General features: G+C 45.6%; 1 protein-coding gene and 1 long non-coding RNA gene across 3 annotated transcripts; one reads left to right on the plus strand and one right to left on the minus strand.

Annotated features, from left to right (window-relative positions):
* The first annotated feature begins 9,773 nt into the window (after positions 1–9,773).
* On the plus strand, positions 9,774–11,269 carry C2cd4b (C2 calcium dependent domain containing 4B). Its single transcript, XM_055598792.1, has 2 exons — positions 9,774–9,862; positions 10,033–11,269. Exon 2 carries the CDS (start codon positions 10,071–10,073, stop codon positions 11,094–11,096), a length of 1,026 nt encoding a protein of 341 aa, XP_055454767.1. The 5' UTR covers positions 9,774–9,862; positions 10,033–10,070; the 3' UTR covers positions 11,097–11,269.
* Positions 11,270–26,055: 14,786 nt separating this feature from the next.
* LOC129668611 (uncharacterized) lies at positions 26,056–53,742 on the minus strand. Of its 2 annotated transcripts, none has more exons than XR_008718945.1 (6): positions 53,494–53,742; positions 40,617–40,698; positions 35,354–35,533; positions 30,971–32,127; positions 28,455–28,787; positions 26,056–26,293 (listed from the first exon to the last, which is right to left on the minus strand). It is a non-coding gene; the product is annotated as an uncharacterized LOC129668611 (long non-coding RNA). The 2 variants fall into 2 exon arrangements; XR_008718944.1 differs by having other exon boundaries at positions 35,354–35,545.
* Positions 53,743–62,002: the final 8,260 nt, after the last annotated feature.

Below are 62,002 nucleotides of genomic sequence, written 5' to 3' on the forward strand. Positions count from 1 at the left end.
GGGAGGTGGAGAAGGTGATGGCTGCTGGCTGGAGATCAAGCAGCTCCACCTCAAGAGAATCCCATGTACCAGAACAAGATTTTCCCAACCCAGGTTGACATTCTTGGGAATACCAATAAAAAAAAAAAATCGACATCTCTTGAGCACTTCTCAGTCTTAATATGTTTTTATCAAAACTTTACCTGAATACCAATTTAGTATCTCAAGAATCCAAACTTTGGAGTGAGGAAGACATAGTATGTTTGTGGAAAAAGGCAGAGATAAGGACTTTGAAAGTTTGGGACTGGAGAAATGGCTCAACAGTTAAGAACACATGTTGCTCTTGCAGAGGACCCGGGTTCAGTTCCCCGCACTCATAGCCACTCGCTAACTCCAGTTCCAGGAAATCTAGAGCCCTCTTCTGGTCTTTGTGGGTGCCAGGCATGCACATGATGCACAGATATACATATAAACAAAATACTCATACATATAAAAATTAAAAAACAGAAGTCTGAAAGGAAAGAAAACAAGAGGAGGAAAGCACCCAGGCTTTGCTTTCCCTCTGAACTCAACACAGAATTCTATAATCATAGGTAGCTGAAGACCCTTTTTTCAGATTACCTTCATGGATCAGTTGAGCAATTGTAGCCAGGATTTTTCATTTGTGTTTTGGTGTATGTGTGTATACGTGTTTAACCTCTTGGGATAGCCATTGCTATGAGAACACTAACTGCTTTTATATGTCAATAAACAAACTTCAAACAGCAGGTCCTTCAGTGCTCTCTCCTCAGTAATTTTTAAGGTGCATACCCTCAGGGACAATGCTGTCTGCCCTCATGTCCAATGCTCAGTTATACTACTGAGCTGCTCCTGTGAGCTCCTATGCACTGCGCTGAGCCAAGGCAGGTTCAGTGGTCCCAGAGTGTCTGGTAGAAACACAGTGCTTTTTTCTTAGGCCCCTAGTTGTCCTAATTCACACACTTGCCAGCTTAGATCATATATGAGCATGAAAGGAATGCACACTCACTAGGCTACACTTAAGAGCCGTGTCCCAGCTGTCGACTTTGTTCTTTACCAAGTTTGTGCAGGGGAACTGTGCAGCTGCATCAACAAACATACAAAACGAAACACAAAAGCTCCCTGAAAATCTGACTCTGTTTTGTGTCACAGTCATAGCTGTCCTCCAGCTGCATGGACTTCCTGTAGTGTACCTTCTCACTCTGTCCTGTGCTTTCAAGGAACACCTTCATTATTTTCTAGTATACACTGCATTTCCTTACATCTGAATGTCTTCTCCCGAATGTCTTCTTCCCAGGTCCCCTCCTGAGACCCTCTCACTAAGATCAGAAGTCCCACCTTAACTCTCCATCCCAGCAACTGGCCATCCAGCTGTTTATTGACCAATCAGAAGGTGATAGAGAACAATGCTTATAACATCAAGACAGGAGATGCTTCCTAATAATGACAATGCCAAAGTCCAGACTGCAACCAGATCTCTGGGTACAGAAATCAGCATTTGCACAAAACATTACCCTTTTTTTCTTTTTCATCCCCTTTTCCCTAACGCTACACAGAAGGAAAGATAGAGGAAAGTAAAAGGAGAAAAACGAGTCCCTGAATCTAACCCTGCAGTTGTTTCCTCCCCGACCAAGACAATTAACAACTTGTGACTAACCCCCTCAAATGACAGCAAACATCCATCATCCACTGAGCAGTTAAAAATCAGGCACCCCACCTCTTAAGAATGGGACATGATTCTCTTAAAATTGCTTCCTGCTGTCTAGAGGCGATATTCTCTTTTGGAGTCTCAAGAAAATTGGGATAGTGGTCAAGTTCTAAGAAAGCTAGATGTAACATTTGTTGTCCAGTCTTTGTGTGATGGGAAGGTGCAGGACTTAACTGAAGCCCTGGCCGGAACAGTCTGTGAGGCTGGACCATCTTAGCTATTTGAAGTTGTTCGGGATTCAGAGTTTTGAGGAAACGGCTATTGAGGTAGCCTGTGAAGCTGGATCATCTGCGATACCTGTCTTCTGTGGCATCTGTGAACATATAAATGTTTAAAGGTGATGGACATTTCTACATTAGCACATGCAGGAAATATGCAGTGTGCATAAATCAGCTAAAAAAGATTCTCTGTTCTCTGTCTGAGCAGGTGAATGACGTCTGTGTTGATGAGTTAGTTTGAATTGGATAACCAAAACAGCCATCCCATGTGAAAGGATGGCATATAATAAGTCCCAAGGACTCTGTAGCCAACAAGATTTACTGGCTATTCGGAGACATGTCTCAGTCAGTCTCAGAGCTATTCCCATGTAGAGGGATCAGCATATATACATTACCTTTTGTTTTGTTGTTGCTCTTGGTTTCTCCATGTCTGTAGTCAAGATTTTCAGGGGGTTTCTCCTGGTTAAATCTAATCTTTATTGACTTTGAAGGAATTCATAGCTTTTCTTCTTCCGTTGAAACACAGACAAAACCTCTTCCTCAAAGCAACATATTTCCCGTCTTTCATTCTGAAGTTAAGACATCCTTAAAATAATTGGACTGGTTTATTTTAACAGCTTTTTTTCCCCACAATCCAATGTGTCTCAGCAACTGTTGTATTTTGTTCCTAAGCATTCAAAAATTTTAAAGTTGGTAGCTCAGTATCCAAGTGGGTTCCCTAGTAAGGGGGACAGGAATTGTTTCTGACATGAACTCATGAGCTTCCCCTCCCCCCTGAGGGAGGAACAGCCTTGCTAGGCCACAGATAAGGACATTGCAACCATCCTGAAGATACCTGATAAGCTAGGGCTAGACAGAAGGAGAGGAGGACACCCCCTCTCAGTGGACTAGGAAGGGGGCAGGGAGGAGATGAGGGAGGGAGGGGGGAGGGTTGGGAGGGAAAGAGGGAGAGGGCTACAGCTGGGATACAAGTGAATGTATAAAATTATTTAAAAATAAAAAAATATAAAAAAATTTTAAAGTTAATAAAGCATTTTACATAATCTATTACTGGGAGTATTTATTACCCCTTTGTTTATTAATCATATCTTTTAAAAGTATGGTTAGATCTCTCCAACTGCTTGACCTTTAGGATCGTGTAGTATGCCTGTGATATGCTTTATATTGTAATATGCAAAAATTATTTCATTTCAATTAGAGCATTGACAGTCTTAATTTGTACAGCTATACCCATAATAGACAAAACTTCTAATATGTGCGTGTGTGTGTGTGTGTGTGTGTGTGTGTGTAATTACAGAATCAAACTTTTCAGAATTTAAGCAGTTGCCCACAGAAATTCTGAATATATGTCTATACATTGGTGCTCATATTGTAATTTTCCAAACTCTGCAAACTGAAACCATCCATTTGTCAAATTTCATTTATTTGGATACCTTTAGGGCCACTTCCTCCTGGTAATGGAGTTTGGGTATACAAAGAACAAGTAGGACATGTCTTTATAATTTCCTTGGCTGTTGCCAAGTGATAGAAAATTCATTTTTCAAACCTTTGTGGTTAGCATGTTGTTTCTTATAAAATTCTGAGGCTTCTCCTACATTTCCTACTAATAGCTGATCAATGTCATCATTACCTCAAGCTAGAGGCCCTGGTATAACCATTTGGATTTGATATGTGTTATATACAATGGATGATTTCTATTTCTGATTACTTGTTGCAGTTGAATAATAGAAAAGTTAATTCTGAATCATTCAGAATGATTTCAGCAGTGTCTATATGCGAAACAACTCTTTCTGCATATTAAGAGTCAGTAACTATATTAAAAGATTCTGGAAAATCTAATAATACCATAAGAATGGTATATACTCTGCTTTTTTAAACTAAGGACTCTTAAGACACTACTTATTTTTCTGACTTATAACCTGCCTTTCCTGATTTATCTGCATCAGAATAGAATACAGGGGCTCCACAAATCAGTGACCCTTTTACAATATGAGGGAGAATCTAATTGGTTCTTTTTATAAACCGCAGTCACTTGCTTTTGGGATATTTATTGTTAATTTTTCCAAAAAAAAAAAAAAGTACTGCAAGATTTATGCCAATGTTTACTTTCTGTTCATAATGAGACCATTTCAGCATTAGTGAAAGGTACCATGATTTCTGCTAGGTCTAGCCCTGCTAATTGACAAAGCCTCATTTTCCTTTCAGAATCAATTTGGAAATGTTTTCTGCATAGGTCTTTATTTTTATTTTTATTTTTTTACTCTGTGTGCTAAAAATGTCCATTCTGAGATATAATCTTCTCTATAATTGAGAATTCCGGTGGGAGACTGAGTAGAAGGCAAAATAACTAACATAAAGTTTAGTTTTAAAATGGCCCACATGTGCATCTGTAATTTGTTTTCTGGAGTCTAATGGGTTAGTGGGGAGGTGACAGAACTTTGAGGAGTGAGGGCTCATTGGAAATGTGGCCTTGAGGAAGAGGGTTGTCCAGTCCCGTCCTTGCTTTCCCTGCTTCCAGATGCCCTGAAATAGCTGTGCTGTCATCCACCTACCAACCCATCTTGATACTCTGCCTCCTTTGGGCCCAAAGCGACAACAAATTGACTATGGATGGAAACTCCTGAAAGCATAAGGCCCAAAATCCCTTAAGTTCATTTTCTCAAGGTAGTTTATCACAGGATGGAAAGCCCCCATAGCTACTGTCAGAACCAAAGTTGCAGCTGCCAAACTCTACCTTCCACTTGGATGACAGTTTTAGAGCCTTTGTTGGTCTCTGTCAGGCACTGAACAGCCGTGTGTGTGTGTGTGTGTGTGTGTGTGTGTGTGTGTGTGTGTGTGTGTCAGGTAGTGGGAAGACTCTTAAGTTTGAAACATACATATGGTGTCAGTTTTCAACTAAGGGCAAGAAAAATATGACTCAACACAAATTTTTTACCTGTCCTTAAAAGGGAGATTTTTCTCTCTTGATGACCCCACTCAGGCAGGACTGAAGAGAAACAAGCTGCCCTGTCCCCCATGTCATATCCAAGGTCTACAGCAAGCCGCTTTAATCTATCCTTTTTAATGGCCCAAGCAGTAGCCTGTATTCATCCTCGTGGTGATGTCGGTTGGTAGGTTTTTCCACCTAACTACTATGATGACACAAACAAGCGGATTAGGTTACTCAGGAACAATCATTAACCTATTTTATAGAGTAAATGGATGGGGGGTGTATTAAGCAGCTAGGGCAAAGTTGAACATTCAGTACCTCTGCCACAATATTCATGAATCAAAGTTTTAATGCTTCTCTGGTGCGAGACTGTGAGGGTGGGGGGACAGAGGACTTGATGGAATTTCAGGTACCTTCAGCTTTAGTAGAACCTGGAAACGATGTTTGCAGAACATGGAGGTGATGGCGCCTCGCCACAAGGAGCACATTGTTATCTGTCTCCCCTTCTGGCTGGGCTCACTGGCTTCGAGTTCTGTTGTCCAGTGCTAGAGCGCTCTCTCAAAATCGGTTCTCACTGTACAGCACCGGCTGGCCTGGAATCCACCTGTCTCTGCCTCCTGTGTGATGGGATTAAACACATACTCCACCACTCCGGCCTGCTGCTCTCTTAGTGTGCCTTCAGAGGACACAACTTGCCTGTTTGGTATGCAGTCGACCTCTCACAAAATGTGTGGAAATTTTCATAATTTGATAGTCCCAGCGAGAAGTCTGATTGCCTCCTGCACCATCGGACAGCACTCAGAGAGAAATGGCTCAAATCAGTCACTCAGAACAGAACACGAGGCTGGTAAGTGTACAAGGTGGCTCACCCTTGTAATCCCATCCTTGGGAGGCTGAGGCAGGGGGATTCATGAGTTTGACACCATTTTAGACTAGAGTTCCACATCTGTCAAGAAAGCAGAGCCAGCTGATTGTGTACATTGGGAGTGTGTGTGTGTAATCAAGGACTCTGTCATAGTGTACATACAGAGGGATATCTTTTTTGTCTTTTTTTTTTTTTAAGGATTTCAGTTTTATATATATGGGTGTTGTACCTGCATGTATGTCTGTATACCACATGCATGTTTAGTGCCTTTAGAGGCCCAGAGAGAGAGTCGGCTCTCCTGATGAGTGTGAGCTACCATGTGGATGCTAGGAATAGAACTCAGATCGCCTGGAAGAGTAGCCAGTGCTCTTAACCACTGAGCCATCCCTCCACCTCCAAGATAAAGTACAGTTGGGAGTCACAAGCAGGCCTTAGTAATGGTTCAGCCCCCTAGTCTTATATTATGAATGATAAATTTCCATTTCCCGAGCTGTAGCCTGAGTATTAGATTTCCATTATTATCTTAAGGATTAAATAAATACAATGTTTGCAAAAATTATTAAGGGTTCTGTGTACACTGTACAACGTGAAGGAGAGATGAACATGTGACATCAAAGGATAATGTCTAATGATGTTAAAAGGTAACTACAAATTAGTTACCTTAAAGATCTTAAAAAAAAAAAAAAGAGGAAAAATCCCATCACTCAACAGGGAAGAAAAGTCACTGCATTCACAGTTCTTACATAGACCTGCCATTCAGCTGTCCTCTACCTTAGAGGTCCTTTCCCAATGACTCTTTAAGATGACTGACCTGATAAATCAGGGAGAATCAGGTGGTCGGATACCCTCAAGGACTTATTTGCCTGAATTTGGCTTTAGTTGAATGGTTACTGCTTCCTAGCCCTGGCGGGTTTATATGGATTAATACTAGTTCAATCACAAAGACAAAATCTATAGAGAAATGTGATTAAAATACAAAGGATTTGATATTTACACAGAGGGGAAAGTTCACCGTTCCTCATATTTAAGGATTTGGACGTAACGGGTTTTTGCAAAGTAGGGAGAGTAGGAAATACACAAGAGCAGACCCAACACCCAAAGCATGGTGGCACAAGTCTATAATTCTAGCATTCAGGCAGCTGAGGCAGGAGGATCACCACAAATCTAAGGCCAGCCTGGGCTATCTCTGTTTCAACAAGCAAGCAAGCAAACAAAATTCTGGGTTCCAGATAAGTGACACAACATCTCAATTATAGAGACCAGAGTGAATGGGAGAAGGAAGAAAATTAGATCAGAAATCAGCAAGAAAGCTAGGACCCAGCAGGTGTGACCTGCTTCAGTCTGAACAGCCCTTGGCAAGGTCTCTAGTGTGCACCTCAGTTTCCCACCTGGCAAACAGAAACATCTGCCTCACAGGTTTATTACAAGAGAGAAATCAAATAATGTAGCTAGCTAGTAAGATAGGTGGTTAGAAGCACCTGACAGTCATAAGAACTGGATGGTAGACTACTATCACTTTAATGTAATATAATTCATCAAATATTGACTGAACTCTTAGTATTTGCCGAGGATTGTATCCCTGGTGCTGGAATTGAAAGGGGCTGGGTAAGATGGCAGGTTAATGACCTGAACCAAGGTAACTGGAATGAAGGCAGCTTTGGGCTCTGCATCACAGGGATTTTATCATCTACAAATATACTGATAGCAGTTTCCCTAACCTTGACTCTGTGCTGCCCCGTTTCTTCTCATTTCTTCCTTCTGTCTTCCAACTATTCACTCAGGTTTCTATAATTCATGATGTTGGGATTCAGATCCGGGACAAGTGGCTAAGGTGCCAGCATCCCCCAGTCCCTACCTGTTACAGGGCGCGGCTGGCATGCCCCACCCTCTACCCTAAACTTTCCAGCCCAGGGGCTGGCCTTCCTCTCCCCCAGAGGCTCTTCACTATATACTCCAGACATTTTGCTTCCCTGCTGTCCCTTCCTGCTGCCCCTCCCCCCACCCCCGCACAAATGCTTCCTTCCCTTTTCTTCCTGCCTCTGCATGTGACTTCACTAACCCCCTCCTGGGAGGCGTTTGAACCCACAGAAGAGCTGCCCCCCAATAAATTCGCCTTTATACTTTAACTTGGCTTGAGTTGGCTCATTTCATCAGAGAATACCTCTCACCTGACATATGTTGTCTCAAGGGACTTTGTGACTTATGGAGTAGGAATCAGGCACCATTGAGCGAGAGAAAGCTGTAAATTTCAAAAGCATGTGAAATACAGCAGTCTATAGGGTATGATTAGAGGGAGCAAGGATGGACTGCAGAAGAGGAATTAGGTCAAGGTTCCTTGCAGAAGGCACAGCTTAAAAAAATGCATTGGAGATTCCAGACTTGTTAAACATGCAGGCCTACTTTCTTCAAAGGAAAGAAATGACAGGTGCCAGGTCACCCAGAAGTCTGGAGTGGGTGTTGTCCGACCCTGGTGATCCTTTGCTATTCGAAGAAGCCAGTCTTCCTGAATCCCCCCCAAATCCTGGTCATTGTTTAGGCCTAACCCTGAGCTTTGTCTCTCAGTGAACAGAGCCCATCCTCGTGAAAGAGGTCCCATGGACTTCCCGTCATCCACCAACAGAATCCATCCTTCTGCTGATTACAAATTCTTCCTCCCTAGGCTCTTTCCCTGAACACTGTTAACAGTCAATAGAACTCATTCTTATTGTAAAGGTCACAGGGGCTTTCCTATTTTGCCAGGGAGTTTCTATGTAGCTATGCCTAAAGCTTTGCTGTTATAACTGTCACCTGGAAAACTTTCTCCAAAGTTTTACTGTGTTTAAATGTGTAAGAAAAAAATAAATCCTGGAAGCTTTGACCCAGCGCTTGTGTAGACTCAAGTCTCGTTCTTCACCTCCCAAGGGTTGGTTCCCTGCTGACCCTGAGGCTTGCAGAGGTCCCAACAGTTCCTGATGGGGCTGATGAGTACAGAAAAAGTCAGCTGGGTCTGGTGGCACAAGCCTGTATTTCCAGCATTCAGGAAGGCGAGGCAGGTGGATTGCAAGTTCAAAGCCCACCTGAACTGCAGAATGAATTCAAGTTCACCTAGGCAACTTATTAAGACCCTCTCTCACAATAAATAGGTCTGGGGATGTGGTTCAATGGCAGTCTTTGCTATGTACAAGTCCTGGGTGCCACCTCCCCTTCAAAGGAACAGAGAGAGGGCACTTCAGACTAGGAAATGCCAGATACACTGCAGCTCTCCCTATCAGGCTTTTAGCCTCTGTGGAGTTTTTCCCCAAGTCCCTCAGATTTCTACTTTCTCACCTCAGAAAATATAGGCTTGGCCTTGTGAAGAGGGTCCTTGGATTTTTGTGTTACCCCCGAGGGTAGCTTTGCACATTATTAACTCACTCAGGTCACTAATGCTCGGAGCGTCTGGTAGTCCAGACCTGTGATAGCACGGAGAGTCCAGCAGAGGGAGACAGAGGTTAGGTAAATTGTGGATCCCAGGACTTGGTCATGACCTCACGGCGTTTGAGTTAAGGAGGATGCAGTACTTTTAGTCCAGGGTTGAATGAGTCGTCTGAATAGATTAAAAGCAGACTGACTAGTGCGTTTTCAACCTCGCAAAATGGTCTGCATGTAACCCCATCCTAAACGGACATGCCAAGTTTAGTCTGTGCTTGGACAGAGGCATACACACACAGACGGTGATGACCTGCACAGAAAACCGAAGCCAGGGGACCGTGAGTATAGGTCACGTGCCGAGTGTGTGTGTGTGTGTGGGGGGGGGGGTTACACAAATACAGATTTCCGTTTCTTCATCCTTCCTCGCCTCCCCTGAGAGGCCACAAACACTTTAAACTTCTCCATGCTCTTCCGCAGGGTGACAGGACGGCCTCTACTCACCTGCAGCGTGTCCCGGGCCCGTAAGTGGCGCTCACGCCAGCTCCTGCGCCACCCCTGCAGCGGCTCCGGGACTTAGTGGAAAGGGCGGGCCGTCCGTTGCCTCTTGGGATTGGACTCTTGGCAGCTGGGCGGGACTCCGGCTAAGCTATAAGACGGGAGCGTCACCGTCTCAGCTACCAGGGAAGCCCAGCTGTGAACTGCAGGTCGCCAGTCGAGCGTCTGCAACCAGACCCAGCGAGCCTGAGGAAGGAAAGGTCTGATTTCTATATATTCACGTATTCCGTTTTGATAACTGGAAGGCAGGCTTCCCCAAAGGCTCGTGCTGGCCCAGAGGCCCAGACGTGTGGGTACTTTCAGGGGATCCAGGAAGGGATCCACTGGACTTCCAGGAGCCCAAACTCACCAGTTTTTCTCTGTGTTGCAGGCGTGCCTATCGGCCGCGCTGGGACACAGGCTGGGAGGATGCGGCTTCTCGGTCGACTCCGCTCCTCCGCTCCCGAGCCTACCTTCTCCAACGTGCTCACCCCGGGCCGCATCCCGGAGTTCTGCATCCCACCGAGGCTGTCCGTCCCCGACGCTGCGGAATCACCGCTCCCGGCCGCCGCACTGCCCTGGCGCTGCGCGGCAGAACCCGACCTATGGCTGCGCACCCGGGACGACCTGGACGACGACGACGGCGGCGCCGGCCACACGGACTGGGACCCGCGCTCACAGGCTGCGCTCTCGCTGCCGCACCTGCCCCGCGCGCGCACCGCCTACGGCTTCTGCGCGCTGCTGGAGAGCCCGCACACGCGCCGCAAGGAGTCACTCTTCCTCGGCCACCCAGGCGCCCCCGTCCCCCGGCTGGGGCTCCGCCAACGCGCTCACACCTACGGGGGCCCGCGCCGCGCCTCGGACTCTGTGCTCGCCGCTCCAAGCGACCCGGACACCGCCCCAGCGCCCGCTCCCCTGCCCGGTGTGCGCCGCCTCCTGCGCGGCCCCGACGGGCTGCTGAGCCGCGCGCTGCGGGCCCCTCGAGGTCGGGCCGGCGCGCGCCCCGCGTCCCGCGGCGACGAGCACGAGCGCGCCGCCTCCTGCGCGCCCCCGGCCCCCAGCGGCCGGGATCCCGAGCGCCTGCAGGCCGAGGCCAGCGTGGCCGTGGGCCGCGGGGCGTGCACGCTGCGCCTGGCCGCCGAGTACTGTCGGCGCAGCGCGAGCCTCCGCCTCCGCCTGCTGCGCGCCGAGGGCCCGGCCGTCGCGCTGGAGCCCCGCGCCGTGGGCTGTCGCCTCAGCCTGGTGCAGCGGCCGTCGGGCCAGCAGCGCGCCAGCGTAGTCCGCCGCAGCCGCAAGGCCGCCCTGGACCAGGACTGCTGCTTCGACGGGCTCTCGGAGGAGCAGCTGCGCCGCCTGGTGGTGCGCATCAAAGCCGAGAGCAAGGGCCGTGGGCTGGAGCGCAGGCGACCGCTGGGCCAGGGCGAGCTGCTGCTGGGCTCTCTGCTGCTGCTCTGAGCACGGCTTCCCCGGCGCCCTGGACACCGAAGGTGGCTTGGCTTTGAGGTACACAGAGACTCTTGGCCTTGGGACACTTGTAGTCTGTTGCACAATGGCTTGGACCTGGGACACACACAGACATCTTGGCTGTGGTACACTTTCCCTTTTGTACAAAATAAAACTTATTTATTTTTCTATTTATGATTTTGCAGTGTTGATGTTCTTCCACTTTTCTCATCGCTTTTTGGTAGCAAAAGAAAAAGTAATGGCTCCTTCACTCTGTTCACAGCATCTGATCCTCCTTCAGACCATTGTAATAGTCAAAGGAAATACGAAACAAAAAACCCCGTGTTCACCCTGGAGTGGAAGAGTGAGAATGGGAACACGCCACGTGCTTTCTTTTTCTTGTCCTCCTGCTTCCTGTGGACACTGAAAGGTTCACGTGGCTTCACAAAAAAAAAAAAAAAAAAAAAAATTCACTGGTAAAGTGCTTGTCATGAAGGCACTATGTCCTGAATTCTGTCGCTGGAACCCATCTTTAAAAAAGCTGGACCTGGTAGAACAAAATTGTAAGGCCAGCGCTGGAGAGGCAGAGGCAGGCAGATTAAACCCCCTGTTGTTTGCTGACCCTCCAGTCTAGCTTCCTTGGTGATCCGTCTGGAACAAGGTTGTAACTGGGCCTCTGAAGGCAATTGTGCACAAAATTCTTTCAAAATCATTCCAGACACTAAGATCCATTGCAGTGTTTTACAGGTTTAGGCGGCATAGTTTCCACTCTCAGTTGTATGCCCGTACAATCTGGTCGGAGACCCTCTTCTGTTTCAAAGACATGCTGGTGAGGAGAGACTCCGCTCTGAGAAGAACAGGGCCCTTTTGCAGGTGAATTCCTCACAGCCGTTGGGGCAGAGGCAGAGGAAATTAATAGAAGCTCAAGGTGATAGTGGGGATGGGCATTCCTTTTGTTTCTTCCTTGAGGAGTCTTCCCAGCCTCTATAAACAAGTTGTTTTTATGGTCTTCTTCCCAGTGGCTGTGTTTTTAAGCTACACAGTGATTAAGGTTACAGTAGATGCATTAAAATCAGTTGTCAATTTCTTGAACTGTGGTTGCTAAACTTTTTAACGGTTTATTTTTATTACTTTTTAAAATGATGTGTAGGTGTGTGTATCTGTGGACAGGTGCACCTTGTGGGCAGATTCCCACGAGGCCAGAAGTATTGGGTGTCCTGGAGCTGGAGAAAGAGGAAGTTGTGAGCCATCTGACTTGGGTGCTGGGATCTGAACTTAGGTCCTGGGTCAGAGCTGCAGGTGCTCTTTATCCCTGAGCTGTCTCCTCGGTCCAGAAAGAGCTTTTGAAATATGGTTTGTGTTCATCTGTTGATTCTTTAAATAGACTGGAGCTCAGTGGAAACCGACAATACCCAAAGGTTTGCCCGTGGCTAGGGGCACCCACCTACAGTATAGCCGAAAGTTGGATGGATGTGGAGACAGGGAAGACTAGCCTTTTGTGTGCTCTCTGCGCATTGCTGCTTGTGCAGGCCTTCTTTGCTTCTCCTGAGGTATCTCTTGGGATCTTGTTAAGAGGTGCTTGAGCCTCCAGTCAACTCTTGGGTACAGTAAGTTATGAAACCGTAGGAGGGCAGGCTGGAACTGCATGGCTGAACCCGTGCTTGGTCACATTCCAGGAGACAGACTCCTTTGCTCTCTGTCCAGTTGTTTCTCTGTATTCTCGAATGGAGCCAGAACTGAGGGCCAGCTGGGACTGAAGACTCAACTGACCTAGCATCCTGAGTGTAGAATGCCTTAGGCTTCCCATGGTCAGTTTCTCCATATGCTGCTACAGGAATAATAATAATAATAATTCACACTCAGTCTGTATCAGACAGCCTTCTCCCGTTGTTGTTACTAAAATGATATCCTGAGCACCAACACAAACCCTTTATTTTAAATATAATTTCAAAGTGGACAAATCAATCCCGAAAAATTATATCACTTAAAACTGAGAACTTATTACAGGGACATTTCCACAGAGCCATGTAGCTAGCATACAAAGTTGACCTTAGACATGAGCAAAGGCATCCTGCCTTCTCCAGGATGCCTTCTCTCCTGCGCTGTCTCACAACAGTCATTTGAGCTCCTTCTCTGCAATAGGCAACAGACTAGGCACAGAGGGTACAACTATGAATAAGACAGAGACTAGCAAAATCAACAAATAGACAGTCAGATAGATAAAATTTAAAAAGAAAGAAAGAACAAAAAAAAAAGCAAGTTTTATTACTACAGTTTACAGTAACCATCATCTTAAAAAACTAAGGAAGGTGACAGGGACTATCAGGTCTGGAAGACGCCAAATGCTTTCAGAGATAAAGTAGTCAGGAAGATGTCCATGAGGTTTGAAAAGTGAGTAGATCCCAGGAGTAGGTGAATTAAGCACAGTTAAATAACCCCTAACGACATCACTATAATGCCTTAGCAATTCATAGCTCCAAGACAGAACTCTTGGTTCCTTCCTGACATCATCTCTCCTAGCTCTCCTTATCTTAATAAATGACGCGGTCACTCTTGCTCTTTGTAAATCTCTCTGTGTGTGCATGTGCGAATGCATGCATTTGAGTTCATCCGTGTGAGTGCAGGTGTGCACTTGCCATGCGAACCTTAGATGTCAGTCATCACGAGACTGGGTCTCTTTGCCTCTGTACACACCGGGGCAGGCAACCTGCAAACTTCCAGGTTTTCTCCCTCCTGTGTCCCATCTCAACATGGACGCACTGAGATTACTGACCTGTGCTACCATATCCAGCTTTCGGTGGGTTCTGTGGGTGCTCTGAACTCAAAAGTCCCAGGCTACATTAGTGTGGTGGTTTGAATAGGTCTGGCCCCCATGGATTCCTGTGTCGGAATGCTTGGCCGTAGGGCGTGGCACTATTAGAAAGCGTGGCCTTGTTGGAGGAGGCGTATCACTGTAGAGGAAGATCTTTGAGGTCTTAAATGCTTCAGCTATGCCCAGGGTAAAACAAATACAGTCTCCTCTCATCTGCCTTCAGATCAAGATGTAGACCTCTCAGCTCCTCCTCCAGCACCATGTCCGCCCGCATGCTGCTGTGCTTCCTGCCGTGAAGATAATGCTACCTCTGAAACTGTAAGCTAGCCCCAATTGAATGTTGTCCTTTATCAGGGTTGCCTTGGTCATGACGCCTTCTCACAGCAATAAAACCCTAAGGAGACACATAGCAAATGAGCATTTTACTTGCTGAGCCAGCTCTCAAGCTCACTAGCTTTCCTTCTGTCACTCAAGTCAAGTGGCGTTGCTCTTGACTCCTCTGCCTCATGTTTTACTTTACTCCAGTGAGAATGTCACTTCTCAGCTGGCACTGCTGTCCTCTTACAGTGCCTCTCGTTTAATCCCCCCCACATGTGTGTGTGTGTGTGTGTGTGTGTGTGTGTGTGAGTGTGTGTTACTACCCAGTGTTACATTACTTGATTAGTGTGCTCTTGTTTGCACATTTTCCTTTGCATGACGAGGTATGCAGGAACTTGGTTTACGTATTCATTGCTCTGTCTCATATGCCAAAAACAGAGGACAGCATATATTAAACACTCAATAAAGAATTGCCCAAACTGAGCCTGGAAAGGAAAGATGGGCTAAACAGAGAGAGTAGAGGACCAGGTTCTGAGTCAGTGTGACATTCAGAAATTCAATAAAGGCGATGCCAGGGTACAGAAGACACAAACCAGCAGCCGGTGGCAGTGTGGAAGCTCAGACTAGAAAAGAAGGGAATGCCCATGTGTCTGAAATCCATGAGCACAGGGATCTTGGAGCGCTCCAAATGGCTGTTGAGGTCAAGCACTGTGTAGCAAGGTCATATTTCCCCCAGGAAGGCCCTGAGAGGCCATTGTGTGATGATTTAAAGATGCGGCTTAAGTTGCCATGGAGGCCCCAGTATGCTGGAGATGTCTTGACAATGATGTTTCCACTGAGGGAAGCTACGTGCAGAGAATGGAACACATCCAAGAGAGGGCCTACATTTGCTGCAGGTGGCAGAGCTGAAGGGGTGGTGCCTTTTTAGAACACAAATGATCCTACGCTAAGGCCCAGATGCCTGGCATGGAACTCTGGGCCCCTGTGTTTGCCAGGCAGGGTTTCTGCCACGCTGAGTCTGACTTTTCCTTCCTATGCCCGTATTTCTACCTTTTGGAATGGTACTACAGGCTCTGTCCCATTGCAACTTGGAAACATGCAATTTAAAAAGAAACCTTTTGTGACATTTAAACATTTTTACTTTGTGAACAAACGTGGGCAAATATACAGTGGGTGCCTGTGTACAGGTTCACACAGTGACTTACAGGAGCCCATCTCTCCTCCTATGAGGCAGGCTCCAGGGATTGAACGCAGGCCATCAGGCTTGGCAGTAGGCACTTTGACTCACTGGGCCATTTCTCTGATCCCTGTAATTTGTTTTTTGATGTTCTATGGACCCACAGTATGTGATTAGTTGGGTCTCAGAAATATAGTGTGGGAACAGTTAAAGATCATGGAGACTCTTAAAGTTGGACTGAAAGCATTTGCAGTATGAGATGGCCATGAGCTTGTAGAGGCAAGCTATGGAAAGTTATACCATACCTTAAAAGCAATGTGCTTGAATGTCAAGTTGACAAGGGGTTGAATTCATTTTTTTTTTTTTTTTTTGACACAGGGTTTCTCTGTGCAGACCTGGCTATACTGGAACTCACTCTGTGGACTGGGCTGGCCTCGAACTCAGAGATCTGCCTGACTCTGTCTCCACTGCCCAGCAAGGAGGTGGTTGCTGATATGATGGTTAATGGTTAATGTTGATTGTCAAATTGACGGAATCTGGAATCACTTAGGAGACAAAATACCGGGCATGTCTGAGAGGAAACTTCTAGATTACAGTGAATTGAAAAGACCTACCCTTATTATAGGGAAACAGTATTTCGTGGCTGGGCTCCCTCAGTAATACAAAGGAGAAAGCAAGCTGAACACCAATATCCCTCTCTCTCCCTCTCTCTCTTCCTGACTGCTGATGCACCGTGACCAGCCCCCTCCCCCTCCCCCCACCTCCTGTGTCTTCCCACCAGGCAGACTGTATTATTCAGCTGTGACCCCCTCTTTCCTTCCTTCAGCTGCTTCTGTCAGTTATTTTCTCAGAGCAAGGAGAATAGAAATTAACACAGAAACCACCTCTTTCTTTCCTGCAAGTGAGTATAAATGTTCAGAATAGCTTTATGTACCTCTGTGATTCCAAGCTTAAGTCTGTACAAAGGGCAGCCCACTGGGAACATGTCTGGGTGAGTGCACTAAATGACATAAAACCACAAGAATTGCATCTTTCCACTCCACTGGTAGCACACTCCTCTCTCCATCTGCCAGGTTCTAAGCAGAACAACTCAGCTGATCTGTGCTTTCCAAATCCAACCATCAGCATGAAGAGTTTGTGATCATTTATAAACACCCTCACTCTGATATTATATCTCCACGGACCAGCCACTAGCAGAGGAAATCCACATTTTATTTTGCAAAGAGGAGGATTGTTTTGCTGATTTGTAACAGTCCCTGATCTCAGAAAAGAAGCGATGCCTCCTGTTTCTCTCTGCCAGGAGAGGGTGCCTTTGTTTGTCATAACTATTCATGCAGAATCCTGAACCTCCATCTTCCTGTTCTATACCTGGACCAGAGCCTCTCACCTTCCCCTTACCTATCAGCTCAAGCTGTATTCGTCACTACTGCCACCTTTTCTTATTTTCATTTGTGTGTGCGTGTGTGTGTGTATCTGTGTTATATATACACATTGATATGTGTATGAAGATATGCATGAACATGTGGAGGTCAAAGTTCAACTGGTGTCTTTCTCAGTCCCTCTCTATCTTATCTTATTTCTATTTTTAGATAGGCAAGACTCACAGGACACTTGCTAAACAGCACAAAGACTTTCTGTGCGCCCCTTCCCCTGACTTTACAAGCCCTAACCCTTTGCATATCTGTTTTATCGTTACTCTTATCTATAGCTTCTCTGGCTTTTAAAAAGAGCTTGAATTGAACACTTCCCTCACTCCCCTGTTTACAAGAACTGAGATGCACTCTTCCAGAGGCTGAGGACTGGGGTGTCGGCTGTAGGCAGGGACAGGTGTCGCTGGATGGTAGAGGGAGGGTGGAGTGGTAAATGAGAGAGGATATTAAATAAAGAACTTTGCCCATCTCACTCAGATAGCCTGACGAAGTAGAAGCCTGTGCAGATCAAGAAGAAAACAGTTCACTCTGAGGCATGAGCGCTATAACCTATAAGAAGTCAATCTAACTCTGTATTCCAAAGCGGGTAATAATCAGTGTCCGGTTAGAAAGGGGACAGCTGTCGGTGCCCGATGACAGGGCCGACAGGGTGGCTTTAAGACCTCTGGAACATGAAGTGTGTGGCTGGTTTCCGTGTGAACTGTGCCAGGAAACCCCAAACAGTGTAATCAGTTCCAGTCTTTGTGTTTCCGTTCGCCGTGCTGCGGTCATGGTCACAGCATTACTTCAGTTCTGAAGAAGGGAAATCCAGAAAGGAAAGGAACAGGCAAGAGAAAAGAGTAAGGCTGCAGGAGGACGAGAGGCGCGCTCAGAGCCTGCAACTGTGCGTGCCTGTCCTGGTGTGATGAGTCACTGTCTGCCGCCTCCTTTCTTGAAAGGGAAATTATGTTTCTGGACAGATGACTGAGGGGGTAATGGGAGGCCAGCGCCATGCGGGCGAACACACACACACAAACACACACACAAGGATGGGGAGGTGGCTCTGGGGACATGACTCCATGTAGCCTTCATAAAACTTACAATCCTATGAGGAAAGACCAGAGAAGCTGAACAATGACTACAAGGGCTGATCAAAGATGACAGCAATTAGATCAGATATTGAGGGGTCTTCATCCCACCCACTCCCACCCATTCTACTCCTTTCTTGCCTGCTTTGTTCCAGGTAGTTCTCTAGGACCCTTTCTCCAGAGATTAATTCAGCCTGAGGGACACCTTTCTTTGGTGCACTTTAAGAACACTGTGAGGAAGGGAACAGGTGGGGAACTTGATTTGGAGGTTGGGGGGTGGAATCCAGGAACCTGGACCAGTTCAGCACATGGACTGGAAAGACAGAGTGGTGTGGGGCCCCTTGCTTATGCTTTGCATTGGAAGCCATATGGAAAAAGTTGGGACATATGGGAAAAGTTGCAAGCTTGTAGGAAGATTGGCTTGCCCTGGGCAGGAAGAGACATTCAGTTTCAGAGAACAGTTTTTACAATTCTATTTTACATTTATTTGTGTGTACGTGTATACGTGTCTGTGCATGTGCCACAGTGGGTGTGCGGAACTGAAAGCACGAATTTGGGAGTCAGTTCTCTTCACTTATGTGTGGCCCATGGTTGTCAGGATTGGAGCAAGCAGCTTTATCCACTGAGCCATCTTACAGGCCCCAAGTTTCAGGGCACATGCACTCAGAGCCAGGAAAGAGGGCTCGGCGAGGAGGAGAGCGTGCAGAAGGTGCCAGCACAATGCTTGTACTGAACTAGCTTCCCTATCCATCCTTCATGGTCATCATCACCATCATCACACACACACAGAGGGAATTGTCCCAGATATGGGAATTGACATACACAGGTGTGTATTCATATGCCGTCCTGACTGGCTGTGCCATTTCTCTTTGGCTGTCAATCACCCATGTTTGCACAAAGTTCAGCTTTAACTGACACACCTACTTCCTTCCCTTCTCTGAGCCAATGCTCCTAATTCCTCTACTTACACATGCAGAGTCTAAACTACAAAGGCTTAAGGAAATGTCCCAATAGCTCCCACCTGCTGTTTGCTTTCTTTAATGATTTCCCAGCTATTTACAGGTGGATACAGTAATGTCGGGCTCTCCGGACTCATCCAGGCCCCACTCACTTAAATCCACGTGGCTTCACCTAGTTTCCTCAAGTTTTAGCTTAGGGCTACTAAACAACAGCCTGCTCAGAGTGGCGTTAAGAATCTGAGATAATCCTCCCAAACAATGTGAGGTGCTCTATGCCATCTACATTTGCTCTCTCCTCACCTCCTGTCAAAAGAGGTCATGGCTCTGTCTTACAAAATACCCTGAAAAGCAACCTGAGTCTAATCCTAGAAACCTGTTGGCTCTTATATCGTGAGAATTGCCTTAAAACTCACTGGTTTTCAGGTGTGGCCTATTTGAGTTGTTTGAACGTAAGAATGAAAGTTATCTTAGTTTTCCTTGTGAAATGTGGCCCAGTTGGTTAGTCTGCTTCGGCCCATTAGAGCCCAATTTCCACGCCTTGTCTGGGAAGTCACTGTACTCCTGCTAATTGGAATAGTGTCTGGTACAAAATACATGCTCAACTAGAAAATGCTTCCTCATGAAGAACTGTGTAATCAGATCTTTCCCTAAGCCGATTGCCTCCTTTGAGGAGGCAGAAAAACATAGCTACATATACATGTCTGAGCAGCTTTGCTTTAAGGTTTCCATTTATTTTTAACTAAAATTAACAACAAACTGTACCTAGTTCATGTGATGTAGAAGAAACCTGAAGGAAGAGAATTGATGCTATAAAAGGTTGACTAATAGATTTGCTTAAGAGACATCCATAGAGTCATACAAAGAACTTAGCTGGAGGAGCATTGTGCTGAAAGTTTTGGTGCCTTCAAAAACTCAGTGATGTTATGTAAACATGTTTTTGTTTTAATCCCATGGGTGCGGTATGGGGCTGATTTAGATTGTCCACAACTCAGACTGTTTGCCGCATGTGGGCTCTGAGAGGTGCTCTTAGCCAGCTGCAGATAGATTCATTCTGAGGGCTCTGGAGAGGGAATAAAGGCCAGAAAGAAATGGACTCTAAGAAGAATGGTGATAATCCTTCCTGCTGCTACTGATTGCTGTTATTGCAGTTTGACAAGAAGAAGGAGGAGGAGGAGGAGGAGAAGGAGGGGTAGGAAGAGGAAGAGGAGGAGGAGGAGGAGGAGGAGGAGAAGAAGAAGAAGAAGAACGAAGGAGAAGGTGGTGAAGATATCCTGAAATGAAGATTGGACTTGCCTCAAGGAATCCTAATCAGAAGTAGCCAAAGAGAACTATACCCTGACTCCCCACCTACCTTTCTCTCCTGGTGTTGGAAGGGATTGGAGTGGAGGAGGGAGGTATAAGAAACGAATCAACTAGGTTTAAAAAGTATGCCAACAGAGCACTGCCTCCATAGATACCCCAAAGAGAAGTTATCTGCTAAGCAGGCTGCTTAGAGTCAAGCACAATTTAGGATGCTAAGATGTAAATGTTTGTTCATCAGGGCTGACACGACAATAGGCTCCATTCTATAAAGGTGACAACCCCAAGTTACAGCCAGCCGCTGGGGCACATTTTTTCTAAGGCACGGATTCTTAACCGTCCTTGTGCCGCCGCCCTTTAAGATGGGTGCTCTTAAGTGAGTGTATCTGCACGTAGAGTGGACCACCCGGACACACACAGGGGAGCAGTGTCTCAGTTCCTAGGACCATCGGAAACATGCTTTCCAGTGCTCTTAGGCAACCCCTGTGGGGGTTGCAACCCACAGGCTGAGAACCGCTGCTTTAATAGAAACAAACCAAACACAGGAAGACCATTAAGGCAATGTCTCATATGCAGAATCTGGAGAAATGAGCCCATAGCATTTGAGGGTGGAATGGTGGTTACCAGAGCTGGAAAGATGAAGGGCAGGAAAGATTGAGCACTGGACACCGAGTTCTACTGAGAGAGGAGTAAGACTGGGTTATTATGTACACTTGGGTGACTAGCATAGCTGTTAGACACTGAGTAGATAATTTTTAAATACACTGGCCTCTGGCCTTCTCGTGTGTGTGCACTCACAATCACGCACGCGCACACACAGAGATAGAGATAGGTAGATAAGAGAGAGAGAGACTTGGTTATTATCCCCGAGGCTAAATTAGCTGTGAGGTAGACATAATCCTAAGTGACGTGGTAGATGCCTGGCTTGAAATTCTTTGCGCCTGCTCAAGGTGTGACCTTAGAACTAGGAGCCAGGCTGAGCCTGCTGGAGCCCCTCCACAGATTAGGTTGGGAAGCAGGCTCAGCCTATGAGTTTCTGTTAGTGCCGCTGGCGCTGACTTTAATTGCATTGTGACTATGCTAAGAGTCCCCGCATCTGTTTGTCCGTCACCCCGTGAGACTGAAGGGCAGAGACCATGCGATTCAACACTCTCCAGCAAGCACAGCCACATTCTTTAGTATGCCATGGATTATTTCCCCCGACTTAGAAAAAAATGATTAGGAAATGTTCTCTCTAGACAGTTTGCTACATGAGAAGTTAGTCTTCTGGTCTCCTGGATGGCAAATAGGAATCACCAGGGAGCTTGAAGTAGGGTCTGGACCTCCCTGGGGAGGGAAATTGTGCAGGATGGAGTATGTGGCCAAATCACGGGGCACAAGAAAAACTTCAGAGTTGTCCGTGTTTTCCCCTGCCATGGACCTTCATGGCAGGATAGAAAGGCTGGTTATCCTCCAGGCTCCGCCCACTGCTCAGGCCTGAGCACCTGCCTTTACAGGCACAACGCACCCCCAGCGGTGACTTCTCTCTTCTGTCTCTTCTGGAGACGCAACCCTCCAGTCTGTCTCATCAACTCCTGAGTTCTTCCACTTTAACTGTCTAAGTCGAGGCCTAAGGTATGTTTTCACCTTGATCAGATGTAAAGATTCAGAGATCCAAGGGAACTAGAGAGTTTGCCTTTGTTCCTGGAAAGGCCAGAGAACGTGGTGGTGTCCTTCCCTCTGAAGCTCCATGAGGGCCTCACTAGCAGGAAGGGACGAAGAGGAAGTGGTGGGCACCCAGGGGACAGATGCTGAAGGAAGCAGAAATTGGGTGTGAGTCCTAGGGAAAGCCTGATGTCAGGCCAAAACTGGGGCAAAGGCTTCGTTTCTTTTTTATTGCTATGACAAAACACCATGACTAAGGCAACCTGTAAAACAAAGCATTTCGTTGGTGTATGGTTTCAGAAGGTTGGAGTCCATGATGGCAGAGTAAAGGGTGGCAGCAACAGCTGAGAACACGCTGAGAGAACACGTCTTGACCAGCAAGCTGGAGGCGAAGAGATAGGCATTCTGGGAATGGTGTGAGCTTTTGAACTCTTGAAGTCTTTCTCACCCCAGTGACACACCTTCTCCAACAAGGCCACACCTCCTACTCTTCCCAAACCGTTTCTTCCCCAAGCACTCAAGCACTCAATCACACGAGCCTGCGGGGACCATCCTTATTCAAACCACCACAGCCAGAAAGGAGCGTGGTGTTGGCTCGGGTTCAAGGCATAAGGTCCAGAGACACTGAAGCTCAGAAGCTCACAGCTTACTTGAAACAGTTAAGAAGAAAGAGCCCGAGTTTCACCGCAGGGATCAAAGTAGCCTCATTTTAAAGCCGCAGAGTTGTTTTTTGCTGCACTTTCCGTGATCTCACAGAGACAATCCCTATCTATGTTTGGTGTGACAATGTGGAAAGGGTCCTAGCTGGGGCTCAAGGGGCTTGGCTTGTCACTAGTAGGTCACTGAACTCTCAGACCTCATGTTCCCTTGTCTAAAACAGATGTCCCCATACGAAGTGGATAGAACAGTGTTGTTAAAGCTAGTTAGTTTTATTTCTTCATGTTGCCCAAGCTGACCCTGACCTCAGGATTCTCCAGCCTCCTCCTCCTCAGTGCTGAGATCACACATGTGTACCACCGTGTTCAAGAAAAGCATTTTTAGAGAGACTCAAGGACAAAAAAAAAAAAAAATTAAAATAAAGTTGACCTCCCTAATGATAAGAGGGCCTGCTGTGCACTGGCATTGTGTGCTGTTTTTAAAATTTCATTTAACTTTACTTTTGCTTTTTAAGAAAGAGTGGCATGAGGTTGGGGATTTAGCTCAGTGGTAGAGCGCTTGCCTAGAAAGCGCAAGGCCCTGGGTTTGGTCCTCAGCTCTGGGGAAAAAAAAAAAAAAAAAAGACAGACAAAAGAGTGGCCTGTGCTTCAGACTGACCTCAAACTCACTATCCAGCTGAGGATGGCTGAACCTGCCTCCACCTGGCACACGACACCGATGTGTTAAACGCGTTTTGTGAGTTGTTTAGTCGTTGTCCTTTGTGTCAGAGACTACTAGAGGCCCCAGAGGTCAAGTTAAAAAGCTAAGGAGCGTCATGGGCGCAGCGTGTAAGAGACGGAGCAGAACCGGCTCCTGATATTTACATTTCCACTAACATTCGGTGCTGAGAATAAACACGAATGTTGACCCGCATACCGGGAGGGGAGGCATGGGTTTTTAACAGGAAAAAGGCCAAAGCCTGATAACGAGCACCCGCTGCCAGGTTTCTTTCTGTCCAGAGAAAAAGGCCTCTGTTGCCACAGGTTGCTATTGATTTTTTTTTTTAATTTTATTTTACCAAGGACTTTGATAATCCTATCACGATTCTACCTCTTTTTACTATTTTGAAAACAATACCTTTGTGTGTACGTGTGTGGGGATAGCAGGGTTGCCATGTGCACACATGTGTGAGGGCGTGGGTACAGCGGTCAGAGGTCAATGTTGGTTATCTTCTATCCTTTGCTAACTTATTTTTTAATTTATTTATTCTTAAAAATTTTATTTATTCTTAGTTTATATGTCTGAGTGTTTTGCCTGCGTGTATGTATGTGCGCTGTGTGAGTGGGAGGCCTGCAGAGGCCAGAAAAAGGTGTTGGATCTCCCAGTACCGGGGTTTAGGAGAGTTGTAAGCTACTAGGTGGGTGCTGAGGACTGAACCCTCTCTAAAAGAGAAAAACATTAGAGTGTCTCTTCAGCTCCTCTGTACCATGGTTTTTGAGACAGGGTCTGTCAGTGTGGACCTGGAGTTCATGAATTAGGCTAGGTTCTCCAGCCAGAGCTAGCTAGGTATGATTTGGTCACTGATGTTTTTAGGGTGTGCTTGTTATGCATACGTTAGTTCCTGAGGTTAAATTCTCAGAAGCTATGTAAAAACATAGGGAGTAGGTTTCTATTATCCCAGAGCCTGGAAGGTAGACACAGCCTTCCTGGGGCCGGCTGAGCAACCAGTCTAGACAGATCAGTGAGTGAGCTCCAGGTTCTGAGAGAGACTCTGCCTCAAACAAATAAGACAGAGAACAACTGAAGAACAAACCTGATGTTGACTCCTGGCCTACACAAACCTCCCCCCCCCACACTCATACACACAAACACACATAGCACATACACAAACACACAAACGCTTACACACAGAACACTTTCACACACTTCTTAAAAAGTAGTTTTGTGCTTTGCTCATCTGTTGCTGCCACTGAAGGGATAGGAAAAATTCTCACACAAACAATTAAAGAGATTATGAAGTGGACCGGCTGTGTAGCTTCCAAGATGCGGGTCGCAGCCCCTCGCCAGGCATTATGGGACACACACATATTTATTCCAAGTACACATGAGTTAGGAAGGTCCAAAGTTCAAGGTCATCCTTGTCTACACAGTGAGTTCAACACCAGCTTGGGCTACACAAAATGTGTGTGTGTGGGGGGGAGCATAAGAATCTCATGTCTTTATTCTCCAACCTTGTCCAGACTAACAACTTAATGGTTTTCATTGCATAATCACACTGATCTTAAAGCTGGAGTGGGAAGATGCAGAGATACTGGGATAATGCACAGAAAAAGGGCCAAGAGAAGAGTCTGTTGTCCTCGTTGGGATGTAATGAGTGGGGGAAGGCCACCCAGCACATGGCCTTCCAGGCCATGACTGTCACATGCCTATCTGCTTAGCACTGGCCATCAGCCCTACCTTTGTGTTAGTTTGAGCCTCCCCTTCCTCCTCACTCCAAGACATTGGTTGGACCATATCTCTCAAGATGGCCTCCATGTCATAGCACCTGAGCCCCCTATGGCACGGTCAGGCCTCACGGTGCCTCTGGCTAATCCATTCTGTGCACCCTGGTCCTATCAGAGCTGACCCAGGGAGTCATGAAATGATTGACATCAGCATAATACAATGACCGGAGTGACAGAAATGGCAGTTTATCTTCAGGTCTTTCCTGCTCATTATTCAAAGCAAACAAAAGAGGTGTTTAATGGTGGGCTAGGAGCTCTTCAAAGAGTTCCCAGCATAGGTCACAACTGGCAGTAGGAGCAGACACACAAACATGCTTGTTCTGTGTGATAAATGCTGTCAACTCATTCATAAAAAAAGGGTAGTGTGTTGGGGTAGAGCTCAGAGGTCAGAATGTGTACTCTGCATATATGAGTCCTTAGATTCATCTCCAGCACTTAAGAAAGTCCAACGCTTGGGATATGGCTCAGTCAGTATAGTCGTCGCTGTGCAAGCACGAGGCCTTGAATCTGGGTATCTGGCATCCGTGTAAAACACAGGCCCAGGGACCTGTGCCTACAGTCCTAGTGCTGGGGAGGTAGAGACACTGGAAAGCTGGAACTCACTGGCCAGCCAGTCCAGCCAAATTGGTGAGCTTCAGGCTTAGTGAGAGACCCTGTCTCAAAATATAAGATGAAGACAACCTCTAAAGTCAACCTCTGACCTCTGCACGCACGCATGAGTAGACACGTACATGCACATATAGGCACACACACAAACACAAAGTCCAAGTTTAAGGTGATCTCTATGCCCAGATGAGACCCACAGTGCAGCAAGCACTGTGGTACCATGATAGCAGTGTGTAGGCGCAAACAGGTGGACATCCATGTGCCTACGTCCACACTGAGGCTTCTCAGCACTGCTTCTATTTTATGTGATGTCAGGTCTAGGGCCAACACATGGGATTTAGCCAGAAGTCTGAGACTTTGCTGGCCGATATTGTAAAAGCCACTCAAAGTTTTTGAGCCTTGGCTTCCTCGTCTTGAAAGAAAGACGAGACCCGCTCCTAGCAGGTTATGAAACACAGCAGCTTACACCAAGCAGCTTCCTCTGCAAATTCTGAAACGTGGGTTTGCAAGGACCCCATCCAAGGTCTGAAGTGTTTATTTAGAGAAGGCCATGAGCTAGCTCCCCAGGCCAGTCACATAAATGCCTCTGGCTCTTGGGCAGCAGTGGATTCCGGCTATGCCCTCTTCCTGTGCCCTCTCATGCTTTGAGCTTGGCATACACCTGGGCAATGCGTGCTCGGCCCTGCTGCTCAAGTTTTCAGAGGATGTTGACAGCTGCTGGGAAACCAGGACACAATGAAGAAGAAACAGTAGCAGGCTGAAAAAAAAAAAAGGAAGTTAACGCAGTTGGATGATAATAGGGACTTTTCCCCCTTTTCTTTTTGGCTGGGAGATAAGCATGTTTTTGTTAGCTTAGGAGAGCAGGAGTTCATTGCAGCTCTCTGGCCGGACCTCATTTATAGATGGATCGAGACTTTGAGACCTGGCAAGCGCTGCAACTAGGCAATACTGAAGTGTTTTCAGCTCAGAGGAAAATCCCCAAAGTCTCCTAGTGATTGCTACAGGGCTCAAGTCTGCAGAGGGAACAAACACCCAGGCCAGAACTGGCCACTCGGGACATCACAGGGCCCATGTAGAGGTGCAGCCACAGATGTTTGGTTCCTGCTGAGACAAAATGAGGAGGGAGGACCTCAGCCTGCTCCTCACAAGTCTGTTGTGAGCTAACTGTGTTAGCTAATGAGGGGAGTGGGAAGTTCTCCCTAATGCCCTGAGTCTTGGGGAGTAGACGGCTAGATACAGCCGCCCCAGGTCCCTTGCTGACTAGCTATCTGGCTCACAGTCAAAGCTGTGTAGGTGGAGCTCTGTCTGACCGTCTACCAACCTCACACTCTTCTGCCACAATGCTTCCATGCTCCTATTTTGTAGGTACCTTTTTGTGCCCCCTATTTTGTTAGCACAGCTATTTGTATATATTGTATTTTTGGCCCCTAAAATATTGTGCTGAGAGCCTGTATCTCTCCTTTTTTCTTATGTTCAACTCTGTGCATGGCACAGAAAAAAGTTTCAAAGGACATTTGTAGAATGTACAATGAATGGACGAATGGACTGACTTCTAGTTGTTAGACCCAGGTGGTTCAGCCTCGAGGCCTCTTGAAGGGTAGCGTTTTCTGGAGACTTTCTTGGTTCAAAAAGGTCAGCAAGAGCAACTCTGAGTTCAAGAAACCATTGCTCTGTGAGAGACCCTAGATTCACAAGATACAGAGATGGAGGGAGTAGGAAGAGACAGACAGACACACACACATACACACAGAGAGAGAATTGTGGTCACTAGAGCCAAGGAAGGACTAGACACGTAAAGAAGTTGTTTTAAAAAGGAAACAGTAGGGCTGGAGAGATGGCTCAGAGGTTAAGAGCACTGGTTGCTCTTCCAGAGGTCCTGAGTTCAATTCCCAGCAACCACATGGTGGCTCACAACCATCTGTACTATCTGGTGTCTTCTTCTGGCCCGCAGGTGTACATGCAGACAGAACATAGTACACATAATAAATAAAATATTTGAAAAAAAAAAGAAGAAAGAAACAGTAGCTGGTGTGGTATACACACCTTTAATCCCAGCACTCAGGTGGCAGAGGTAAGCAGGTCTCTATGAGTTCAAAGTCAGCCTGGTCTACAGAGCAAGTTCCAGGACAGCCAAGGCTGCAGTGAGAAACCCTGTTTCAAAAGTAAATAAATAAATAGGAAGAGAGAAAGAAAGAAAATAGAGAGTAAATGGCAGGAAGCAATGGAAAGTGGTTCATGAGAGAGAAAACAAGATCTACCTGGCATTGTCCTTTGTTGCTGTTCATCATGACCAAGGCAACTTATACAAGACAGGGTTTAATGAGGCTTAAGGCTTTAGAAGGTGAATCCATGATCACCATGGTGGGGAGCATGGCAGCAAGCAGGCCGGCATGGCACTGGATCAGTATCCAGGAGCTTACATCTTGATCCACAAGCAGGAAGCAGAGAGTGGAAATGGTGTGGGCTTTTGAATCTCAAAGCTTGTCCTCCATGATGACACACCTCCTCCAAGAGGCCACACCTCTCAATCTTTCCAATAGTTCCACCCAATAGGAACCAAGGCTCAAATATATGAGCCTATGGGGGCGGTGGAGGGGGGAGCATTCTCACTAGTCACCATAAACACTCAGGACAAGAGCTGGATTTTGTTGGTTTTCTTTAAAGGTTAGTAAAATAGACACAGTTCTAATAACAAAAAAGGCACACATTTCTTGCTTAACATTAATAATCCTTTTGTGAAAATCTTATATTCTGTATGAAAACACCATAATGAGGAATTTACTCCCGTTATTATTTTTTTAATAAGCTATATTATCTAAAAAGCAAAGAAACCCTTGCTCTCCTGCTTGCTTTGATGCTTATCAGCCTTTTGCTCCCAATTTCTCTGAAGGTTCCCTATTCTGAACCGATAGTCTTACCGTCCATTTTATGGCCCTCATTTGACTTCTAGAGGACCAACTCTCTGGTGAGGTGAGCTGGGCACTGTGGAGTCTTCCTGGTTACACTCTTCACCGACTGAAGCAGAACCAATGTGGAAGCAAGTCCTTCTATGGGGCCACCGTATACCTGGCAATGCGAGCTGTATCTTACAGATCTGTCCCCAGCCTCACCAGTGCTGGGATGGTGGGTACGTGCCGACATCCAGGACCTCCTGGCTGTTAGGCACTGCTCTACCATTGAGCTCCATCTCCATCTGGTGTTCTTCCTTGGCAACTAATTGATGAATTTGGGTTTATGTCATCAGCAGACGGCTGGATTTGGGGAGCCAGTGCTTAATGAAAGTTTTTTTTAAATATATATATATATATATATATATATATAATTATTATTATTATTTATACTTTATTCACTTTGTATCCCCCCATAAGCCCCTCCCTTCTCCCTTCCCAGTCCCACCCTCCCTCTCCCTTCTTCACGCATGCCCCTCCCCAAGTCCACTGATAGGGGAGGTCCTCCTCTCCTTCCTTCTGATCTTAGTCTATCAGATCACATTAGGAGTGGCTGCATTGTCATCTTCTGTGGCCTGGTAAGACTGCTTTCCCCTCAGGGGGAGGTGATCCAAGAGCAGGCCTATCAGATTGTGTCAGAAGCAGTCCCTCTTCCCATTACTATGTAGCCCACTTAGACACTAAACTGCCATGGATTACATCTGTGCAGGGGTTCTAGGTTATCTCCATGCCTGGTACTTGGTACTTGGTTGGAGTATGGGTCTCTGAGAAGACCCCTGTGTTCAAATCTTCTAGTTCTGTTGCTCTCCTTGTGGGGTTCCTGTCCTCCCCATAACCTACTATTTCCCACTTCTTACATAAGATTCCATGCACTCTGCCCAACAGTTGGTCATAAAGTCTCAGCTTCTTTGATAGTCTGCAGGGCAGAGCCTTTCAGAGGCCCTCTGTGGCAGGTTCCTAGGTTGTTTCCTACTTTCTTCTTCTGATGTCCATCCTCTTTGCTTTTTGGGATGGTGATTGAGCATTTTAGTCAGAGTCCTCTCTCTTGATTAGTTTCTTTAAATGGGCAGCTTTTAGGTTTATCCTATAAGTCTATATGAGTGAGTATATACCGTGTGTGTCTTTCTGCTTCTGGGACAGCTCACTCAGGGTGATCCTTTCCAGGTCCCACTTTTACCTGCAAATTTCATGATTTCCTTATTTTTCATTGCAGAGTAATACTCCATTGTATAGATGTACCACAATTTCTGCATCCACTCTTCAGTTGAGGGGCATCTGGGCTATTTCCAGCTTCTGGCTATTACAAATAAGGCTGCTACAAACATGGTTGAGCAAATGTCCTTATTGTGTACTTGGGCCTCTTTTGGATATATGCCTAGGAGTGGTATGGCTGGATCTTGAGGAAGCGCTATTCCTAGTTGTCTGAGAAAGCGCCAAATTGATTTCCAAAGTGGTTGTACAAGTATACATTCCCACCAGCAGTGGAGGAGGGTTCCCCTTTCTCTACAACCTCTCCAACATGTATTGTCACTTGAGTTTTTTATCTTGGCCATTCTGATGGGTGTAAGGTGAAATCTCAGGGTTGTTTTGATTTGCATTTTCCTAATGGCTAATGAGGATGAGCATTTCTTCAAGTGTTTCTCTGCCATTCGATATTCCTCTACAGAGAATTCTCTGTTTAGCTCTGTTCCCCATTTTTTAAGTGGATTACTTGATTTGCTGCTTTTCAGCTTCTTTGGTTCTTTATATATACTGGATATTAGCCCTCTGTCAGATAAAGGGTTAGTGAAGATTCTTTCCCAATCTGTAGGCAGTCGTTTTCTTTTGATAACGGTGTCCTTTGATTTACAGAAGCTTTTCAGTTTCATGAGGTCCCATTTATTGATTGTTGATCTTAGAGCCTGTGCTGTTGGTGTTCTGTTCAGGAAGTTGTCCCCTGTGCCAATGAGTTCTAGGGTATTCCCCACTTTTTTTTCTAGCCGATTTAATGTGTCTGGTTTTATGTTGAGGTCTTTGACCCACTTGGATTTCAGTTTTGTGTAGGGTGATAAGTATGGATCTATTTTCATTTTTCTACATGTAGACATCTAATTGGACCAGCACCATTTGTTGAAGATGCTGTCTTTTTTCCACTGTATGGTTTTGGCATCTTTGTCAAAAATCAGGTGTCCAGAAGTGTGTGGGTTTATTTCTGGGTCTTCTGTTCGGTTCCATTGATCCACCATTCTGTTTCTATGCCAGTACCATGCAGTCTTTATAAGTGTTGCTCTATAGTACAGCTTAAGATCAGGGATGGAGATACCTCCAGAAGATCTTTTATTGTAGAGGATTGTTTTAGCAATTCTTGGTTTCTTGTTATTCCAAACGCATTAACAAAAGTTTTAAATTGCATCTTATTATCATGCTTTACCTATTTTCTATAGGGCTGTTTATATTTGCCTATTTTTAGGACCCTGTGTGTGTTAAGAGTAGTAGTAACTACTTACTTGCCAATTTTTCCCTTGTTATAGCTTTCGTGAGTCTCTTTTTTTCATTGAAATTCTTTTTCATAAAGAGTCTGGGGAGATGGTTCAGTTGGTAAAGTAGCTGCTGCACAAATATGACGGCCTGAACACACACACACACACACACACACACACACACACACACACACACACGTTCTTATTCATATAGTCAGCCTTTTCAGTGTCTGGATATCAAGTTGAGGGGAACTTTCATTCAGTACTGAATAAAGGAACATTACTGAAGTGCTTTCTTTAAGTAGCTGTATGGTTTGTATCTCATTTATCGCTTGTCTACGTTAGAAGTACCGAGACAAATTGTGAGTCTAACAGATCTAACTTTGTGGGTTTTTTTTTTTTTTTTTTTGGTATGGCTATTCAGTTATTTCCAATATTGGAATATCATAAAACCTAGCTCATTTTCACCGATTTGATCTTCCTTTATGCTGATTCTAAAAGGTGATCCAGGTTCAGTGGTCAGTAGCTCAGGCTGTTCACAGGCTTGTTTCCCGGCACTCATGTGGTTGCTCACAACTGCCTGTAACTCCAGTTCTAGGAAGTCCAACATCATCTTTTGGCCTCTGCAGCCATTGCATTCACACATGTTCATACATACATTTTGGATATTAGTCCTCTGTCAGATATAGGGTTGGTGAAGATCCTTTTCCAGTCTGTAGGCTGTTGTTTTGTTCTGATGACAGTGTCCTTTGCCTTACAGAAGCTTTTCAGTTTCATGAGGTGTCACTTATTGATTGTTGATCTTAGAGCCTGTGCTGTTGGTGTTCTGTTCAGGAAGTTATCTCCTGTGCCAATGAGTTCTAGGTTCTTTCCCACTTTTTATTCTAACCAATTTAATGTGTCAGATTTTATGTTGAGGTCTTTGACCCACTTGGACTTTAGTTTTGTGCAGGTGATAATATGGATCTATTTGCATTTTTCTGCATGTAGACATCCAGTTAGACTAGCATTTGTTGAAGATGCTTTCTTTTTTCCATTGTATGGTTTTGGCTTCTTTGTAAAAAATCAAGTATCCATAGGTGTGTGGGTTTATTTCTGGGTCTTCTGTTCGATTCGATTGATCCACCATTCTGTTCGTATGCCAGTACCCACACAGTTTTTTACATACATGCTGGCAGATGGTCCTACATATTAAATACAAATAAACAAATATTTTAAAGGTGCTCTGATTAAAAAAAAAAAAAGCTACGCATGGAAGTTCACATGGAAGATAAAAAGGTGTTGCCGAAATATATTTAATCAAAAAGTAGAAATAAAGGGACACTTACTCTATGAAATATCAAAGCACAATGAGAATGTATAGTAGGTAAACTCATGTAGTGTTAACACTGGACTAAAACTACATAGCAAAGTAAAATCCTCCTTTTACAGTGAGGATTGTGGTGAACATGACAGTTGAACTCTGGAGAAGGATGTGTAGTACGTGCTAAATTTTATCAACCAGCAGAGAAGAAATTTGGGCCTTCCTGTTCCGTCTGGGGACTTATTGGATTAATAGCTCATGTAATTACACTCCTTTTGTAGGATCACCAGAGTGAGTAGTAAATGAGACAGATCTTAGGCTTAACATTACAAACACTTTTATTAGATGTTAGAGGATGATGTAAGAGAGAACATTAAGTATGACTGATTGACCTGGGTGAAGCAGAGATGGGAGTCTGCCCTGCACTGCTGGTAATAGCCAGTTACACCCAGATAAGCTCCGGACAGAGGAAGACCTTGACTTAGCAATGCTCTGCCTTCCAGCTGTGCTAAATGCCCCTGGAGCATTGCCAGTGCTGGGAACTCCGGATGCAAATGCTAATGGCTCCTACCTGGAAGTCTTGCCCCATCCCTTCAGGGCCTTCTTCCTGGCTGGCCGAGCACACAGCTGAAGGGTACAATTGTGCCTGTACCTTCTGGCTTCTTCACCCTCAATCCCAGCACTGTGGGCCTAGGGTTAGCAGAAGGAAACTTGGGAATTCTATTATCTGTCTGTCTGTCTGTAGTCTGCCTGTCTGTCTATCTAATCTATCATTATCTATCACCTATCAATTTATCTATCCATTATCTATCTATTTATCTATCATTATCATCTATCTATCTATCTATCTATCTACCTACCTACCTATCTATCTCTATCTACTTATCCATTTATCATTATCATCTTTCTATCTGTCTGTCTATCACCTTGAGACAAGGTTTTACTCTGTATCCTAGGGTACCCTGGACTCACTGTGTAGCCCAGGTTGGCCTCAATCTTCTTGCTTCAGTATTCCCAAGGCTAAGATAGGTGCGGGCCACCGTGCTTTGCTGATTTGCTTTATTTCTTAAAACTCTTGTCTTAAATGTGAGCTCTTTTTCAAATCTATTGATTTTTTTGTTGTTGCTGTTATTGCTATTTCTTTCTTCAAGACAGGATTTCTTTGTGTAGGCCTGGCTGTCTTGCAACTAGCTCTGTAGACCAGGCTGCCCTTGAACTTACAGAGCTCTACTTGCCTCTGCTTCCTGAGTGCTGGGATTAAATCATGAACCACCACTAAGTAGCTAAGATGTATTCATTTAAAACTATGTGTAGGTGTGTGTGTATCTGTGTGTGGCCACGTGCATGTGAAGGCAGGTGTAATTGGAGTCTAGGGCCATTGGATCCCCTCGGAGCTGGAGTTCCAGGTGGTTGCTAGCTGCCTGAAGAACTTGAGTTCTCTGCAAGAGCAGTTCACATTTTTAACTACTGAGACACCTCTCCAGCCTCTGGTGTATGTTCTTTGTCACTAGAACCAACCCTACTGTCTCAGTTCTGCTTCCTATTGTGGTGGTAAAACGCCATGACCAGAGGCAACCTGGGAAGGAAAGGATTTAGTTCATCTTTCATTTCCAGATAGTAATCCCTCACTGAGAAGTCAGGGCAGACTCAAACAGGACAGACTCCTGAATGCAGGAGCTTATGCAGAGGAGCGCTGCTAACTGGCTTGTTCCTCATGGCTTGCTCAGCCTGCTTTCCTGTAACCTCCAGGATCGTATAAATCCACGGTGGTGCTGCCCACAGTGATCTAAGCCCTCCCATATGTCACTCATCAATCAAGAAAGTGCCTCTACAGACTTGCCTATACACCAGTCTGGTGGGGGGGGGGGGCATTTTCTGAATTGAGGTCCCCTCTTTCCAAATGACTCTACCTTGCATCAAGGTGACCCAAAATTAGGCACCACCCAGAAGTTTACTGTGTTATAATACAGCTTCAGAAACTGGGGATACAGAGAAAACTTTTGAAGGAGTGTGTGAAGGGAGATGAAAGAGAGATGGGCGGTAACTAGGGAAAGAATCAGGTGAAAAGGAAGCCTGGGAATTTTGTCAGCCTTGTTTCTGATTATGAGAGAGATTTGGGCAATATGAGAGAGGAGATTGTTCTATGCAATCCCTATCGGTGACCACACTTTCCATTTACCAGTCCAGCAACTGTTTCTAAACCTTGCCTCAGGATTCAGATTAATAGTTACCCCTAGAGCCATTTGCTTATCTGTAATGTCCTGATTTCTCGGAAGGAGAATTAACGCATTAGGAATTAGTAATGAGTAATTAAAAATAATTACCTGCCCCTCCCATAGGAGGTGAAGCTAAAGGATGAGGAGTGGGGCCTTTGTAGAGAGAGAGGAATGGAGAGAGGGTAATGCTAAGGAGAAGACACAGGAGGAGGAACAGATATAACACCTTTCTCTGTGAATTAAATGCCGACTCCTCACCTTCTGGGTATCAATGGGGTTGCCCTTTTCTTGGATTTATTTATTGGTTGATTGATGATTTTATACATGTATGTAATATGATTGTGTCCACTTTCCATCTTACCCTGAGTCTACTCCAATATATCTCCCTTCCAACTTTGCGTTTCCTTATTCTTTTTTTTTTTTTTACTATAACTCACTCAGTCCAGTTAGTGATGTTCATATGTGCATGGGCAATCTATCACTGACCACAGCCTCAAAGAAGAATGATTCTCCATCTGTCAGCAGCTAGTAAATGATACCAGTAGCTCCTCAGGTAGGGGTGGGGCCTTGTGAGCTTCCCCTCCCCAATCTTTGCTGGGGTTTTGGCTGGCTTGACCCTGTGAACTCAGAATTGGAATGCCCTTGTCACATCTAGAAGACAGCATTTTGCAGCACACCTCCCCACCCTCCTGCTGACTCTTCCTTGATGTTCCCTGAGCCTTGTGGGAGTGACAATGCTGTCCTTCTTAGGGCTGAGCAACGGAAGAGGTGCAGTGAGAATCCTGGTTTCTTTAAAAACCCTGTTATATGTTATGGAAACATGCTCCTGTTTTAATCCCCGGTGTGGCATGTGAAACTGCTTTAGATTGTCCACAGTAGCATACTACTTACCTCGTGTGGGCTCTGAGAGGGGCATGATCTTTGTCAGCTGCAGATGGTTTAATTCTGGGAACTCAGGAGGAATAAATGCCAGAGCCCAGAGTGGGGGGCGGGGGGAACGGTGGTTCAGCTCAAAGGAAGAAGGTGGCTGCTTTTCCTTCCACTGCTGCTCCTGAATGCTCCTGGTTGTTGCTGTTGAAGAAGCTGAAGTTGGAGATATCCTGAAACAAAGATTGTCCTTGCCCCCAAGGAACCCAACGTTCTTAACCAGCAGGAAGTAGCTAAAGAGAACTATGTCCCCTCTCCCCACTAACCTTCTTTCTGGTGTTGGGGTGTTAGAAGAGATAGAGGTAGAGAAGGGAGGTAGAGGAATAAGAACCCTAATAAAATAGATTTTAAAAAAATATAAGCCTACAGAAGAGAGAACAGGAGGATCATGAGTTTGAAGCTAGTCTTGGAATGTTCTTTTATGTCTGGGTGGGAGCTACCTCAGATTTCAGGGGAAGGAAGTGTGTCCAAGTCTCACTATCTACCTATTGGTCAGGATGCATGAATGCTAGAAGCTATTCCCATTAACGCACTGTGCCGGATTCGGTGAGTTCAAATGATTTTCCATTCTGAGCCTCGCAGAGTAGCTCACAGGCTAGGCTTTCTGCTATGGATCAGCAGGGTATAACACAGAGGCAAGTCTACGTGGCCTAAGGGACCAGGAACAGGGTGGACTAATGAGAGAGAAGGGAATCAGCTCAGCTCCACAGTGTGGACCAGAGAGGGGACTTAGGTTGACAGGTGATGGGAGCAGTTGCTGACCAGTAATCCACAGAAGGAAAGCAAGCTGGGAAGGATGAGGGAGGTCCTTTCTAACCCCTGGCTTCACTACCTTTCTAACACTGCTGGGATGGGAGGAGACCATATCTTAATTTTCCCAAGGATGTGTGCATTTTAAACGGTTTGCCTATGCTACCAGTGATTCAGGAAAAGTCAATATTTGTACTGCCCTCTCTTATTTAAGGTTGCAAATCATTGTTCATCAGAGTAGATAGAAGCAGTTTCTTGTCTCCAGAATATGCTTATTTCTTTTTCCTTTTTGCAACACTATCTTCATCTTTTTGTTGGGCGATGAGAAAAAGCACACCAGCTCCTCCCGTACATTGCTAGAGACTTGCAGGCTGTGTGTCCTGATTTCACCTTGAAAGCCACGTGGCCTAGCTATTCAACTTCCTTAAACTTTGGCTTCCTGTATAATCTGGCAGCATGAGCCCCTAGCGTGGCAATGAGGAGGCAATGAGGTGGTCTATGCAACGGATTTTGCATGGTGCTGGGATCTAGTGAGTGTCCCACTCACATATTGTGTGCATGCTGTAACTTTCAGGTGATTGAGTGGTCTGTGAGGGTTGGTAACAAAAAAAAAAATCAGAATTTTGGAGCTTGAAAGGGACCCTTGAAAGCATTTCTACCAAGAGAGCAAATTTCTGCCCCATTTCCCATCACCCACTCCCATCAGCACCGTGGCCGCTTAAGACTAATAGTACAAAGCATTCTTCGGCGTGCATGTATTTTCACAGGCATAGATGATTTTTTTTCAAGTTTGCCCGAGGAGTAGATATACTTTCTGGGCTTGCAGACTCCCTTGTGTCTCTGTAGGGCTGATGATCAAGAGGTTCAGGAATGAACCCCAAGTGCGTGTGAAAGCACCTATGAGACCAAACCGATGCCTGACCGTGTTTGACGTCAGAGCCATCAAGACAAGTTTGCTGAGCCTCATTCTTCAGGTGCTAAATACACTCTGATTATTGTTCTTTGTTCAGGTAAAGGAGGAAAATAAAGAGCCTCTATCCTGAAAACCCCAGGCTATATACCAACCCTTAACCAATAACTCAGGTGTGCTGCAGCAAGTTGCAGCCAATGAAACCCAGGGCCAAGTAGGTCATCCAACCTGTTATGTTTAAAGTTGGTGGACCTAATTATAAAGGTGCATTTCTGCCCTTTGGCTGGAATGAGGAAAAAAAAGCCTTCATGTAGAAGCCAGGAAAATCACCTTTGCTCCAAGCTCCATGTGTAATGAAAGGCTCTGCCTCAATGTAGGTCACGCCAAAATATTATTGACCTAGATTCTCTGCTGAATCAATACCATTAAGAGATCCTGACCCAGTTTTATACATAGCCTTCACTTTCTCATTGCGATTTTGGATCACCTTGGTGATTACAGATGCTGAGAGACAAGGATTCTAGTTGTTTCCGAGATGTGTTATAAATTGCCTTAATTCTCCATTAAGAGCCACTGAAAGGAAATTCAGGACAGAGGCCAGGATTCTCTGTGGCATCTTGTTTATTGTGAAGATGTGTGGCTGAAGCGTATGTCATAGAGGCGGCTGTGAGTGCCTGGGGGCTATGGCTGATACTAACATAGGGGTGCACGAGGCTGGTTGTCAATGTAGACTCACGAAGCTGGAACATAGTCAGGTACAGTGTGGGGTTAATAGAGGGTGGGTGAAGTCTACAGACACGCTGAGCAGGATATCAGTTGGGAGGCCCTTTGAAGGATGGCCCTTAAGTTTTTTTTTTCCATCAAACTGTAATTATATTAATTCTTGCCTTCTCTTTTCTCCCTCCAGCCCCTCCAGTGTCTCCCCTCATTTCCTCTTAAATTTATGATCTCTTTTTTATTATTGTTATACACACACACATATGTGCATAAATATGTAAATACAACTTGCTAAGTCTGTTCTGTGTTCCTTGTGTATATATGATTTCAGGGTCCACTGCTCTGTATTGGATAAGCAACTAGGGTCCCCTTTCCTTATTTTTCAAGTAAAATGTATTTGGTTAAAATTTTTTTAAATATCTATTTCTATTTTAATGTGTATGAATGTTTTGCCTGCATGTATGTCTACATACAATGTGCACGCAGTGCCCACAGGGGCCAAAAGAGGGCAGCAGATCCCCCAGAAACTGGAATTCTAGGCAGTTGTGAGCCACCATGTGGATGCTGGGAACCAAACCCAGGTCCTCTGGATGAGTGAAATGTAGTCTTAATTGGTGGGGTATTTCTACTTCCTAAATTTTTATTTATGCTTTATTTTATATGTACAAGTGTTTTATTTATTTATTTGTTTGTTTGTTTGTTTATTTATTTATTTACTTACTTACTTATTTTCTGCATATGTATATAAGCATATTTCACGCATACCTGGTGCCGTAGAGGCCAGAAAAGGGAGTCAGATCCCCTGACACTTGAATTATAAATGGTTATGAGACACCATGTGGCTTCTCGAAATTGAACCAAGGTTCTCTGGAAGCAGTGCTCTTAACCACTGAGCTATCTCTCTGGCTCAAGTGGTGACATTTTTTTAAGAAACAGCCTCCCAGAGCAGAGAGCAGCAAGGTCATCTATCATGGTTCAAAGCCTTTCTTTTACTGATTTGGATAACTCATCTCTGGGTACAAATCCAGCTGTGTGTGGCTTAGCAATGGGAACATACTATAAGAAATGCAAGCGTGGCTCAGTGATGCACACCTGTAATCCCAACACTCGGGGAAGCAGTGGCAGGTGGATCTCTGTGAGTTCAAGGCTAACCTGGGCTACAAAGTGAGTCCAGGACAGCGAAGGCTGCACAGAGAAACCCTATCTTAAAGAACAAAACAAAGCAAAAGAAATGCATCACTGGGTGATTTCATAGTATATATACTTACACAAAGATAACTACTCTTTCTCTCTCTCTCTCTCTCTCACACACACACACACACACACACACTTTCTCTTAGAGATCCACTGATAGATATGCAGTGCATGATCGAACAAAATATTGTACACTTCGTCTACCTTACTCAGCAAAGCAGCAAGGGCCTCCCCTATGGCTAACGAATGCATTCCCTATGTCAAACAGGACTTATGTGTCGTTACGAGAGGCATTGCCCTGAAAATTTTCTAGTGGGTCCTGAGGGCCCCTACCTGAGGCTGAAGACACCCCTGGTTACTTTGGCAGCCATGCTGAAAGGAGTAGCAGCTGTAAAGGAGTCTAACACACTTGGGCCTATTGAAGTCAGCACAGCCTCCAGAGGAGGCAGGAGACCGTGCTTTTGTCCTGGGGTTCCACGCCCCTAATGATTCGATCTGACTTAGGTTTTCTAGAGAGGCCATTTGCTGATGTGGCCATGATAGCTGTGGGGGAAGGTCACACTTGGGGCTTTCTGTTCTCTTCAGTTCAGGCTCCTGTTCACTGTGGGCATGAGACAGGAGGATGGGGCTCCTCCAGTGTCAGAGGTGAGGCCTTGTGGCACTGTCGTGGTCAGTGACGTAACTGTGAGCTTGGGCTCAGCCACGCCATCTCTGGTGACCTGCTAGTGACAGCTGGGTGACTGGGGGAGGAGAGAGAGGTGTGAGGAGAAACAACCAAGTCCAGATGGTGTCAGCACACAGGAAAAGGCCCAGGAAGGGGCTGCACATGGGACAGCATGGTTTTATGGGGGTGATCAAAATGTCCTGGCATGAGATAAGGCGACAGCTGGACAACTCTGTGAATACACGAAAAGCCGTTGGACACCCTTTCCGGAGGGGTTTTATAGTGTGAGGATTATAACTCAATCACCAGCACAAGCCTGAATTGTCGGAAGGAAGCTGCTCTCCAGACTTCTACTCTTACCGTCTTCCCATCAGGCTGCATCAACCTTCATGGCATGATTATACTATGACGTTGCCTTATCAAAGGAAAGCATCATACTAGCAAGACCATTTGACCAATTGCAGGGACTTCTAGATCTACTTTTGCTGTCAACTCAGCCACTTAATCCCTGTGCAGAGAAAAGTAAGAGCCACACGTTAACAGGAAATCGGGCCCAACACCCATACACAGAAGCTCAAAGGAGGATTTTCAGAACAACAGGTGTCTGAGTCACCGGTGCGGTGAGCAAGGGGTCAGATGGGGTTACATGCTGCAGGAGGCCACCGCAGCCTTGTCTTTCCTAACTGATGGATATCCAGGAGGGGCAGCCATTACAGCAGCAACGCCACAGTTCACAGGCACCCAGGTGGCTCCGGCTGATTGGCAGAGAAAAAAAACGAACGAGTTCTCTGCTGCTTCTACAGCAGTAGAAATCGAGGGAGGGTGTAGGTTCAGGATCCCCTCTGGAATGACCGGGAACTCAGCAGAGGCTCTTCCAGGCTGCACCACTCATATCTGTGAACTTACCTGAGGGGAGTCATGTCCCCTCCCTGAGCCCAGCTTTCTCTATCTACCAAGGGGGAATATTAACAGTCCACTCCCAGTAAACTTACCACGAGGATCCGTGAGGAGTTACATGGGCACCCTGGCTGACAGAGTCAGATGTCTCAGCTCTGCTGGCTCTCCTTGACTGACCTGTGATTAGGAAGGTATGTTAACAAAGGGAGAGATACCACAGCCAGGAAGAGCGTTTCCTGGCTTCTTGGTAAATGTAGTCCAGTCCAGGGACCTGGATCGGTCAAAAGGGTGTTAATGACACATGCCAAAGAGAGACATGAAGCCAAGCAGAATTGGGGGCTCCCAGATGCACTCTCCAGAGAGCCTAGGCTGCCAATGTCTCCTACCTTGTCTTCCCAAATAATGAGCAAGCCCACCCATGACACTGTACCCTGATCACAAGTTGAATTCTGGGGAAAGCCTGGGCTCCTTGCTGGGATGGTCAAGGCTCGTCAGAGACTGCTCCGGCTCCTCTGTGTCCTGCCTTAGTGAGCTCTTCTCTTTTTCCATATGTGCCAAGCACACAGCCCTCTTGCTAGGTATTATGTGCGGTTTGTTCCTGTAAGGTCCAGTAGCGGGGAGCTTGGTCCCAATGTGGAGGTTTTGAGGTGGCAGAACCTTGAAGACATGATGCCTGGTGGCTAGGTCATGGGTACCCCACCCTTAAAGATGGCTTAGTCTCCTGGAAGTGAATCTCGCAGAGGCCTCAGCTCTGGCTGGGATGGATTAGCTCATACCAGAAGGCAGCTTGCCATAAAAAGAGTGAGCACAGCTTTTCTCCTCTCTCACTTTTGTGTATGTGTTTGTACGTTGGCGTGTGGGCACATGTGTTCATGTGCATGTAAAGGCCGGAGGCTAACCTTGATTATCATTTCTCAGGTTGCAACCAGCTTCTTGTTTTTTTCCCTTTGAGACAGGGTCTCTCACTGAGATTATAAGCATTATGTTACCGGGCCTGACATTTTCACACAGGTTATGGGGTACAGGGAGTACTTTTTTTTTTCTTAATTTTTAATTTTTTTGAGATTATAATATAATTACATCATTCTTCTTCCTTTTCTTCCCTCCACACCCTCCCATATCACCTTCCTGGTTTTTGTTTTTAATTCAAGGGCTCTTTTTCATTAATATTTGTTATATACGGATGTGTGTGTGTGTGTGTATGTGTGTGTGTGTTTGTGTGCATACAACCTGTAACAAGGAGACTTCTCTTTGCAACAGATGGGGACTATTACAGAAAACCACAGCCAATCAGAATTCAGAGTTGTAGAGCCCAGCCCCAAGGATGCAGCTACAATAAAACTCCTGCACCTTTGGCTAAAAGATCATTGTGGAAGAGGCGGTAGAAAGAGTGTACGAGCCGGAAGACCGGGGAGTTCGCCGTGGGACTGTGCCTCCTAGTAATGTCAGTAGTATTTGCAGGTGACAACCCCAAAGCACAATTAGTCTGTGACTCTACCATTCTTTTAAGATTAATAATCTGCAGAATGGAAAACACAGGGACCAGGGAATTGGCGCCTAAGACAAGGAAAGAGGATGGGGGAGGTGCCAGTGTGTTCTTATGATGAAATATCTGGGCGAAAGAAACTTAAGGAAGAAAGGAACTATTTAGCCCACGCACTGCGGCAAGCAGCAGGAGCTCAAACAGCTACAGACCCGCAAGACAGAGAGAGGGCTGAACGCACACATGCGAGTGTTCAGCATGACTTCTCAAATGACACAGCTCAGGTCCTACCCGAAATTAAGGTGGGTTTTCCCATATCAACTGATATAATCCCCCTCACTTTATTCCCTGAGGCATAGTCTCTCACTGAACCCTGACCTCTCCAGAATCTTGTCCCCGGACTCCCTGTCTCTGCTTCCCAAGTGCTGGGATTACAGATGGGCTGCTACAGTGCCCTAAACTTTACGATTTCTGGGGCTCTGGACTTGTGTCCTCCACACTTTATGACAAGCTCTTCATCCACTGAGCCATCTCCTCAGCCCCCTGTAGATGTGCCAAATTCAAGGTTTATGTGAAGATACATAATAGAGAGTTTGATGGTAGAATTGCTGCATAAAATAATTTCAGCAAGTGAAATTTCAGTGAGTGGGGCTGTTGCAATGATGGGTATCAGTTAGGCGATAAACCTCTGGGCAGATCCATGAGAGAGTTTCTAGATTAGATTAATAGAGTGGGAAGCCTCTCCATAATGTGGACAGGGCCAGTCCGTGGGCTGAGGTCCTGGCCTGAATATAAAGAAGGTGACCTAAGCACCAGCATTCCTGTCTCTCTGATGGCTGATGCGGCATGACCAGCTGCCTTATGCTCCCACAGCCAGGATTTCGCCTCTGCTCTAGACAGTGCCCTCCAACTGTGAGCCAAGACAAACCCTTCCTTCCTTATTTTGTCATAGCAATGAGAAGAGCAGCAAATACAGCCCCAATCCCAGCCAGGTCATGGATGAAAGAAATGTAAAGATTCGCTTAGGCTTTAAATACAAACTATCTAGTGAGGAGATCAGAGATATGAGGCCTGAAAGTGATTCAGCTTCCTGGGACCCAGGAGTCTGATTGAAAAGCAGCTCTGTGAGAGCCAGCAGTGTGTTCTGACCACAGAAAGCTGAATTCATTCTCAGAATGACTGTATTCATACCCACCAATCTATAAATAAGGACATGAAGTAATAGAAGTGCAGCGTCTGGATGAAAATACTTTAACCCTTACATGTCTCAGAAAGAAAGTAGCTAGGGTATCTGTTCTTAGTCCTGTTGCCCCTGAGCCCAATAAACATCAGGGCTGATAGGAGACGTCAAAGCAAGAGGACCCAGTTGAGTGCTGGCAGTCACTATCTGAGCATCGTCATCCTCGTAGGTAGAGACATCCAGGACAGGGTCTGATTTTATGGTGTTGTTATAAACAATGATGAAAATCTCAACCATTCTCTTTTACCAATAAGAACTCAGGAGACAGATGCTGGGTGAAAACCTGCTAGCTCAGAGAAGCAGAGAAAGGACACAGGTGACCTTTCTCAGCTCAGGTCCGGATGGAAAAACCCCAAAAGGCTCACTAGTAAAACTGACAGCCCAGGAGAAAAGGGCCAAAAACACCCAAGGCCAGAGGGTTGAACAAGAGGCTTGTTAGTTCAAAGCCCCAAAAAGCCAGGGAGCTGAGGAGCTGAAACCTAAGTTAAAGTCAGAGCTTGAGCTAAAAGCTCTGTTTAACATAGTAAAAATGGCCATCCTACCAACAGCAATCTACAGATTCAATACAATTCCCATCAAATTATCAACACAATTCTTTACAGACCTTGAAAGAAAAATTCTCAACTTCATATGGAATAACAAGAAATCCAGAATCGCTAAAACAATCCTCTACAATAAAAGATCTTCTGGAGCTATCTCCATTCCTGATCTCAAGCTGTACTGTAGAGCAACAGTAAAAAAAAAAAAAAAAAAAGCCTGCATGGTATTATTGTACTGGAATAGAAACTGGCTGGTGGATCAATGGAATCGAATTGAAGACCCGGAGATAAACCCACACACTTATGGACACCTTATTTTTGACAAAGATACCAAAACAATGGAAAAAAGGTAGCATTTCAACAAATGGTGCTGGTCTAACTGGATATCTACATGTAGAAAATAAATACGCAAATAAATCCATATTTATCACCCTGCACAAAACTAAAGTCCAAGTAAATCAAAGACTTCAATATAAAACCAGACACCCTAAACATGTTATAAGAGAAAGTGGGGAAGAGCCTTGATATCATTGGCACAGGAGACAACTTCCTGAACAGAACACCAACAACACAGGCTTTAAGATTAACAATCAATAAATGGGACATCATGAAACTGAAAAGCTTCTGTAAAGCAAAGGACACCGTCATCAAAACAAAACGACTGCCTACAGATTGGGAAAGAATCTTCACCAATCCTATATCTGACAGAGGGCTAATATCCAGAATATATAAAGAACTCAAGAAGTTAAACAGCAACAAATCAAGTAATCCAATTAAAAAATGGGCTACAGCACTAAACAGAGAATTCTCAATAGAGGAATATTGAATGGCAGAGAAACAAAGAAATGCTCAACATCCTTAGTTGTCAGGGAAATGCAAATAAAAATGACCCTGAGATTTCACCTTACATCCATCAGAATGGCTAAGATCAAAAACTCAAGTGACAACACATGCTGGAGAGGATGGAAAGAAAGGTGAACCCTCCTCCATTGCTGGTGGGAATGTGAACTTGTACAACCACTTTGGAAATCAATCTGCTGCTTTCTCAATTAGGAATAGTGCTACCTCAAGATCCAGCTATACCACTCCTAGGCATATACCCAAATATGCTCATGTAAACAGCAAGGACATTTGTTCAACCATGTTTGTAGCAGCTTTATTTGTTTGTTATAGCCAGAACCTGAAAACAACCCAGATGTCCCTCAGTTGAAGAATGGATACAAAAATTGTGGTACATTTACACAATGGAATACTACTCAGCAATTAGAAACAAATCATGAAATTATGAAATTTGCAGGCAAATGGTAGGAACTAGAAAAGATCATTCTGAGTGAGGTATCCCAGAGGCAGAGACACACACATGGTATATGCTCACTGATAGGCAGATATTAAACATGCAATATGGGATAGTCATGCTGGAATCTGTACACCTGATGAGGCTGATCAATAGAGAGTACCCTGGGTGGGATGCTCAGTCCTCATTCAGAGGTGCAAGTGAGTTGGACTTTGGAGGAAGGAGAGGGGAAGAAGCAGAGTGGGAGCCTATATCAGAGAGGGACTCTACCCTGCAGGGTGTTGGGGCAGATGCTGAGACTCCTAGCCAGGGAAAGATAGAAAGACTTAGAGGGGACAGGAGCTCCACAAGGAGAACAACAGAACCAAAAAATCTGGGCACAGGGGTCTTTTCTGAGACTGATACTCCAATGACCATTCATGGAGGTGACCTAGAACCCCTGCACAGATGTAGCCCATGGCAGCTCAGTGTCCAAGTGGGTTCCCTAGTAATGGGGACAGGCACTGTCTCTGACATGAACTCAGTGGCTGGCTTTTGATCATCTCCCTCTGATTGGGGAGCAGCCTTATCAGGCCACAGAGGAAGACAATGCAGCCAGTCCTGATGAGACCTGATAGGCTAGGGTCAGAGGGAGGGGGAGGAGACTTCCCCTATCAGTAGACTTGGGGAGGGGCATGGTAGGAGATGAGGGAGGAAGGGTGGGATTGGGAGAGGCTGAGGGAAGGGACTACAGTGGGGATACAAAGTGAATAAACTAATTTATAAAAAAAATAATTAATTAAAAAAGAAAGAAAAAGCTCTGCTTCTTCAACAGGCTGTCTTAAATAGCCCTCAACTCAAAGTCCTTCCTACTCTTCAATCCCCATCAATCCCTTTCAGCTGGTTTCTTGCTCTGCCTCTTGACATAGGGTTAACTTTATTAGATCTGTTATACAGAGAACTCTTGGATTAAAGGTGTGTGCTAGGGCTGGCTGAACCGCACCATAATCACCTGTTTACAATAAACAGAAAGTTCTTGGATTAAAGGTGTGTTTTAGGGCTCACCAAACCAAACAATAAACAGGGTTTTACAGTTCACAATTTTGGGGTTCACAATGGGATCAACTATCCTCCTACACTATGGCACTAGGATTGGGGGTTCAGAGGCATGTGCCAACCCCAAGCTGAGAGAAGAGATGAACCTTCCCCCTCCCCCCGAGAGATTATTATTAGCATCAACCCTGCAGGGGTCAGAAGAGGTCATGCATGGTGTGAATCATGGAGCCAAGAGTGGGGAATACAGTGGATATAGGACTAGAGTTAAGGTGGGTGGGAACGGAAGGTTATGGGAGCAGACTGGGCCAGTTTTATGGACTGAATATGCTCTAGGCAAGGATGGAGTGGGACTCCAGGGCCAGATGAGGGTAGACATCTGCAGCCATGGTCCCTGTTGACCAAAGGACAGCAGGGCCTTGATCTGTGTGGGGGTGGTGGCGATGGAAAGGATGAGATGGAGGGAGCTCACTGTTAATTACTGCTTGCCTGTCAGGTAATCTCTGGGAATGGAGACGATGACTAGTCACAGGAGCCCCGACTCCCAGCCTTGCTGTTGGTACACTGTGTCCTCTGACAGGTCATTTAGCTGGCGAGCCTGTGTCCTCTCTATTCTGAATCAGACAATAACACTGATTCATGCTGTAGGAGGGGTCTGCGGGTTCTCAGTACCCTGGGGGAAGCCGATGGCTGTCACACAGTGTGTCCTCAGAGGAAATTATGGGGTTCCTCTTCTCGCTCCTCTTGCTTTAATGTTTTCCTTTTTTTTTAATTTTTATTTTAACTGTCGGTGGCTAGCAAGGGCAGATAAAGCATTTTCTTTTCTTTTGAGACAGGGCCCCACTATGTAGCCTTGGCTGGCCTGGAACTTACTCACTGTGTAGTCCAAGCGTGAATTCAAACCCACAGAACTCCACCTGCCTCTGCTGCTACCTCCAAAGTGCTGGGCTAGTATTAAAGGTGTGTGCCACCCAACCTGGCCCACAGTACCCCATTTCTAAGCAGAACCAGGGCCAAACAGTCCTGTAGCAAGACTTGATGATAGAGGCTGGCACGGTCGCCAGTCCCACTGCCAGCGCTCATGTTTCCAGGGCTATTATCTCAGCCAAACGTCTCTTAGTTCAAGAGGCAGAATGCAGTTCCTGGGAATGTAGTCTCTGACTGAACATTCCTGCCTCCAAGAAAGCCACCTGAGTTCCGGGGACTTCAGCTCATGTGGGATTCATCTGTCTTTCCTGTTCACATACTAACATCTCTTCCAACTCTAACCATTTTCCTCATGGCATCATATTCATGAATCAGTAATATTGTCTGATTTGGAATAGAAAGGACACAGGTCTAGCAGCTGAATGACCTGCCTGAAGACAGCAATGGCAGGGGCAGGAGTCAGGGCTCCTGTGACTGGGTAAGCCAAGATTCTGTGCCCCCCTGCACCCGCTGCTTTCTCAGAGGCCCCTCATAGCTATCGCTCTGCAGGCAGCCATGACCTGCTTTGACTTCATCCACTCACAAGCACCCATAGTTTACGTATTTAGGAATGCTTTGTTTAAAACCCTGTATCCCTTGCCAAAGTAAGCAATCTTTTCAGATGATGAATGGAAATCTAAAGTTGAGCTGTAGCCTTAGGAGTCCCCTCTCTGTATGTGCTGCCTGGGTCACAGAGGCTCCCTGGGAAAAGGTAGGGCTGGATTGAAGCAAGGACATGACTTACTGGCTAGTGCTATTGCTGGATCACCTGTGGTCAAAAGTGTGACCATTAGTGTCGATCATCGTTACACACGTGAGCTTCTGCACGACACTTGTCCCTCTCGCCGTGCAACACAGGGTAAACAACAATCATTTCTCCCTCACTTGTTGACAGTTGTCTAGAGAGGGAGCCTGCCGGTATGGCTGCCTTTTCTCCGCTGCCGCAATGGTATCTTAACTCTTTGGAGATCAGCCCCCCTGTTCCTACCCTGCCTTCCCTGATAGAACTGTTTCCTTCTAACAAAGTCCCCACTTTTTTTGGTGGTGTGTGTAGGGGTTGCTGTTGAGTTAGTCTGAACAGTTTCTGTCCTTTGTTCTCTTGACAGACATCATCACACTCCCTGAACCAAATGACAGCAAAGTCTTTGTGAGTGACGGCAGAGGGAGTAGTGTGGAGTTGGTTCCCGAGTCTTGCTCACAAGGTCGCAGCTGTGTGGGGGTTGGGGAGTGAAGCTGGCCTCACTTGGGCAGGACTAGAAAGCCCTTTGAGTAGTTGGGACGGACTTTAAACTTGACAACCTCTCTTCTCACCCACAGACTGCAGGGCTGGCCCAGGGTTTCCCTTCCCTGCCATCCCCTGCTGCCCCTCACCCAGCAGGTCTCCATACGTCATATCTGGCTTCTCGGGTTCTTGTGTCCCAACTTCTGGTTGCTCAGCTGACCAAGAAGGCACATCTAGATAGAGGGAGCCACATCAGAAGGGGACCAGCAGGGCTGTGCCACCCCTTAGACCTCGACCGCTAGCATGGACAGTAGCAGACTCTCGGATGGCTGGGGATGGGAACCTCCAGCGTTTAAGACCAGTCCCACATAGGAAAAGAGCACCTCAGCCCTCTCAGACCTCACCCCTCTCCCAAACACTGTACTCTTCTCCACTGAAAGAAGAAAGTGATTTGAACAAAGTAATGTGGAAAAGGACAGTATGCCCTCCCATTATTTATCCTGTGACAATGACCCCTAATGAGAATGACCTGGAAGAACTTCTAGGCAAAGAATTTTTTAAAAAATGATTGTAACAATATTAATTGTCTTTTGGCTCCTGGTTAGAAAATGTGGCGTCATCCTTTAAAAGTAGGGCTTTCCCGACACTGAAGACATCTTTTGTTTTATTCTTTCGTTTGCCTCATCTCTGGGCAGCAGCGTAAAAGCACAGCCCATTGCTGACATTCACATTAACGTTGGCCAGAGGGAAGTGTGAACAATGCCTGGTGCTGGCAGGCACGAACACACGACAGCGATGAGAGAAACGTGAACAAATCATTCTGCCCGTGACTCAGAAATTCTGCTGCCCCAAATGAATCATCTGTGACAGCCAAACAAATCTTACTGCAAAGCACATCATTCCAAACAGGGGCACAGCTGACGTTCTGTAACAGCTCTTTTTCTCTCATTTATAGCTCCAAACAGGTGAGTTTTAGAACATGTAATTGTGTTGTTGGAGTCAGCAGAGGCTGGCTTCAGGCCAGGGCTTAGAATAGCTGACGTAACTGTCTGGCAGGTGGAGAGACTGCTTCTGTGGGCCTCCTGGCTCAGCCTTTTCCTGGTGGCTCAGATTTGGATCGGCCCCAGAGTCCATCATTGCCTCGGTTTGTGTAGGTGTTTTTCCCTCCCCATGCTAGAGATGGGTTTTGGTAAGGCAGACCTACTGTCTCTACACCTCCGAATCATCTGTACCTCGGCTCTGTGTTTTCTTAACAACCAAATCAAACAAACCAAAACATTTTTTTTTCCTCCAAGCTCTCTAGCACAGGTTGGCTCAAAGGTCACTGCTCTCGGTACCATGTAAAGAAAGGATTCATGCCTGAACCCATGCTGTCTGCTGCTCTCCTTCTGGCAAGGCTCACGGCCTCTGGGAACTTAGAGAATTAGTATCAGAGCTCTGGCCAGGGAACTGAGGGCTGAAGTTCCCATTGTGATTCTGTCACTAATGGGCCAAGAGCCTGTGTCAGGCAGGGGCTGGTGGGATAGCTCAGTGAACATGCACACAGTACATACATGTGTAAGCATGCGGACCCAAGTTCAGACGGCCAGAATGCATATAAAATCTGGATGCCGTAAGAAATGTCTGTATTCCCAGTGTTGCGGGGATACGCAGGGGCATCCCTGGGGCTCACAGACTGTCCAGCTCTGGGCGGTGAGCCCTGGGTTCAGTAAGCACCTTGTAGGGAGCAATAGAGTAAGGGCACCTGACAACAGTCTCTGGCCTCCACTCATACACACAGCAGGTACATTACACGTATACAAAACATACATGTATATCTTGTGTTTGTGTGTCCTGGTTTCCCCATCTATGCTATGCTAGGATTCCAGAGGATCAGAGGCTGTCAAAACTTTCTATAGGGGATGTTTCAAAGTGTATACAAAATCTTGAGTTAAATTTCATAAAAATTGTTTGTTTGTTTGTTTTTACTTAAAAAAAAAGTATCTGGGTTGAGAAGATGGCCTGCCTTGGAACCATGAGGACATACATTAGGTCCCAGAACTCACATGGAAACGTTAGGTATGGTGGCTTACACTTGTAATTCCAACACTGGAAAGGCTGGCCAGATTCCTGGGGTTTGCCATGCAGCCAGCCTAACGAGAGACCCTATCTCAAAGAAGGTGTCAGTGTTTCTGAGAATGACTCCCAAGGCTGTCCTCCCGCCTCCACCCACATGCACGCACACGAAAAGATCAATTGTATCATCCTATTGTAATAAGATAAGAGCAGCCAGTTTGTATTCTAATTTTAACTCAGGATATTGGAGCACATTCCTTTGACTTTCTCATGAACACCTTTTGTGGTCTTGTGATAAGCCTTGCTGGACAGATCCAGGCAGGCATTTCTTCAAAGGAAATAGAAATGAGTTCCTACTTAAATGATGTGTTTGGATAACCCATGAACATTACTGGTTATCTCTCTCCTCTTTGCCAGCCATCTGGTCACGAGTTGGGAAAGATATCTTTCATTTACCACTGCCATATCCTTCATTTACCACTGCCTGGACTAATGCTAGGTCCCAGCTCCTGACAGCATGGGTGGGCTGGCTTTTTAGGAGCTGCCAGAGAGGGCAATCCTGGCTCAGGACCAGAAGTCGCAGCACATCTTCCCAGAACAGCAAGGCCTTCCATGGGCTGGCAACACGTTGAACCGTGAAGTTGGGCTGCCTCTTCACCCACTTGGCTTAAGTAGAATTGATAAACCCTCCCTGGCAGCTGGCTGAATTTGCCTTCTTGGATTTGCACTGGAACTTGAGTGTGGGGCTGGAAACATCAGACTTAGCCTGAATGCGAGTCACCTGATCCATTCCTGTCTCTTCTAGACCCTTTGTTGGTCAAGAGCTGAGCTGTTAATCCTGTGGGAACTTTCGTTTGTTGGTGAAAGAGAAGTAGGCACCCTTTACTCTCCAAATCTCAGAGGATCAAGAGGTCAACTGGATCTGACTCAGATAAGAATATTGTATAATTTGTGGCTTCAAAGAGGTCTTGGGACTCAGAAGTGAAAACAGTGGACCTGCAGGCTGTTATCTGCCAATTCAATTTTTACACCACAGGCAAATATTATTTCTAAACTTTAATTTATTATTTATCTTGTTGCTTGTTCTCTGTGTCCCCTTAAACTTTGCACCTGAAATGACTTTCTTCTTTTTTTCACTTTTAAAAAAATGTATTTATATTTTTATAAATTACAGTTTATTCACTTTGTATCCCCACTGTAGCCCCCTCCCACATCCCCTCCCAACCCCATTCTCCCTTCCTCATCCCCTCCGATGCCCCTCCCCAAGTCCACTGATACGGAAGGTCCTCCTCCCTTCCCTCTGACCCTAGCCTATCAAGGCTCATCAGGACTGGCTGCATTATTTTCCTCTGTGGCCTGGTAAGGCTGCACCCCCCTCAGGGGGAGGTGATCAAAGAGCCAGTCACTGAGTTCATGTCAGAGACAATTCCTGTTTAGGAACCCACTTGGACACTGAGCTGCCCTGGGGTACATCTGTGCAGGGATTGTAAGATATCTTCATGCATGGTCCTTGTTTAGAGTATCTGTCTCAGAAAAGACCCTTGTACCCAGAATTTTTTTTCATCTGTTGCTCTCCTTGTGGAGCTCCTGTACCCTCCAGGTCTTCCTATCTCCCCTGTCTTTCATAAGATTCCTTGCACTCTGCCCACAGTTCGGCTATGAGTCTCAGCATCTCCTTCAATACCTTGCTGGGTAGAGTCTTTCAATGGCCCTCTGTGGTAGGATCCTGTCCTGTTGCCTGTTTTCCCCCTCTTCCGATGTCCATCCCATTTGCCTTTCTGCATGAGGATTGATCATTTACCCAGGGTCTGCCTCCTTGCTTATCTTCTTTAGGTGTACAGATTTTAGTATATTTGTCCTATATATTATATGTCTAATATCCACTTATAAGTGAGTATATACCATGTGTGTCTTTCTGCTTTTGGGATACCTCACTCAGGATGATCTTTTCTAGTTCCCACCATTTGCCTGCAAATTTCATGATGTCCTTGTTTTTTGTTGCTGAGTATTCCATTGTGTAAATGTACCACAATTTCTGTATCCATTCCTCCACTGAGGGACATCTGGGTTGTTTCCAGATTCTGGCTATAACAAATAAAGCTGCTACAAACATGGTTGAACAAATGTCCTTGTTGTGCACTTGAGTATGTTTTGGATATATGCCTAGGAGTAGTATAGCTGGATCTTGAGGTAGCATTATTCCTAATTGTCTGAGAAAGCGCCAGATTGATTTCCATAGTGGTTGTAGAAGTTTACATTCCCACCAGCAGTGGAGGAGGGTTCCCCTTTCTCCACATCCTCTCCAGCATGTGTTGTCACTTGAGTTTTTGATTGTAGCCATTCTGATGGGTGTAAGGTGAAATATGAGTGCCTTTCTTGATCCCCATTTGGTCTCAGCAATGAGACACTTTTTTTAAAAAGATATATTTTAAATTTATTTTTTGAGAATTTGTTTTCTCTCCTTCAACTCCTTCTAGAGTCTACCCCTCAACAAATTTCCCTCCCATCTTTATCTCTCCCCGTTCTTCTCCTCTTCCTTCTTTTCTTCTAACCTACTGAGTCCCATTACTGCAATCTGCATGCACACAGGTATAGGACTATCCACTAAAGCATAAGCGACCAAACAGGCCTGAAGAAAACTGACTCTCCCTTACCCCAGCAGCCTACAACTGCCGGGGACTCTCAGGTGGGTGGACAAGCTTATATGTATGGAAACCAGAGGACAATGTTGGCAAGTTGGTTCTCTCCTTCCACTGGGTGTTCCCGGGATCAGACTCAGGTGGGCAGGCTTGTATGATGAATACCTTTACCCGTGGGGCTGTCTTGAATGCCTGCAGATAATGACTTTAATTTTTTTGAACGTTCATGCAGAGCACTTGCTGTTTCCTCTGAATGAATGAAAACTTGGGATAGACCCTGGATCCCAGCAGGCCGTTAGGGATGGGTGTGACAAGATTCCTCAGTGCTGGGCCTTCTACCCTGAGGGACCTGTTTCTGGAAATGCCTCCCACCCCCAAATCCAGCCTATTCGCATTTGGCCACAGATCTGTGGCTACTCCTAGCCGTGTGGCTAGATTCACTGCACAGCTGATTAAATATTTGAGCAACTCATTTTATAATGTGACTTCGCTAAGTGCTTACCTGCCTCGCGCACCAAAGCCACCGGTGATTAGACAGCTCAGAAAAAGCCCCAGAATGCAAAGACACATCCATCTCAGCTCGAAATAGAAAACTCAGCAACACTCTCCGGAAGGTTGTAAATAGAGCCGTCGGGCTGTGTGGCCTTCGTCATGACTCAGCTAGAGACAAGGCCGTGTCACAGGGGCGCCTCATCGACAGCTCAAATGTTCCCATTGACATGCAGTCATAAAGGATCAGTTCCAAGGTGTGTTCTGGTGGAAACACTAAATGAAGGCAGCCAAGGTTGGGGCCATATTTATGTTAAGCTGCCAGAGAGCAATCACTTCCTTCTGAGTTCTATGTGGCTGCCTGACTTCCTCTGACGTCAGTGAGAGGCTGACCTCCTTCTGAACACATAAAAAAAAAATCTAATGAGTTGGAATTTTCCACTCATATGGAGCTTGTTCAGTTATAATGATTTTTTTTTTTTTTAACAAGCCGGTAACTTGCTTTTGTGGCTGAAGTTTACATCAAACGTCTGATTCTTCTCCCTCCACCTTCCCAGGGCTGGGATTACAGCTGTGCATCCTACCCTCAGTTGTGTGTGATACTGAGGGTCAGACCCCGGTTTTCACGTATGTTAGGTGAAAACTCTATTAAATGAACTACTGGAATGGAGCCACACAGCATAGAAAAATATCAGGGTTCGTTGTATGTTAAGAGTCAGGAAAAGCGTCGGTAACATTTGTTTTAGTTTGTTTTTCTTCTGTGTGTGTCTATGTTCAGACATAACCATGTGGGTGCTCATGCTTGTGTGTGTGTGTGTGTGTGTACAGGTCAGAGGTCAACATTAGGTGTCTTCCTCGATTATCCTTTGCTTTAATTGTGAAGAGAGTGCCTTTCATTGAACCTGGAGCTCACTAATTGGCTGGCCTGGCTGGCTAGGAAGCCCCTAGGCTCTGTCTCCTCCATCCCTCATCCCCCCCCTCCCGCCCCGCACTGGTATTATATGGTGCAGGCAGCTCTGTGTGTGGTTCCTGGGATCCACACTTAGCGGTCCAGGCCCTCACACTTGTGAGGTAAGACCTGTCCTCATCCCTGTTTTACTTTGGGGTAAGAAATGCATTATGGTGTGAATGTAGCTCTTATTGTGGAACACTAAACAAAACCGAAAGCCCAGGCTTGAGGACACTTGTGGTTTTAGGACAGCTTTACCGTTTTTTAGTGACGATTGAATGTTGTCAGGGCTCACTTTGGAGGGCAGGCTTGATGTTACTGGACACCAGCTCATTCTGACATTGTTGGAGGTTTTGTACTCCCTGTTTCAAGGTGAGCTGCACTACCCCCGAGTTAGCACCTAAAACTAAAGCTGTCGCTTGGCCGCTCTGTGTCACATCGCTAAAGGGTACCTCACTCTAGACCCAACATCTTTTCCTTACGCACTACTACAGAAAGAGACAGAGGCGTGCGGCCTCATGTTTCCCAGCTGTAAACGACAGGTGACAAGAGAAACAACCTGCTGGCCTCTGAAAGGAGAGCCAGCCATGTCTTGAAGAGCAGGGCTTCCTGAGCTTTTTTGTCCATCCTACCTTTTCTCCTGAGAGGTTTTGACATGACCCTGGCTGTATGGGTCTACACAGTAAGGATGTAAGCCATTTGGTGATTATACATGATAGCGAGTTCCTTTCAAGTATTTCCTTGGTATAAGTACAATTTCACCATTTACTGAAGACAACAGAAAGGTGCGTAGTGATGGGTGGACGTGCTTGTTTGTGCGTTCATGAAGAACTACATCCTGACTGCATACCGGATGCTGTTGGACATAGAGCATCTTTGGTGCTTTTTGGAGTTGGCTGATATTTTGATTAGGTTTTTCTTTTTCTGTTTTTTTTTTCATGTGCATGTGCATCTGTGTATTTTGCATGTGTGTGGGTACATGTGTCTGGGTGTGTGTGCTCATGCATGTGGAAGCCGCAGGCTGATGCTTGGAATCGTCCTCCATCACTCTTCTACCTTATTTAGTGAGGCGATGGCCTCCCAACCAAACGTGGCTCTTCTGCAACAGTAGCACACGCTCATAGCTGCCAATCTACCTCTCCTTAATTAACCATGCTTTAGGAAACCTGAATCAACCCAAGCAGCATTAAAAAAAAGTCAACATTCTAACACAACACAACAAAGAGAGACTCATTTGATGCTGCTTGCCAGGAGTGTCGGGAATGAGTTAAATCTTTTTCTTTTTTTTTTTTCCTGTAATTACACTATTGTGTGCCTGTAAGAGCAGAAAATTTTGTGTTTGCAGTAAAAAACACTGCAATAGTCTCCAATCAAAAGCAAGGGGACCTAGACAGCACTTGCTGACAGGGTGTCTTGGGACAGAATGTGTAGTGCAAAGGCCCACGTTATGTTCTGAACCAAAGCTGCAGTGAAATGAGTGGGCAAAACAACTTGGGCTAGAGCTGCCTGCTGCCTAGGCTTTGTTCTTCATTTAATTTTGGAGTAAGTTTTGGCTATTGAGTATTCAGAAACCTTTTACTATTTTTAAATTTTTTGTGATCCCCACATTCACTTCCATGTGACAACCCAGCATTTAAGAAGCTCAGGGAAATGGATTAAGAAGCTTAAGGAAAATGGTTAAGTAGTTAAAAACAAAAACTGTTCTTCAAGAGGACCTGAATTCAGATCCCACTACCAATGAAGGGTGGCTCACAAGCACCTGTAACTTCAGCTTAAGGGAATTCTGGCGCCATCTTCTGGACTCCAGGAGTACTGCAGGAATGTGCACATACACACTGAAGGACATATAAACACATCTACATAATATACTTTAAAACTTTTTTAGGAAGCTGTGCTCTATATTGCAGGCATGGAGCTAATTCCACTGTACATAATATCGGAAGGCAACCTTCAACTCTATTCTCTGAAAAGGTAGTTCTATGTCTTAGAAAGTGACTCCTGTAGGTGTGTTTCTCTAGCTTATGCCACCTGGCTGCTCCCAGTGAGAGGAGTTGATAGGGAGGGACTGGGGAGTGGGAGAGGCCAAGACGTTTCTTCCCACCCTTCTGTCCCCAAGTTATTCTCACTTTGAATTGGCAAGTGGTTGGGTTGTACCTATGTGTGATAAATGAGCTGGCAAAGACAGCAGATAAGAAACCACTTCATACTCAAGATGTGAAAGAACCCTGGTACCCAGGGGTGGCTTCAGAGCCTGAGGATGTGAGGCTGTCTGGTTGCAGGCCAGGGTTATTTGTCTGTGATAAGATAAAATAGGAAGCGACCTTAATTAAATGACGATAACAGACCAAAATAAACAACACAGGGATATGGGGGAGAAGATGAGGAAGTTTACACTGTTCTCACGGATGGGCTGGGATTTATTTACAGGTGCTGTGTCTATGACCACCTTCGTGACATCAATCGAGGAATGATGACATTTCACGAAAAGCTCAACTCCTATCTGGCAGAGCGGTTCAGGATTGGTCAGCACTGCGTCTAGTTTTACCATCCAGTTCCTAATGCTGAAAACGTCGTGGGAGACCAGATTCCTAGTATAGTAAGTGATGGAGAATTAAAACTTCTTTCCAGACAAGAGCAATTGTTTAAGAGGCCATGGAATACATGCCCCACCCCACAATAGAGCAAGGCAGGAAAGTGCTAGGCAGCTTTGAAATAAACGAGTGGCTTCACTGTTAGGTTCCTTACTGATTTATTAGGGGTATGTGTGGATGCGTATTATTTGTGTGTTTGTGTGGGTGTACATTCCTGGCTGTGTGGAGACCAGAGGTCAAACTCAGATGTGGGATGTTGTCCTTCAAGACTGTCTACTTTTTTTTTTTTTTTTGAGGTAGAATATTTTATTGACCTGGAGATCACCAATTAAGCTAGCATGACTGGCAAGCAAGGCGCAGAGGTCGGCCTGCCATAACCCCCTTGGTGCTGGGATTGTAAGCACATCCCCACGCATAGCCCTCTACCTGCGTGGGTTCTAAGGAGCAGGCTCAGGTCCCTGTACTTGAATGGCAGCCATCCGAACTAGTGATTTTTCCCATCTCCTCATTGGCTTAAAAACCAGAATCTAATGATGATTGAATTTGAAATATTAAAATACAGTGAAATGCAATTCGATTCTTACATTTTATGCTCATCCTCATTTTAATGGTGTTTAGATTTACATGTGCCAAAAGCATCAGATTTGCTAAGCAGATACCAAGTCTTTGATGTATTTTTATATGGGTCAAATGCAGGCTGACATGGTTGTGTGTAGCCCAGGGTCTGTGGCCTGAGTTTTCACTGTATTAAACATCTGGCATAAACAAGAAAAAAAATGCAAACTTTTCCCAATTCATAGAAGTTATTGTTGGAAAGACTGTCTGGTTCGTAGGAAAGGAAATCTGAGATGAAACTACTCTTCATATGAACTGTATTAGTAGACAAAAAAAAAAAAATTTTTTTTCAGCCATGGGCAACATGGTTGTGCTTTGAAATCAGAGAACATTAGGAAATTGGCTTTGGCCCATAGGCAGCCATGATGTGACTTTCAATTCCAGAGGACAAAGTGGGTTTCTGATTCTTATAAGGCTTTCATGGGTAGCACATGGCCCCCGGCCTGGCCTGGCCTGGCCTACGTGTCAAGAGTCACAAGATAAAAGACCCAAGATGAACGCAGGGAGGTACTAGATACAAGTGAGGTTATAATTCAGTGTTGTCTTGAAGTTGCCTGCAGCTTCGTGGTGGGGTGGGGGTGTTAAAGGCTGAGTCGGTGTACTTTATCAACTCTCAGTCCCAGAGAAAACTGCAGAGGGTGAGCTTGGTTTCTGGGAAAAGAAGGAACGGGGGTGAGGGGATAGGGGAGAGGGGCATCTGGAGGGTTTGCCATTAACAGTTATATTCTTGGGAGACTGGCATATTCTGGGTTCACAAAGTTATACAAAGGGCTTCCCTCTGTATTCTAATTTCATGGGATATTTGAGCAAGTTGTGGTTGGATGAAAGTATCTTGCCTACTGAAGGCTGTTCAGCACCCCGAGTCTACCCAACAATTGTGCATTGTGCTCCCGACCTCACTGTGCTTGCTAGGACCCCACCCCCACCCCTGCCCAAGTTGCCAGTGTGCCCCTTTAAGATGCGCTCTCGGCTCACTGAGAGCCATTGCTTTAAGCAGTTGCTTTATCTAATCTGCCTGTTGCCCGGTTGCTGCAGGGAGAGCCTCTCTCCTCCACTCTTTCATGCTTGCAGGAGCCCCAGCGACCAAGCCAGTGTCTGTTTCCTTGTGCGTGTGGCTTGCCCAGGACGTCACCCCGCTGCTGTGAGGCTGCGCGTCATTAACAGTCTACTCCTTCACCTGCCCCTCCCTCTAGTAGCAAATGATCTGAAGACTCCGATGAGATTATGAGCTAGGGAGAATGAGGAGCAGAGATGATGATGATGAGTGGTATTATTATTAACCTCTCTGAAATGATGCAACACATTGGCTCCTATAGCTTTTGCCACAAGTACAGAGTAAAAAATGCAATTGTTCGTACTACAATTGCTGTCCTGTCCCTCCTCCAGTGATGGTAGGGCTCTTTTTTTCCCCCAATTTATTTTAAATAGTAAGGCTTTTAAGGTTGCGTGTCTATCCAGCAGTGTCACTGTCCAGGGATCGTCCAAGTTGCTGCTAGCCCATATGGTGGTGACATTAGACATTAAACTTTTGTGTGGAAAAAAAAAATCCCTCAAATGTACTGATACCGTAACGGTCAATCCACATGTGTACTCTGTCTATATAGTGAATGTCCCTCCCCCCAGCTCTATTCCCGCAGGGCAGCATCTGCTGAAAAAAACGCAGCCTGGGCCATGTCTGGGTGTGTGACACACTTCAGACCACTGCCAGCTCTCATCATTTTCACTCCGGATTAAATTAACAAGCGCTCATTCGTCAGCTGCTAGATGCAAAGCTCCGCACTGGGCACGGAGAGGGCAATGTAAAAGGGATCAAGAACCGGGCCCTGACAAGCTTATCACTGAACTGTGAGATAAGCATATGGCCCTGGCTGCTATTTTCAGGTTGATAGAACTTTGTTTAACCTTGCTGTAGCTGGCGCGCGTGTGTGTGTGTGTGTGTGTGTGTGTGTGTGTGTGTGCGCGCGCACACGTGCGTGCGCGCATGAACACACTTAAGCACTCAGGGGGGATGGGGGATGGGGGGGTGGGTAGGTTCCAACTGATGCTTTACCATCACAGCAAACATATAAGGATTTGAAGCTAGATATGTGGAAGCTAGATGGGGTATGTGTTAGGGGTGTTACAGGAACATGTGAGCACCTTGTAATGTGTGGGCCTCCACAAGCACACACGGAGGCCAGCGTTCAATGTCAGGTTGCCTTTCTTCATCATCCTCTGCCTTATTTATTTGTTTAGTTAGTTAGTTAGGTTGTTTGAGACAGGCTCTTTCTGTGTAGCCCTGGCCATTCTGGAACTCACTCGGTAGACCAGCCTGTGGCCTCTAACTCAGAGGTCCATCTGCCCCTGCCTCCCGTGCGCTGGGGTTAAAGGTGCACACCACCACGCCTGACCCTCCTCCTTACTTTTCCAGTCAGGGTCTCTCACTGAGCTTGACCGTTACGTAAAATGACTAGTTTGTGAGCCCCAGGGACGCTGCTGTCTCCATCTCCCAGCTTAGAGGTGTGTGCGGCCATGCCTGTATTTCTGTGTGGACGCTGGGGATCTGAACTCGGGGTCTCATGCTTTCACAGCGAGCATTTAACCCACTGAGCCATCACCCCAACCCCACCCAGTTAGACATTTCAAGTTCCATACAACCGAACAGCTTTAGAGTCTGAATTCTCTTGGGACATTGTAACTTCTTGCCTTCAGCTTTTATCCCAAGACCAAGAGAGAAATGTAGCATGTTTATTCCTGTGATTTCCTGGGTAGTTGCTTTCATTTGTCAGCTGACAATGCATACAAGATACACCCTTCTCAGGGGGAGGCTATGAACTCATAATAAGATATAATTAATGAGTTTAATTAGTCCTTTGACATAAATGCAATCATCAGATTTCCCCCGAAGAGCTCTTCCACACTGCTCTCATGATTACACTGAGCTAATAAAGCTGTCCCTACCAGACAGAGACGCACACAATACCCGAAGAAGATTGGTGGGATAAGCCACTGTGTTAGTCATGAGTCTTGAGTGCAAGAAATAGAAATGGATTCTAGCCATTGAAGAAGAAAATGGATTTATTGTCTTGTGGGATCTCAAGAAGGCTAAAAGATCAAGCTTCAAAAATGGTGGAGACAAAGGGAGCCTAAACAGACAGCCGGAACGAGTGACAACAGTGTGCCCAGTACTCATGTAGTCCACAAAGGTGATTCAGATGATGCAGCTGCCGTAAGTGCTGAAAGGAGGATGTATGGACCTGGCCCTGCTTACTGGAAGCCATAGCTGAGTATGTCTCATGTCCAAGTGCCTGTTGCAGTGACAAGAAAAGATGAGGAAATGACTGTGGTCTTTTCAGCCTCTGGTACGGGTAAGTCTCAAGTCCTGTCAAAAATCAGGGTTGGGGGATATTTAGATGCTAGGAAGTTGTTCTAGTCTAGCATATGTTGCTATGACAAATAGCAAAAACAACATTGGGAGTGAAAAGGTTCATTTAGCTCACAATTTCAGAATACAGCACAGCTATTTTTTTTTTTCTATGCAGTTCAGGACCACATGACTAGGGAATGGCTTTGCCCAAAATGGATTGAATCCTCTCACACCAATCAACAATCAAGTCACACATACCCCATATGACCTCAGGCCAGTCAGGTCTAGGTTATTTCTCATTTAAGATTCTTTTTCTAGGTAATCCTAAACTGTGTCAAATGGACAGCTAAAACTAACCATTACAGTATTTAAGCGGTTAAGTATGTATCTTTCTCACAAGATGACTAAGGAGAACATAGGCTATAGATATGCTACATTTTTCTCAAATGACATCTCATATTTCCAATCTTCGTTCCTTTTTTTTTTTTAAAAAAAAAAAAAAAAAAGGAAAATGAAAAAAAAGAAAAGAATAAAAGAGTCCAAGTAGCATCTTTGCTGTTTCACCAACAACTTACATTTGGAAGTAAGGAAAACATTTATTATTTGCTTGAGAAGCTGACGGTGCACACAGCACAGGATTTCTTGTGGTTATCCTCTGTCTCTATTACCTTATTATCCTGACTAAGAACTTGAATGAGTCTCTGCTCCTTTCATCACCTCAGTCAGTCTTCCCAGGTCACCCTGCCCTCTGGTAAGTGGACACTTCCCTGTGTGCCTCTTTGCCTTATATAAGGAAGAGCTGACTTCTTTACATAGCCTTCCAGTAAGTTTCCTCTGCAAAGCCCCAACAGGAAGCCCTCCATAGAAGAGGCCAGGTGTGCGGGCATCAGCTTGTGGACTGAAAAGGTTAATGTGATCTGGGTGTGTCTGGAGTGTAAATCATAAGCATTTAAGCTAGCATTTAAAATGATTGTGGCATTAATAATGTTAGTCTTGAGGCAAACTTGCCCTTTAAGTACAT

This window comes from Psammomys obesus, unplaced genomic scaffold (assembly GCF_907164565.1).
Source record: "Psammomys obesus unplaced genomic scaffold, mPsaObe1.curated_primary_1811, whole genome shotgun sequence".
Lineage (NCBI taxonomy): Eukaryota > Metazoa > Chordata > Mammalia > Rodentia > Muridae > Psammomys > Psammomys obesus.

Coding starts and splice junctions, on each gene's coding strand:
- C2cd4b (XM_055598792.1), top strand. CDS start 10,071: ATGCGGCTTCTCGGTCGACTCCGCTCCTCCGCTCCCGAGCCTACCTTC.